The following is a 72,089-nucleotide window of genomic DNA, read 5'->3' as shown; positions in this document are numbered from 1 at the left end:
ATCTATCTATCTATCTATCTATCTATCTATCTATCTATGTATCTATCTATCTATCATCCATCCATCTCTATCTTTATCTATCTATCTATCTATCTATCTATCTATCTATCTATCTATCTATCTATCTATCTATCTATCTATCTATCTATCATCCATCCATCTCTATCTTTATCTATCTATCTATCTATCCATCCATCTATCTATCTATCTATCTATCATCCATCCATCTCTATCTTTATCTATCTATCTATCTATCTATCTATCTATCTATCTATCTATCTATCTATCTATCTATCTATCTATCTATCTATCTATCTATCTATCTATCCATCCATCCATCCATCCATCCATCCATCCATCTACCTATCCATCCATCCATCCATCCATCCATCCATCCATCTATCTATCTACCTTAGATTAACCGTCTGCCTCATCCAAGAAGGCAGCTGGGTTTTGAACCAACGTGATGTTAATTACTCTCTGGTCGCTGCAGTGGAGAATATGGGATCCCCTCACCTCTGCTGTCTCTGCCCATGATGCCTTTAAGGAAAGAGCCAGAGAGCCAATAAAATGAGACGGTGTGCAATCTACAGCAAGTGTGTGTGTGTGTGTGTGTGTGTGTTTGTGTGTGAGTACAGTATGTGCCTGCCTCTTTCATCAGACACCCGCCTGTTTTCTGAAGGTCCCGGGGGACTTTCAGTAGTCGAGGGCTGCCTCTAGCATCCATTGTTTGTGGCACTCTTTGTTTTTTAACCCGCCCTCTGTGCGCCCTGTCTTACATCCGGCGCAAAGCGCAGCACAGGTGTCTTTGCTAGTTTCAGAGCAACGCGGTCGCCATTTTCCCACCCAGTGCCCACGTTGTTTAAATAGCTAGTGTGCTCACGCCCTTCTGAGCACCAATGGGCGGGTTGGTCTTAAAATGAGGTGTAGTCGAACGCATTGTTGGAGCATTGCTATCTTGAGGCAGTGGAAAGCGATTGCGCCATTGACCGAGACAAAACCTGGTCTGAAGTCAGTGGCGCAGTATTTTACTGTTATTTAAAGGGCGCATTATTTTTAACCCAGCCACTGAGGATGCACAGGTCAGTGCATTCTTAGTGCCGATCCCAAGCCTGGATAAATGGGGAGGGGCGCGTCAGGAAGGGCACCTGGCATAAAACTTTTGCCAAATCAAATATGCGGATCATAAATCAGATTTTCATACCGGATCGGTTGAGGCTTGGGTTACCAATGACCGCCGCCGGTACTGTTGGCCAGCAGAGTGCTGGTGGAAACTATGCTACTGTTGGCCAGCAGAGTGCTGGTGGAAACTATGCTACTGTTGGCCAAAGAAGGAGAGGGGGAAGGCATGTCCAGAAGTAGCAGGAGAGGAGGAAGGGTAAGAGTGTGGAAGTGAGTCGGAACTTTGAATGTTGGCACTATGACTGGTAAAGGGAGAGAGCTGGCTGATATGATGGAGAGAAGGAAGGTAGAAATACTGTGTGTGCAAGAGACCAGGGGGAAGAGGAGTAAGGCCAGGAGCATTGGAGGAGGGTTCAAACTCCTCTACCATGGTGCGAATGGGAGGAGAAATGGGGTAGGGGTAATTCTAAAGGAAGAGTATGTCAAGAGCGTGCAGGAGGTGAAGAGCGTGTCGGACAGAGTGAAGAGTATGAAGCTGGAAATCGAAGATATACTGATGAACGTTATCAGAGCATATGCCCCACAAGTTGGGTGTGAGATGGAAGAGAAAGAAGAATTCTGGACTAATGAGTTGGATGAATTGGTGGAGAGGGTACCCAAGGAGGAGAGAGTGGTGATTGGAGCGGACTTCAATGGGCATGTTGGTGAAGGGAACAGAGGTGATGAGGAGGTGATGGGCAGGTATGGTGTCAAAGAGAAGAATGTGGAAGGACAGATGGTGGTGGATTTTGTGAAAAGGGTGGCGATGGCTGTGGTGAATACATATTTCAAGAAGAGGGAGGAACACAGGGTGACGTATAAGAGTGGAGGAAAGTGCACACAGGTGGACTATATCTTATGTAGGAGGCACAATCTGAAAGGGATTGGAGACTGCAGGGTGGTGACGGGGGAGAATGTAACTAGGCAGCATCTGATGGTGGTCTGCAGGATGACTTTGGAGACCAAGAAGAGGAAGAGAGCGAAGGCAGAGCCAAGGATCAAATGGTGGAAGTTGAAGAAGGAAGACTGTTGTGTGGAGTTCAGGCAGGAGTTAAGACAGGCGCTGGGTGGTAGTGAAGAGTTGCCGGATGGCTGGACAACCACTGCAGAAATAGTGAGGGAGACAGCTAGGAAGGTACTTGGTGTGTCATCTGGATAGAGAAAGGAAAACAAGGAGACTTGATAGTGGAATGAGGAAGTACAGGAAAGTATACAGAGAAAGAGGCTGGCAAAGAAGAAGAGGGCTAGTCAGATGAAGAAAGTAGACAGAAGTGCAAGGAGATGCAGTGTAAAGCAAAGAGAGAGGTGGCGAAGGCAAAGGAAAAAGCATATGGTGAGTTGTATGAGAGGTTAGACACTCGGAAAAGGACTTGTTGGCTAGACAGAGGGACCGAGCTGTGAAGGATGTGCAGCGGGTTAGGGTGATGAAGGATAGAGATGGAAATGTGCTGACAAGTGAGGAGAGTGTGCTGAGAAGGTGGAAGGAGTACTTTGAGGGGCTGACGAATGAAGAAAATGAGGGCGAGAAGGTGAGATGATGTGGGGATAGTGAATCAAGAAGTGTGGTGGATTAGCAAGGAGGAAGTGAGGGCAGCTATGACGAGGATGAAGAGTGGAAAGGCAGTTGGTCTAGATGACCTACCTGTGGAGGAATGGAGGTGTTTAGGAGAGGTGGCAGTGGAGTCTTTAATTAGATTGTTTGTTTAACGCAATCTCGGAAAGTGAGAGAATGCCTGATTTTCAAGAATAAGGGTGATGTGCAGAGCTGCAGCGACTACAACTATAGTAGTAAAGTAGTGAAGTAGTATAAAGCCATCTTCCCACACCGGAAGCGGTGTGGGAAGATGGCTGCACGAATTCGCGTTTGCAGCAGCCTCACCCAGTACCGTCCATGCAGTGCCTTTGTCCACGCCTAAGTTTTGTCTTCGTCTGATGGCTGGGAGAGCTGGCGCTGGATCAGATGGGAGAGCGGGGCAGGCTAAGCTAACTGCTAGCCAACGCAGACCGGCAGTTCCAATAACACAGAGGGCGTTCTGGCAGCGGTCTCGCCTGGCGTTGACTGTGGTGTTTTTGATGTCGTCGTGAGGAGTGCGGGGAGGTGTGTCGAGGGTGTCTGGCTGGGAGAGCTGGCGCTGGATCGGCTGGGAGGGTCTGCTTCGTCCGGTGGGCCCAGGGACCGCGGCCCCTGCCTGGAGCTGCACTCGAGGAGGAAACACCGACGGCGGTCGGTCTGACAGGACATGGAAGCGGGGCGGGCTAAGCTAACCGCTAACCCATGCAGACCGACGGTGCCCACAGTCATCCTGGCTGGCGTTCGTTCCCTTGGATTTTTTTTTTGTGTGTGTTTAGTTTGGATATATGTGTTAGTTTGGGTATGTGTGTCCTTGTAATTTGTCATTTCACTCATGCAAGTGCATGAGTGAAATGACAAATAAAGTGCTCCTGATTCCTGATAAGTGGTGTGGACGCGCCCTAAATGCACTCGCACCACGCACTTTAGACCACGCGCTACAGATCATTTAATTAAGGTCCCAGTGCGTTCGTGTCAGTGAGCTCCCCCTGTATGGCCGGTTCGAGACACGCACCCTCCCTATTAAACATTCATAGACTGCACTGCAGTGGCACCGATGGCACCAGAAAGGTCAGTCAAGAATGATCATTTCAGTCTCGTATAACTAATTCTGTGCCTCAACCAACAAAGAGCAGGCACGCCTCTGATAGATGAATATCTCCCCCGCGGGCCTGTGCCCGGCATCCCGGCTTTATTCCTGTATCCAAGGAGAGAAGATCCCACTGTTATCCCTCATAACCTGCATCTGTCCTTGAATAGGGACCACACTGTGTGTTCCCACTGTTTACCTGCATTGGCTGTTTTTGTGTGTGTGTGTGTCTCGTGTTGATAGATAGTCTACTTAAGACGACCGCGGCGGTGGACTAAAGACTATATGCTTCAGTGGATATTCGCTCTGGAAAGTGGCAGAGTGACATTAACTTTCACGGGTCTTTTTCTTGGGCAGTTCGCGGGTTGTTTAAAGCACACAGATGTGAGGGAGGCCACGGGGGAGTAATCACAGGGGGTCTGACTCAACGGACTGGGGGGGGGGGCGCCGCTGGAAGGGCCGGCAACACACAAATCACATTACACCTCAATCAACAACAGGGAGGCCTCTCGAGTCTGCTTTTCTTTCTCCACGCCGAAGTCCGCCTCGCTCATTGGGTGTGTGTGTTCTTGTACTTCTGTCTTCGTGAGGACCGCTTTAAGGTTTTAACCATCAGATTGGGGGCTTTTTTTTTTTTTTTTGCCAAGTGAGAACATTTTGGCCGGCCCTCACTTCTTTAAGGGTCTATTTTAGGATCTTGACTCGGGTTTTGGGTTAGGATTAGAATTAGGGTTAGGAGGGGTTAGGCATGTAGTTGTGACGGTTATGGTTTAGGGCGAGGGAATGAATGTAGTTAGCGAGGGTCCTCACAAAGATAGAATTACAAGAGTGTGTGTGTGTGTGTGTGTTCCCTGTTTGTTCTTGCTGTCTTTTCATGGGGATGGATGTGGGTAATTTGCATGGATTCGGTGTGAGAGAGAGAGAGAGCGAGAGAGAAAACCATCATACACCATCCACCCAACTACACACACACACACACACACACACACACACACACACACACACACACACACACACACACACACACACACACACACACACACCCCTACATCTGTGTGATCCATCGGAGCTGGTCCCTGCACTGCGCCACTTAGTCTCTCGGAGTGACCCCCGCTCGTCTCACTGGCTTAATTACGAGGCGGTGTCGGGGCACGTCGGACTCGAAGGGCAGCGAGCTGATCAGCGTGCACTGTGGGGCGCACGCTGCCCGCCGCGCGAGTCAGACCAGGACAGCCCCGGCGAGCCTCCGCCGCTCAGCTCGGCCCAATTACCCACCCGCTGCAGGACCGCAGCTCCGGGGCGCCACGCCGGGCTAACACCGCCGCCGTAATTGCCGTTGTTTGCCCACTTGAGAGCGTCATGGAAATGAGATCTCGGCGGAGTTTAAAAGCCACTTGAGTTAACCCACGTAGCCGCTCCGCTTTGTGACGGCCGCGGGAATTACTGAGGGAGAACCGGCTTCAGCTACTTGGCATTAAACAACTGTTAACAAAGAGGAGGGCTTAAGGGGGGGGGAGGGGGTTTGTGGCACATCAACTCAAGTGCCTACCTTTATTTATTTATTTGTTTATTTATTTGTTTATCTAGCTCCGTTATACCTAGTGGTTATGAGTTTGCTTCTGTGACCTTGCATCCATCCATCCATCCATCCATCCATCCATCCATCCATCCACATCCATTATCCGAGCCGCTTATCCCAACTGGGATCGCGGGATGCTGGAGCTTATCCCAGCAGTCACCGGGAGGCAGGCGGGGAGGCACCCCGGACAGGCCGCCAGGCCATCATACAAGGCCCACACACACACACACACACACACACACACACACACACACACACACACACACACACACACACACACACACACACAATTTAGTACGGCCGATCCACCTGACCTCCATGTCTTTGGACTGTGGGGGGGAAACCGGAGCCCCCGGAGGAAACCCACCCAGACACGGGGAGAACATGCAAACTCCACACAGAGGACGACCTCCCCCCCCCCCCCAAGATTGGACTACCCCGGGGGTTCGAACCCAGGACCTTCTCGCTGTGAGGCGACCGTGCTAACCACTGCGCCCCCGTGCCACCTGTCTGTGACCTAACGGCAAGAAAACGAAGGCAGAAGCTGCAGCGGTCCGTTGCTGGCGGACCCGTCCCTTAGTCTTGGAACAGGATGGCGTTACTGTTCCCTAACCCGTGGCCAGGCACCACAGAAGACAGACATACAGACGTCCTCACCTGGTGTGCTGCTGCTGCTGTCCCTCTCGCGATATTATGAACCCTACATAGGCCTCGCCAAAATCCCGTTTCTGGCTTTGTCACGTGTGCGCCACCGTAGCAACGCGAAAATATGTTGTTATGGGGTTAGCGCTCATCAAGGAAACGCTGTACACCCACAATTTAACCTGTCTAAGTTATCCACAATCAACATTAACGTTTTTAACTCAATCTTTGCTTGCTCCACGTTTGAGCATAGGATACTGATCAGCTTTCTTAAATGTGAGAAAGTCTATTTATTAGATATATGTTCATTTTCAGACAACTAACGTTACTTACCTCCGTTCTGTTGTTGACAGCCAGCAGTCCAAAATTACAAAAGCAGCCAGCTGTCCAAAATTGCGAAAAATACAAAATTACAAAATTGAAGGTAGCTAACGTTAGCTTTGCTTCGCACCGAGTTGATAGTTGATTGTTTCCTTAGCAACGCAGCGGAAATCCGGCGTCCGTTCGCGAGATTTGGGACAGGGTACGGGATTTTGGCGAGGGCTATGTAGGGTTCATAATATCGCGTCCCTCACCCTGGCTAAACAGCTGCAAGGAGAAAGAGAAGGAAAAAAAAAGGGGGGGAGGGGGGGGGGAAAGAAGCGTGCCCCCTTTTAATTTCACAGAAAATTCCGGAGGCTCCGCCGCTCGCTTCCTTCCTGCGCTGTTATTTCCCCGAGGACGACGCACGAAGGAACCGCCGAGAAGAGAAAAACGAATCAAGGTCGGGCAGAAATTATACACGCTGGGAGGCCGAGACCTGTATTCGATTATGACCGTCACATCGGCGCGTGACATTGCTATTATCGTGTGAGTCATTCACCGCTGGACTTCTCCGTGTGTGTGTGTGTGGTGTGTGTGTGTGTGTGTGTGTGTGTGTGTGTGTGTGTGTGTGTGTGTGTGTGTGTGTGTGTGTGTGTGTGTGTTAAAGAGCAAGAAATAATAATACGAGTCTTGGTCTCGCGGGGGACGCTGGCTGAAATTGGCTTGCACATTAGACATACGGCTGCTCAGCAAGTCAAGGAGATAGCTTTGTGTGCCCTGGCACAGCACGGGGGCATTATTATTATTATTGTTATTGTTGTTGTTATCATTGCTGATATAATTATCATTATTATGTCGTTACACTGTTGCGGCCAGAACAGATGCACGGGGCAGAACGCGTCCAACGGCTAAGGCGAGGCGCTCTCCGGCGTCCTCGCGACTCTGGTCGACCGTTTTGAGTTTTGCCCCCCCCCCCCGTGACGATAACGGCGAACGACAGCCACTTTCGCATCTCGCCCCAATTAGCGACCCCCCCCCCAACGTGCACCGCGGGAGGAGGGTTGACACATGCCCGTCACTCACCGCCCCCCTCTCCTGTCTCCGGGCTACCAGGCCCGTCGGCACCAGTATCACAGACGGCCCTCATTACTATATATGTCCATCCCCATTTTGTGCCCCCTCCCCCCTCCCCCGGCGGGGGAACTCTCTGCTGCCCGAGACACACAAAGGCGATCCATCAGAAGCCCCCACGGCGACGGTAGATGTGTGTGCAGAGGACAACGCACTGTGAGACGGCGTGACGCAGTGCGATACGCGCCAAAAGGCCCTGGTTTTAGCACCCCGGCTTTTAGCACCGGATCGGCAGCAGGATCCCGGTGGTAAGTACCTCTCCCGCCTCCCAGAGTCTGGAGAGGCCAAACTGAAAGTTTGGGCAACAGCTGGTCAGCGTGGTCGCTGGGGGGCGCCGGGGGGGGGGGGTCGCGTGCGGTCACCCTGCTTGTTCGTCTGATCTGCGAGTCATCCGATTCGGTCTCGGCTTACATGTCTTCAGGAAAAAACCCCGCAGCGAAGGACAGACGGGCGGCACGGTGGCCTCGCAGCAAGGGGGGTCCTGGGTTCGAACCCCGGGGTAGAGCAACCTCTGGGGTCGTCCTCTGTGTGGCGTTTGCACGCTGACCCCGTGTCTGCGTGGGTTTCCTCCGGGGCCTCCGGTTTCCTCCCGCGGTCCAAAGACATGTAGGTCAGCCCTGTGATGGTCTGGCGGCCTGGGATAGGCTTGCAGCATCCCCGCGAGCCCGAGAGCGGGATTGGATAATGGACGGATGGATGGAAGACTGACAAGCTCGGCCGACGATGCGTGAAAATGTAACTTACGAAACATGCAAACCAGAGGTCGGGGAACTACTGTTAAGTGCATCCATTTGTTCTATTGATTGCTCTCTCATAGGGCGCCAGCGGACCACTTCCCCTTTTCGCTCCGGGAGTTTCCTGTATCGATCCGCCCTTTTCATTGGAGTCCTGTGAGGCGAGAGGGCACCGAGAAGACGGGCGACGTCGGCCACGGGAGCGACGGCGAGCTCGGCGATGGGAGACCACAGCGGGGAGAGGGGGACGCGAGGCCCGGTACGGGCCTCGGGTCGGTCACTCGGCCGGGGGGCGCGCCACATGTGCCGGGATCATCTGAGGTTTATTAGCAAGCCCCCGCCGTTTAGGAAAAGCAGGCACCAAAAGAACGAGTGAAAATTAAGGGGGACCGGACGATTCGAGATACTGTGACTGTTGTTGGCTTGTCCATAGCGGTGGTGGAGGCGGTGGGGTTGGGGGGGGGGGGTTGGGGGGGGGATAACCAGACCGATGCTCACATAACAGCTGTGTGCAGCTGAGCAGGGCTTGAAATCGAACGGCGCCCTCAGCAGGACGGGACGCCTGCGTAAAAAGCCCCTTGGATGGCCGACGCCTGGTCCTTGTCCGTAGTGAAGCCGGGCTGAGAGGTTTGTGGATCGCGCCCCGAGTCTCGCGGCACCAAGAAACACACCAGAACCCTCGCGTCCCTGCAACCACCGGCAGCGAGGTAGGCCACGAAAGCTCGCGAAATCCGCAGGGCAACGGGACAAACTTCCCTCCACGTCGAAATCCGCTTGAACTTTTGCTGCATCCGATACGAGACCGCTACCGGGTCCGCATCGGTGACGCGCACCTGGACACCGCTTTAAACCGGTCTGTCTCTCTCTCCCTCTAACCACGTCTGTAGCTTATTATGGACTGTTTTTATCCCCACTTCGCCCAAAACTACATCAGCTGCTGTCTTAGCTGGCCTCATACCCCCCTTCCCTCCCTAATTGTATCCGGCCAATTACCCCACTTTTCCGAGCCGTCCCGGTCTCTGCTCCACCCCCCCTTCCGATCCGGGGGGGGCGGCAGACTACCACGTGCCTCCTCCCATACATGTGGAGTCGCCAGTCGCTTCTTTTCACCTGACAGTGAGTAGTTTCACCAGGGGGACGTAGCACGTGGGAGGATCATGCTACCCCCTCCCCCGAACAAGTGCTGCCCCGACCGACCAGGACACGTACCCACATCCGGCTTCCCGCCCGCAGACACGGCTAATTGTGTCTGTAGGGGCGCCCGACCAAACCGGAAGCAACATGGGGGATTCGAACCGGCGATCCCTGTGCTGGTAGGCAACGGAATAGACCGCCACGCCACCCGGACGCCCCTCAGATCCCTTTTTAAAAAAAAATATATATGTGAAAAAAGGATCGTCCAGGATTGGAGCATGTAGTTCTACTTGACCCCTGCCCCTCGCCATGTAGGGGCAAATCAAGGGCAGCAAGACAAATGCGGCACGTCTGCCACCGTTAAACGCTCTGACTGGAGGCTGTTTGCCGCACAGCGTCATCGTGTGCTGACGGCGGCGAGTGGGAGCCGAGTCTTTTGGAGGGCAGGGCATCAAACAAAACACCCCATCGGATGCAGCGCCCCGGTTTTTAAATGCAAAAATCTGGGGTGGGTGTGTGTGTGTGTGTGTGTGTGCATGCGAGTGTGTGATGGTGGTGGTGCTGGTGGGGGGGTTGGGGTGTGGGGGATGTTGTTTAATTTGTTTTAATCAGTACCAACAGCAACCCCACTGATATTACTAGTCATTTTATGCTCCAGGAAAGCCGAAAAACTAGGTTATGCATAGTGCACAATAGCATACTATAGTCGCACACGCACACACACACACACACACACACACACACACACACACACAGAGTCGTGTTTCACTATCCTTGTGCGGACCCCTCATTAACTGCATTCATTTCCTAGCCCTTAATCCTAACCTTACCCATGCAAACTACACACCTAACCCTAACCCTTACCCTAACCCTAACCCTAACCCTAACCTTACCCTAACCCTAACCCTTACCCTTACCCTAACGTTACCCTAACCCTTACCCTAACCTTACCCTAACCCTAACCCAACCCTTACCCTTACCCTAACGTTACCCTAACCCTTACCCTAACCTTACCCTAACCCAACCCTAACCCTAACCCTAATTCTAACCGTACCCCTAAAACCAACTCCTAACCCTAAAATAGACCCCTTTCCTTGTGAGGACCTCTGAAAAGTCCGCACAAGGTACGTGCTGTCAGGTTTTGCTATCCTTGTGTGGACCAAATGTCCACACAAGGATAGCAAAACATGTACACACACACACACACACACACACACACACACACACACACACACACACACTCAGAGTCGTGTTTCACTATCCTTGTGCAGACCCCTCATTGACTGCATTCATTTCCTAGCCCTTAATCCTAACCTTACCCATGCAAACTACACACCTAACCCTAACCCTACCCTAACCCTAACCTTACCCTAACCCTAACCCTTACCCTAACCCTAACCCTTACCCTAACCCTAATTCTAACCGTACCCCTAAAACCAACTCCTAACCCTAAAATAGACCCCTTTCCTTGTGAGGACCTCTGAAAAGTCTGCACAAGGTATGTGCTGTCAGGTTTTGCTATCCTTGTGTGGACATTTGGTCCACACAAGGATAGCTAAACATGTACACACACACACATACACACACACACTCAGAACCAGCTCCCTACACATAACCTGATCCTCAATATATATATATTAAAAAAAAATCCTCAATATATGAAAAGAAAATAAGCTGATCCTCAACACCTCCAAGACAAAGGAGCTGATTGGACCACAGGAGGAACAAAACGGACGGCCATCCTCTGTTCATCGGCGGGGACTGTGTGGAGAGTCTCGGACTTCCGGTTTGTGGGCGCACACATAGAGGAGGGCCTGAGCTGGAGCGTTAAAACCACAGAACTGGTTAGGAAGGCACAGCAGAGACTCCCCTTCCTGAGCGTCCTCAGGAAGTAGCACCTCACCACCTCACTGCTTGTGTCCTCCTACTGCCGCCGCTCCGTAGAGAGCATACCGACCTGCCGCATCTGAGTCTGGTCTGCCAGCTGCACAGTAGCAGAGAGGACAGCGGCCCCAGAGGGTCACCACCACCGCCCAGAAGACCGTCGGATGCCCGCTCCCCTCCCTGGAAGACCTATACAGCATCCTCAGGGACCCATCCCGCCCCCAACCCAGGACACCATCTGTTTGAACTGCCGACGTTTACAGGCCAATAAGAGACTAAAGAACAGCTTCTGTCCCCGAGCCATAACCGCACCAAATGCTGCACTCGTGACTTTTTGTGCAATATGTTGGTGTCCGGCAGAATGTAGAAATGAGTGTGTGTGTTTTATGTTTTTAATTCTTTTCATATTGGGCTTTGCGCCTGATAAGAACCGCACTGGCAAATGTCATTGACAAATAAAGACCTGTTCTGTTCTATTCTGCAAAGTTTGTTTCGTTCAACCACGTGTTTATTCATTCAGTCTCCTAACTAGCTATACAACCCCGGTTACGCCTCTGCTGAAACACCTGGAAAACATCTGTCTGCATCAGCCACCTGTCAGCGCCGATGTCTTTTCTGCAAGACAACATTTTTTCTGCCCGGTCTCCCCACCACGGCAAACCCCCATCCATCCTCCACAGACACAACCGCTCAGCGTGACAACGACTGCAGAGCAGCACGGTGCAGGCAGGGGGGGGGGGTGTCTCAGCCTCGGAGGTCCATACATCATCCACTGTAGAGAGGGGAGCCCCCCTCCCGGGGTGGGGGGGGGGGGAGCTGTCCACCAATCATAGCTGGTTTGCCGACCGGCGGCAACACGGGGGGAGATTTAGTGTAGAGCTCCAGTGGACCTGGTCAGTACCACCCCCGTAGATGGAGAACAGTAATTACAGCGGGGGCCGGCTCGCGGGGAGTGCGGAGCCGTGCAGAGATTGGATGTCATGAGGAAGGTGGAGTCGCCGACGCCTGGGAGAAATGGCCGATTTTAAAACAGCAGCAGCAGCAGCAGCAGCAGCGGGAGCAGATCCGGGTGAATTTGACTTGGGAGGAGGAGATCTACGAGTTGGCCTGTCTGCGTAGAGGTGTCCTTCCACCCGGCTGGGAATATTCAAACTCAGTGTTTGGGTGTGTTGTATCTTATCACAGACAGCACATTAGTACAGATTAAACTGAACAGCCTCACTGCATCTGCAGCTCACAGCGCAGGCCTGCACACACCTTACCTAGCGCCATAGCTGCTCGCCATGTGAGGATGGCGGAGGGGGGGGAAGTAAGGATGGATTGCTGAATGGACGGATGGCCTATGGGGAACACAGGCCCAGCGACCCAGTGGGTCAAGGCAGGGCCCCTGAACCAGAGCCTGTGGGGGGGGGGGGGGTCGATGCCATAACTTTTCCTTTCTCACCACCGAGTTGAAGGGCATGGTGTCAGTAAAAGGTTGCTGTTGCTGTTTTGTTGTTTTGCAGCTACGTGCTTGTGAACACTAGAGGTGGTTTTCACCGATTTCATATTTGTGGTGCATTTTGTTAATGTGCTGTTGGTTTTAACCGAGTATACCTGAGCTGGGGAAGGCTCCTAGGCTTTCCTGACCAAGGGTCCTTTGTCTCATAATCTGCCCATGACATCAAGAGCTGGTGGATGGACGGGAACACGCACTCTGAGAAGGAAGTAAGGGAGAGAAAATTTAAAGAAAAAAATCTACTTATTTATGATCCACGTGTTTGATTTGGCAAAGATTTTACACCGGATGCCTTTGCTGACGCAACCCTCCCTGTTTATCCGGGCTTGGGACCGGCACTAACAATGCACTGGCTTGTGCATCCTCAGTGGCTGGGTTTATATATATATATATATATATATTATTATGTGGAGTGCGGGGAGGCGTGTTGAAGGTGCCTGACTGGGAGAGCTGGCGTTGGATCGGCTGGGGGAGCCTGGTCTGCTGCGTCCGGTGGGCCCAGGGACCACGGCCCAGTCTGACAGGACGCGGAAGCGGGGCAGGCTAAGCTAACTGCTAGCCCACGCAGACCGGCAGTTCATCCCGTCATCCTGGTGTTCGCCCTCTTGGACAGCGATATTTGTTTGTGTGACATGTTGGCTATATGTGTTTTGTAGTTTTTGTCGTTTTTTTGTAGCTCGGATGTGTGCTTCTGTCGTCGTGTCGCGCTGCCGTGGAGCGAGTGCAGGGAATGAAACGACAGATAAATATTCCTGCTATATATCTTTATCCCCCCCCCCCCCCCGTGTTTGACTCTGTGCTGCGCATGCAGATGACAAAGCAGGGCTTAAACGGGTAACACAATGGTACCGCAATAGCCACGGGGCTCGAATGGACGTCAGCAGTGACCGAAAGCGGCGACGCAACGAACACAACCGGGCAGACAACACAGACCCACACCTACACATCCATACACCCATCAAGGCCAAACACAAACCGCAGAGACACGAAGCCGGTGTTTCATTATCCCCTGCATCCCACACAGTCTTCCACATTTACCCAACATCACTCTCCCCTCCCCCTCCCCCCTCCCCCCGTCTTTCTGCCTCCCCCCGCTACTTTAACCTTTCAAGCCACGATCTCAGCTTCTCCCACTCTCTCTATAAATATCTGTCTCTCTGTGCCCCCCCCCCCTCCTCCTCCTCCTCCTCCTCCTCCTCCTCTCTCTCTCCGTCTCTACTGAGGAGAAATGAGCGTTGGGGTGATCTTCCATCTCCTGCGGATATGAACACCCACCCACTCAAAGCGAGGCGCACCGCGGCCGGCCAAACAAGCCCTCCGCAGTCAAACAGGGCTAATCGACGACATTCTCGCCGTCCAACTCGTTTACGGTCGAGGTGCTGCAGCTCGCACTCGCCCTCCACCAGACTCTGGCAGTCTAACGAGTTCCGATCTGTTCCTCCTCCTCCTCCTCCTCCTCCTCCTCCTCCTCCTCTCCTCTCTACAAGCTGCAGAACACAAGAGGCCCGATGAAAGTTTTATACCCGCGCTACGTGAGCGCCGAGTGCGCTCCCCTGCTTCTGTCTCCGGCACGGAGGAGGGGAAAAAATAGCGCTGGGAGCATTTTGTTTGCCCGGCTTCTATCGTTGTCTTTGATCTGCCAGTGGTCCGAATGGATTTTTATTGGAAGTTTCATTCGGGCCGACGCACTTCAAGCCGTCTCATAAACACAGAGCCGGCGTCCCAACACAAACTGCACCGCCGACATTAACCATACGCTCCATGTGTGATAAGTAAACACAAGACACCAAAATAGACTCAAGATTAAACGCTCTTCTTCTCCTCCCCCCCCTCCCCTCCCCTCCCCCCCATGCATTGTGCTGTGGTTATTAGGACGGGGTCAGCGAGGCCTGATGAAGAAACTATGTGATTAGACGGCTCCCCGAGGGGCAGTTTAAATATAGCTCCGCGTCACAACTGGCCCTCTAACGGCGGAGTATTACAGAGAGTTCATCCGGAAAACGCTTCGGGGAGCGGACCGGACCGGACCGGTCCACATCTACGTTGCTGCGAGCACGCGGCGTGCGCAGCCGCGGCTCGTGTTTCTACTTAAGAGCACGTTCGACGGGAATTCGACTGAAATTAGATTCTCCGTAATGCAAGATGGGAGTGGGAGTATGCATGTGTGTGTGTGTGTGTGTGTGTGTGTGTGTGTGTGTGTGCCTGCATGTGTGGATATGCACATACAAACCCCCTTTTTTCCAGTGGGATGAAGCAGTGGCACTCAATCACATCCCATGGGGGGCAATTGCATGCGGCTTTTCTTTCCAACCCAACACGACACCGGCCGATCTCATTGGTTAACACCCAGGCAGGGCAGGACTAACCGGAGAAATAGTGTTAGCATTAGTAGTTAGTGGTGACGTTGGGGTTGGGTTGGAGAGCAACCCGGCATGCATATGGCTCCCCGTGGCACGTGACGCATGCAGCACGGCTGTTTTTAAACAACGCAGCCTCTCCCACCGCATTGCAAAGGTGCAGTTCTCCGCCCTGCCACTAGGTGGAGGGACAAGTCTTTCATAAACCCTGCCATTCTGACCTCTAATATAGAATTCGAAGCGTGCTCCTTGCTGCGTTGTGGATGGGAGACGTGATTTTGACGAGGGGGAGAGAATAATTCATGTGTCGAGCTGGACACACAAGTCTGACATCACAGCACGGTTTAACAGCAGCAGGCGCCTCTGACCAGGACCTCCACGCGCCAGGTCATGGAGGGGCGCCGTCCTTACATAACACAGAGACAAGCAGCATGAACAGACGACTCCTGCCAGGGCCTTCTGGCCAGCTTGCTGCTCAGCACATCTCTGCCATTCATCCACGGTTCAAGGTTTTGGAATATCTTCCACTGAGGGTTCAAATCAATTTTTCAATCACATCCTGAAAAACGGACACCGCATCCAGTAACCTCAAAGACATCCTACGGTGCTTGGCAGGAAAAAAAGGTCAGCGTCAAAGCAGCCAGTTGGAACACAAAAGTCCCAATCTTTGAGGAAATGTACAACTTCTCTCAGCTCAAATGGATCCACGGCATGCCAACAAGACAACCTTGTAGGAGGCGAAGCTCTGTCTTCAAACATACTGGGAAAACAGGACAACTGAGCATTGTTAGTTAGAGCTGAAATTTTGGACCCCCCCCCCCATAATTAATAGATAGTTATTTTATCCATCTGGACCTTGGAGTCAGGTCACATAACACTGACATCCTCCATATGCTGCTGCTGGCATGTTTGACCGTGTTTGACGTCCCTGCCCAAACTGGAAAAACAAATTAAACATGATGACGATGTGGCGATGCCGCTGTCGGACAGCTGATCTACCACTTCTACAACCAATACCACAGCACAACCGGGTCCCCGTAGAGTCTGATGTGGTTCGTGATTGTCTGCGTTACCTTTGGTCCGAAGGATGCGGTTTTTACAAGGGCGCTGATCCGACGGCAACCGAACCACAATGTCTGTTATCCCTTGTGGAAACACTTTCTATGAAGCTTGCATCTATAATGCCCTATAAGCATCTATAACGCCCTATAAGCATCTATAATGCCCTATAAGTGTAGCTATAAGTCATTGCAAGATTCATTATAACCATGTATACGCCCTCACAACACCTCATAACCACCTTTGTGATACACTGTCAATTTAAAACAGATTTCTGCATTATAAATATGTCATCATTAGCTTGTTTATCTGTCAAATGTCATAATGCATCATAGCCAACTTGTTTTGCTGAAGTTTTGTAGAGCTGCATAATGAGACTTCAGTGCTATTTCAGTCTTCAGCCATAGCCGTTAGTCATTGTAATACACATTATAGGAAAGTATGGGCGTTATAGATGCTTATAGGGCATTATAGATGCTTATAGGGTGTTATAGAGCATTATAGATGCTTATAGGGCGTTATAGACGCAAGCTTCATAGAAAGAGTCCAGCTGCCGGAGGGAAAATCACAGGTTGATGCCTTATCAACAACCTCTGCAACGGTATAGATAAATCTGAATGAAAGTTCAAGATTTGATATTTCAATCTCCAAAATATTGCTCGAGTCTGAAAGCAACTTAAACAGAAGAGTAGAGGAAACACTGGAGAAGCCAAACGAACAGCCCGGTGCTTATTGACAAAGCTAACAAAGGCTGACAGATTTAGGTTACATCTTATCCCACTGATGGAAAACAACCTGTAGTGGAGGACCGGCAACTGTGACAGCTCCACTTGAGACGGTAAGCTATATCACTAATGCAGGAGAACTATGGTTACCTTCAATTCACCAGGCCCTTGAGTTTCCATCGTAGCCCCGAGGCCGCGATGGATGGAGTCGCATCTACAGTCACCACGTGTGTTTCTGTTAGCACTGGAGCTCAAATCAGGACTAGGGAGTCCTGCAGGAAAACTACATAAAACAAATAACGTTATGCATGCAACGGCATCCACCGATGCAACGCACACGACCACGACTCGGACTCGACATTCTTGTCTTGTTTTCTGATGGGAAAAAGACAAACACCTGCCGACTGGGATCTCAGCGTGCCCTGTAGGATCAGTGCAGGACGTAATGATGACGTCACAGGATAGCAACGCCATACCAGGTGTGGCGTCGTTGGACGTGACATTACTGTAAAACCAATCAGTGAATGCCGAGGTCATTAAGCCCACCCAGCAGCATAACCAGCGTTGACCACGGTTATCAAGCGGTGCCAAGAATCCAGAAATGAGCCCTGTTCTGGAGCCATTCCATGCTAAACCATGCACTAACGGCACAGTGGTGCACAGTTGGCGGCACACCGGTGCAGTGGTTCGCGCTGTCGCCTCACAATAAGAAGGTCCGGGGTAGTCCAACCTTGGGGGTCATCCCAGGTCATCCTCTGTGTGGAGTTTGCATGTTCTCCCCGTGTCTGCGGTGGGTTTTCTCCGGGTGCTCCGGTTTCCCCCACTATCAAAAAAAACATGCATGTTCGGGGTAATACTCCCGTCTGTGCCCCTGACTGGAGTTGGTCACCATAAGACCTTGGTATGCCACCTTCCATACAGTCACTCCAAGGGGAAACGTTTGGACGCAGGATTCAAGACGTTTTGGGGTTTTCTGCAATCCGGCATGTGTGTCAGCCCGGCCCCCACCCGCCTCCACCACCATCATCACCATGTGACCCACCCACCGTCTCCAGCTAGGGGGTTCGGGTTGGTGCGCACCAACCCTCGTAGTGCGACCTGAAGGCAGCTCTGAAGGGATGGCAGATGATGCGTATCACTCCACACACACAGGGTGAGTGTTTTTGTCCAAAATAGTAGACGCTGCATGTAAACAGGGGGAGATCCTGCCAGCTCTGCGATGTAAATGAAGGCTGGAAAACTCAAGACACACGTCAAACGAACAGCACACTTCCTTACTGAGGGGGTGATGGAGGGGGAGGGGGAGGACCCACACAAGCGAGCGTATGTGGTGGAAAGGGGGAAATGACATATCCGACATGGCAGCTGTTTGTAAAAGATGGTATCTGGTCACAGTGGTGTCTGGCTGCTATATGGAGATTAATGATGTCAGAATAAGTGATTGTGCAAGTCTTTTTTTTCTTCGTTTCACAATGTCAAGGTAAACAGGCTTTCAAAAGGTGCACATCGAGCATTTCTGAATCAACGTCCTCCCCTCCTCCACCACCACCAACCCTTCTTTCTGCAGCAACACCACCCAACATCACCTCGAGAGTTTAGTTGATGTAATTTTATGCAAACACACACACAAAAAAGAAAAGCCCACAAATGGGGCATGATGCTCAGACACGTATTTGCCTTCCAAACTCAAGAAGTCTCCTCTCAGATGTACACTTGATAAGACGGCGACTTCCCACCATCTGCTGGTGCATGCCCACCAACACAAAACCCCAACGAAACAGCACCAGGGAGGCTGTCAGCATGCAAAATAAAGTACCTTTCCACTGGTGTCTGGTTGCACAAGCACGACGCGTGTTACAAAACCAACCTTTTTGGAGCAAAAGTTCTTTGTGTCTGCCTTGAGGGGAAAATCTCAACAACGGAGACTGACGCAGAATTGTCAACAGTCTATGTATATATATATATATATATATATATATATATATATATATATATATATATATATATATATATATAACAGACTGTTGACAATTATATATACAAGCATAATGAAGTGTGGTTTAGGAGATATTTTGACTTGCGAGATGCCAATAGCAGTGTAGCCAATTTGCCACACTTCCTCAAACGAGTAACCGGAGGGAACAACTGCATAGTTTTATGATGGTGAGTCACTTCTTCTACGCCTAATGTGATGCAGCCCCTCCTCAGCACACAGTCTTGCGTGTAGTAGAAATACACGTTTTTCCAGAAAATGAAATGAGAAGGTGCTAAAATGTGCAGTTTGTGGGGTGTGTCGTGTAACAGGAGAGAGAGAGAGAGAGAGAGAGAGAGAGAGAGAGAGAGAGAGAGAGAGAGAGAGAGAGAGAGAGAGAGAGAGAGAGAGAGAGAGAGAGAGAAACAGATCAGCTGTGATGAGTGTGGCCAGGGAGGGAGACGCGCTGGTGAAGAAGACGGTGGTCAAGTGTGAAGGTTTGCACAAGGCATCGTCACGTGGACGTGGAAGCGATGCTCCAACATAAGCAGGTTATGCAATGTTGATCTTGCATAATCGGTTCTTGCATATTTGAAATGGTTGTAATCAGAACCGATACATTTACTTACTTACGCATGCTCAGTAATGCAGGTAAGAAACGAACTTTTCCTAAATGAAACATTCTATTGGATATTTAGCTTCTTCTTTAAATCTGGTGCATATTCAGGAGGGGGGGAAACTATTCCACTTAAAAAACCAAATTGTCGGTAATGTGGTGAAGCTGACGACCCCTGCAGATAGAAGCACCTGTCAGTCACAGCAGAGTCACGTGGCTTGGTTTGACGCCCCATCACCCCACGCGGTCCAAAGGTTATCGGGATTTGAAACCCCGCAGCGCGAGCGTGGCTTCTTCGCTTGCGGAAGTGTATCGCCCCCCCCCCCCCCCCCCCGCGGACACGCTCGGGGGAAAAGCTCGCGGTGTGATGCGCGGCTGAGCTCGGGCGTTCCTCGCGGCGGGACGAGGAGGAAGTCACCTGGCTTCCTGCCTGGCGCGCGCGCGGAGCGGACCTCGGAGACGGGCGACGCCGACCTGCGGGGGGAGGAATGGCGAACCCCGCCGTCCGTGTGCCCGGCGGGAAAGCGGAGTCGGACGTGAGACAGAATGGGCGAAGCGGCGGGGTCCATACGAAGAACGGATGCCCCCCGAGAGAGGTACGTCATACGCGCCCCCCCTGCCGCTCCTTGACACGGGGCCGCGTTTGGTTGTTAAAACGGAGCAAAACAAAGAGAGAGGGAACGGAAGGAACCCAGTTCCCGCCGTTGCTGTACTTCGTGTTCGGTTCCTTGTTCGGCGAGCCTGACCCGTAACGGGCCGGCCGCGCAGCCGCAGTGAGTCTCACCCGTAACGGGTCGGGGACCCGCGGCTGGCGCACCCGCGTACCCGCGCTGAAGGCCGACTCTTCCGCGTCCGCAAGGGTCCGCGTGACGCAAAGGTCACCCGCCTTTGTCCACGAGGGTCCGCGCGGACCCTAAAGACGCGGACGACCACGCGGATTGCGCGCATAGCAAACGCGCAGACTGCGCATGCTCCAGGTTTAAAAAAAACAAAACAACCCTGTACGCTTAATTGGAAGAGAGGTTGTGGGCGATCAGCCGTCAGCCACATAATTCATCCGTCGTTTCTTTCTTTTTGCCTTTTTCTTGTTGTTCAGCTAAAAACAACAAACACAGGAGCGCGTCTTGCTGTCGTGAGGCCGCCATTTTCTTTCCTGACTCACCTGTGCCGAGAAACTGCCCCGGCACTGCCCTGCCTTTTCTTTTCTTTTACCCTCCTCCAGTCAAAGCACTGTAAAGGTTATCATTCAACAGTTACATTAGCACTTAAAATATAGAACAAATGACACAAAAGCCACTGAGTTGAGTCAGTTGTGCCAAAGAGCACGGTGCATTGGCATTTTTGAGCACCCTGACGCTGCAACACACAGTTTGCATTGCTGCGCCCTGAAATGATGGAAACATGTTTGACGCATTCTCACGTTGAGTGATCTGCACTTCCAGCTCTGCTTCTGGCATCTGCAGAATTTGGGTACTTTAATCATGAAATTCACTCTAAAATTATTATTCCCGAGCAAGGAATTATGGTTAATATAGCTTTTATAAAAATGATCATTATTTGGGGGTATTTCCAGGCAGTGAAGGGGTGTTTGATTTTTCTGACAAAAGGTGCTGAATGGACACCAGAAACGTTATAATTGCTAAATTTCACAGCTGTAAATTGTAATTGCGGTCTCATCGACAAGGTAAGATTTTGTGACCTTTTTTGCTTTACAGAAAAAGGACTCGGGGGATGGATCTACCCGCAGGCTGCATAGCCAGGAGTCCTTTGAACAGGCACCCATGTATGTGGCTGTGTTGACATATCTTGGCTTTGGTATTGTCACGCTGTTTGGCTACTTCAGAGACTTCCTCAGAGCCGTGGGCCTCGAAAAGTGCCACCTTGCCCGGGAAAGGGAAGAACAGAAGGTTGGTACAACACACACAAACAGCCACACAAATTTAGAATACAGCCTTGCATGCATGACTAAAATACAGTGTGGTGTTGTCCGCCTCGCTTTACTGCTTGATGCCCGTTTGCGCTCGAATGTTGCCTTGTGTGAAACAAGGACTCCATGGAGAGTATCTGTTGAAGGCCTAATTAATCCTCTGCGGATTTAAGTTGGTCCTATGTTACGCCATGCTTTCTGGTCCTTGATGAGGTTGTAGCGTTGGTAATGAAGGGATAGATTTTCCTTCTTAGAATTTAAGAACTGCAGATGTGAAGCGATACTGGGTAATTTTTCGATTTATTTAGTGACAAATATATTACAGAACATGATGCTCGCTATGAGTCTTCATGAAAAGCAGTTGGCTGGCTCAGTAGGTAAGGACGCCAACTAACCAGCCAGGGATCGTGGGTTCAAACCCCAGTTGGGACCAGTCTCCAGTAAGAGTCCAGTGCTATGCAAGCCAGCTATCTCTCAGATATAGTGTATGTTGTTAAGTGCCAGGCGGATTGCTGTGACTTGTACATCGGGGAAACTAAACGGATGCTGGCCAAGAGGATGGCACAACATAGAAGAGCTAACACGTCAGACCAGCTCTCCAGGATATGTACATCCTTGATAGGTAGGGACGCTGGTTTGAACAGGATGACCATCCCTTAACCAGGGGGGGGCTAAGAGTACATCTGTCACCATCTTACAATGCTGTGATTGCAAACATTCCCAAATCCTCTTTGAATAGTACACATGGCCATTGTAACTCTAGTTAATAGTCACACCCATCTTTTCATATGAAATTGGTCATTGGTTTTGGTCATTATACCACTGTTATACCACGACACAGAACGGACACTGGGGCATCCGAGTAGCATAGCAGTCTATTCCGTTGCCTACCAACACGGGATTGCCGGTTCCAATCCTCGTGTTACCTCCGGCTTGGTCGGGCATTATTATTATTATATTAGTTTTTAGCACTGACCCATATGTATTTTGCTGCAACCTCAACCACCAACAACGCTGAAGAAAAAAAAACCATCTAAAATCCTGCATTCATTTTTATCATGCCTTGTAGCTAGCGTCACTCCCTGGGTGTGAACAAAGGATCACTTCTCATTCGCTGGTATTGAGACAATATGAGGCGATAGCAGTGGAATTAAGTGGTGTATTGACGTTCCGGGGGTCTCAATTTGTTGTGTGCACACTCCAGATCTTAAGAAATGTATGGAAAAATTACACAATGTCACTTTAAATATTTATCATGCAATGCTTTAGTTAGCATGAATTTTTTTCTTCTTCTTATAAATGCTGTCAAAGCTTCTTGCAGAAGGTATAAACAGGCAATCTGTCCTGTGTTCGTCTATGAGTCCACAACCACAATCTGTATGTTTTCATCGTTCATTGGAAACGAAACACAAAATTTTTACTCACGTCAGATTTGTTATTCAAGAATGTCAGAAAACACTGGCACAAATAAAAAGAAACGTGGACAGTTTGAATATGATATAATTTTTTGGCATACCGTTGTCAATCATTTCCTCAAAATGTCAGGACACCTTTTTTCCAGTTTCCCCAGTCGGTCTAGTAAGAGTTGGGCTCGTGCCGCACACAGATGGGACTGATGTCATCCTCTGTGTTATTGCTGCTATTGCATGTGCCTTAGTTTTGAAAAAAAAAAAGTTTTTGCAAAAGTTTTTGCAATTGCTCGTAAATATGTCAGCAGAGCTCGGCGAAGCAGTTAGAGGTCATATTGTTCTGAGTGATGAAGGACTTTGCCGGCGGCAAATATCAGCCAAACTGAAAGTTTCTAAAATGGGCTGCACAACACGCACTAATGAGATTTTCAGCAACCAAGCCTCTTTCGTTCACAGCAAGATCAGGAAGACCGAAAGCAACCACACCATCTGAAGACCAACACGTCAACACGTTTACGAGACAGCAAAGCAGCCGCATCCAAGATTCAAAGCCAGTTGAACATATAACGCCCAACCCCAGTTAATAAAACTACAGTGAAAATGCAACCGACAAAATACAGCCGTAACGGAAGAGTAATAGTTTCCAAACCATTTCTTAGGACCTCAAAACAATAATTTGAAACGGGCAGCATGTGCCAAAAGATGCTGAAACGTCACTGTCAATGACTGAAAGAAAGTCTTGTTTCAAAATTAGAGGACTCATGCAAGGAAATGGCAGCAATAACAGTTAATGTATCAGTGCATGAAACCTCAGTCAAACGTGGTGATGGCAACATTTGGCTTGGGGATGTTTTGCTTATTCCCCCCCCCCCTTTTTTTTCTCCCCAATTGTACTTGGCCAACTACGCCACTCTTCCGAGCCGTCCCGGTTGCTGCCCCCCCCCCACCGATCCGGGGGGGGGGCTGCAGACTACCACATGCCTCCTCCGATACATGTCGAGTCACCAACCGCTTCTTTTCACCTGACAGTGAGGAGTTTCGCCAAAGGGATGTAGCGCGTGGGAGGATCACGCTACCCCCCCCCCCCCCAGTTCCCCCTACCCCCCAAACAGGCGCCCCGACCGACCAGAGGAGGCGCTAGTGCAGCGACCAGCACACATACCTACATCCGGCTTCCCGCCCACAGACACGGGCAACTGTGTCTGTAGGGACACCCGACCAAGCCGGAGGTAACAGGTAGGCAACGGAATAGACCGCCACGCCACCCGGATGCCCCTTTTTTGTTTATTCTAAAAGTCGGTGACTTGCACAGCATCAAATACACACTGACCAAAGAGAAGTAGCAGTCTGTTCTACAGAGGCACGCCTTCTCTTCTGGTTTAAAGTTGTGTGGAACGGTGTTCATTTTCCTGCAGGACACCGATCGGAAATGCACATCAAAAGGACTATTTGATGTCCAAGGAGGAGAAAGGAGTGTTGACTTGTATGGTTTCTCCCTCCACAGTCACCAGATCTTACCCCCAGTGAACGTCTATGGGAACATTTGAAAAAGAAAGAGGCGAAACGTACTGTTACCTCACAGGAAAACCTCTGGAGCGCAGGAACCTAGAGTCTCATAAGTTCTGCACAAACTTGTTACAGAGTGAGAGGCAGAGAGAATACGAGCCGCAAGTGGGGGAAATGGTGGATAGACCAAACAATGATAAATGTAATTTTTTTTTTTTAATATCAGCAAAAAATTTTCACTTTTGTTAGTGAACATGGTGTAATCTTGACTCGGATATGTCAACTGAGTAAAAATCTTGTGTTAGTTCTTGATGAATGATGACAACAAACAGAAAATATTTCTCATTATTTTCAAGGGTATTTTCTGTCTGTTTGCATGTACAGATTGTATTCAATGTGCAAAATGGGCTGTGTTAAGTTTGAGTAAAATTCAACAGTTTAATCGATGCCTTCGTTCAAGGTGAAGACACAGATGCAGTAGGCGAACATTTCTTTGTATTGGGAAGGTTGCACTGTTGTATAGTCCAAAAGTCCTTTCTGCTACCTTGTCACAATTAATTCCCAGGATTTGTCAGCCATCCAACCTCAATACACAAAACAACCTTGTGCATCGCTCAGATTCATATTGCTTTTGCCCCATGCTTCTGGCTCTCTTAAGAATAGTTTGAGATGTTTCCCTCTGCCCGCAGGATTTTGTACCACTTTACCAGGATTTTGAGAACTTTTACACTCGGAACTTGTACATGAGGGTACGAGACAACTGGAACCGGCCTGTATGCAGCCTGCCGGGACCCGCGTTTGATTTGATGGAGAGGGTGTCTGACGACTACAACTGGACATTCAGGTATTGAAATCGAGTCATGAAGCAATAAGGACTGAGGGTAGGAATCACACATGCGACTTAATTCCCACATTTGCAATTGCTGCAGTTACAGGCAAGGACAGTCTTTCTAGTGCTGGTAAACCAAAACAGCTCCGTTTTTAGTGCAGGAATTCTGAGAATTTAATGTAGAATTATATCTAGTCATGCAGCTCATCACTCATTATTTGACTGGGAATGATTGTAATTGAATGCATATGGGACGCCATGTATGGATGGATGTGATAATACGAGCATGCATGCAGCAGCAAGGACACGCCAAACAGTGGGTTGCAGACGCAGGTTAATCTTGAGAATCCCTTGGCACAACAGAGGTAATGGAATCTGTTTTTAATAGGACTGTGAACAACGCTCATCAGAGGGGCAGTAAACATGACTTACGTGCTTGACAGCATGTTTATGTGATTGGAAAATGTGTGCTGTGGAAGAGTCAGGCCATCACCGCTGGGGAATGGGAGGACAAAGTCATGCAGATGGACTTGTAGAGGTGTAAAGACTTTTGTGAGCTCTAAGATGCTGGTGAGTTTATGAAACTCCTTTAGCGCAATAAAATCCATGAAACGTGTTTTGTAGAGCTGCAGACATGCACCATGATAAAACCCCGAGATACTGGGCAACACTGGCCAAAAAAAAACAAAACAACTTTACCACAATTTTTGGCAGTGATGAAAAAAATAACTTGTGTGCCATCCTCTTTTTACTTGAAATGTTCTCCCTTTGCATGCGCTGCTGACCCCACCCGGTTTAGGGGTGAAGTGCCAAAGATTTCGAGGTAGTCTGATGTCAGAGGGCAGAATCTAGAAATACATGACTGACTTTCAGATTTTCAAAAGAATATCCTGAGAATATCCTGACTGGAGACAAGCTAAAAACAGTGTATTAGATTACCTTCTATAAACTTCAGAGAGATGTGCAGCGTAGTAAATATGGGCAACTATGGGCAATAAATAAAATGGACCTAAGCAGCAAACAGCTTCAATATGCAAGTGGGTTTCAGATCCAAGAACAACCTGGATATGGAGCCAGTCACTCTCTTCATCTCTCCCCAGTTCATTTGTTTAAGGCTGGTACACGGATGAAAAATAAGGACTTTGGTGGGCAGCGCAGTCTCTTTTTTGTCCAGCTTGAGAGAGCTTTAAATGCATCCCTTATGTGGAAAATATTCGGTAAACTTTGTTATGAATCTACTATCGGTCCACAGATGAACTGACAGGTGTATAAATGCCAGTTCTATTCTAATATTCAGCTCCTTTTAATGCCATGTAACTGATCAAATTACAAATAAACAGAGCAATTACCAACACTTATGTGAGAACGTCACTTAGAAGAGTGATGGTAGATACTGTTTCCTGTCTCAGGACCATTTCTTGCTGCTGGTCCCTAAAGCCAAAACTGAGATTTTTACTGGGAAAAGGGTTTTTATTTGCTTTGCTCTCGCTGTGCGAAACCCACTGCAGAATGAATGGAAACTGCAGGAGCTGGTCTCTAGGCAAACTATCTGCACTGGTGGTATCTGAGGACCTGACTGAGAACCACTGGTGCACACCATCCTCATCACGAAAAGTTTTACCTCCGTTTCTAACCTTGTTGCAAACGTTCCAAGTGTTTTTTCTCCCTCGTGTTTTTCCTGTGCTGCTGCTTTCTTGGCCGGGCCTCGCTTGAAAATAAAATTTTAAATCTCCGTGAGACCGTCTGGTTTAAACGAAGGTTAAGTGAAATGAGAAAAAACGAGGCCTCGGCGGGTGATGGGAACATAAAGTTTTAGCAACGGGATATGAATTGACGGTTGCCGTTGACACCTTGTCCCGGCAGGTTTACTGGGAAGACCATCAAAAATGTCATCAACATGGGTTCCTACAACTACCTCGGTTTTGCTGAGAACAACGCTGACTTCCTGAAAACTGTGGTCGACACAACGCAGCAGTATGGGCTTGGGGTCTGCAGCACGAGACAGGAAATGGGTGAGTTTGTGGTCAAGTTTCAGATCCAGAACTGAAAATCTGTTTCTCATGACGTTAAATAGTTTTTGTGTGAACCTCTTTCTTTGCTCTTGTCAACAAGAGCATTTGTTTTGAATCTCAAAAACCAGTTCACAACATATTTACTTCGCAATTCAGGTGAAAAATCCCCTTCTACCTAATTTAACTTTAGACAAAATCAGTCTATCTTTATCAATCATCATAACACTGCGGCAGACCCTGGTGACCCTAAAAAGGAAATTCTGTCTCTATTATCGCATAAGCCATCTTTTATTATCGCTCTCATGAATTATACTACCCAAATCTTTAATTATCTTCCAGTGGCTGCAACGTCACATGAATTATTCAGCCTCTGTTAAATTATGAACCGATTGGGCATAAACTGAAATCATTACATACTGGTCCAGTCAGAACAGCAGGGAAACGGTATCAGGGTGTAATGTAACATGAAACACCCCAGACATAAAACAGTCAGAGAATATGATATGAGCCAGGGAAGTGAGAGAGAGAGGGAGAGCGAGAGAGAGAGCAAGCGAGAGAGGGAGGGAGGAGATCTGAAGCTTCAAATGTATTTTGAATGCTTCTATTCTTTGAACTTGAATCAGACTTCTGATGGTGTCTAAATGAAGCCATGCTGCTGGATGTTCAACCCTCTCGATCAGGTCCCAGTAATCCCCGTGTCGAGGTCTGCGTGTTTGCAGGCCAGACCTCGCCTGTGGCTAAACAGGTGGGTAAGAGTTAACCCTAACCCTATCTTAAATAAGCGAGACCACGTTTTGCGGAAGACTACCGGAGAGAGGATTTCCCTTTTGTCTCTGTCACTCACGTTTACTCCTCTGGCACCTTCGATGTCACGCTATGCATCTCCGGAGGACAGACGGGCCGGCCGGGCCTCGAGAAGACGTAGAGGATCCAGCAGAGTGTGTTGAGGGGCACCACAGAGGGCTGCAGCCAATCAGAGGGCTTGACAGACCCCCGAGACAGGAACACAGGCAACCAGAGGAATGAAAAAAAAAAAACAACACCACATGGGATCATTAGTAACATGTTTGTTTGTCAGTGTGCAAGTACAACCCCCCTCAATACACACACCATCCATTATTCATGTAATTTATTTATATATTTATGTTTTTAATATAGGCCTTTTTTTGGGGGGGGGAGGGATTTCTCCCCTTTTTGAGCCGTCCCAGTCGCTGCTCCACCCCCCTCTGCCGATCCGGGGAGGGCTGCAGACTACCACACGCCTCCTCCGATACATGTGGAGTCACCAGCTGCTTCTTTTCACCTGACAGTGAGGAGTTTCACCAGGGTGACGTAGCGGGTGGGAGGATCACGCTATTCCCCCAGTTCCCCCTCCCCTCAGACAGGCACCCCAACCAACCAGCGCAGCGACCAGGACACATACCCACATCTGGCTTCCCACCCGCAGACACGGCCAATTGTGTCTGTAGGGACACCCAACCAAGCCGGAGGTAACGCGGGGATTTGAACCGGCGATCCCCGTGTTGGTAGGCAACAGAATAGACCGCTATGCTACCTGCACGCCCTATAGGCCTGGTTTTTAGTGTATGTTTGTGATGTGTTTTGTTTGGCTTGCTGAGAGAGTTAACCAATAAACCCCCCCCCCTCCGTTCTCTTATTAAGCAGTAATTATTAAATGCTCAAGTGTCTCTATCTGAGCAGTGACGCCACCATCGCCCATGTTTCAACTCAAACATAGTTTCCCCCGGCATTGAGCAGTCTTCACCCTCGTTCCTCTCCCGCTGCCACTTTCAGCCATTGCTTTGTGCTGCAAGAAAAGGGTGATTATGGCTTCATTATCGTATTATCTAATATTATAGCTCCTTTTATTCTCCAAAATTGAAGGCTTGCACATATTCTAATGACTTCAGCCAAGAACGCCGAAGTCCGGATCCTGAGGTTCCATAGGAATAAACTATTGTCCTCCTTCTGTGGGGAAATACAATGGGTGCACTTCAGTGAGATTTGCAGTACAGTTAATTACTGAGTGTCACGGTGAAATGGCACAGAGACAGAGAGTGCACTGAAAGTATTCAGTTATTACAGCTTATGTAACCCTGAAGTGACACCGCTGTTCCCCTCCGAGATCTGAGAGGGCCATATTTAAGATTCCTCAACAAACAGGACATGTTAGAAATGTCCGTTTGTCAGCCAAAGTAACAGGAAAAATACTCGACCAAACACAATTTTTGTCTGGCAGACTGTTAAGTGCAAATGATTAAAGGGAGAGCAATAAATACTGTTTTGCGGGTTTGTGTTGTGTTTGGATTGGTGATGTGTCGAAACTGAAGACAAGCTCTTCATCCTGTGTCGTCTGATGAAGGGTCTGACAGCCACGCATGTGGGAATTAGACATGTGGAGAGGAAGTTATCCCATTTACTGTGTGTGTTTATCTGTGTGTCCATCTGCCCCTCTATACAATGGTGTATGTGTGTGTGTGTGTGTGGGCAGGGGCTTAAAAAAACGGATGCCAAACATTCACTTGGCCTCATGGGTAACCTAGCAATTTTTTACAACTCACATCATCATTGACGGATTGATACTATACTTTTAAAAGTAAGACCGATCACCTATGATTACCGAGTGAGGGGTAGAGACTGTATATACGATACAGTGACAGGAGCAGTAATAGTACCGCAGCATCGCAAGTACAATTCCCAATAGCGATCAAACACACCACTAGATGTTATAAGACTCAGACTTGGACTTTATTTGTATAATCTTCCTACAACAAAGGCGTGTAGTCGAGGTAAAGGGAATAAATGACTAACTCTGCCGGGTTGGGCCGGGTTGTAAAATCTCTTCACAATGATAATATCAACACTTGGCTTCCGGATGTGACAGTGTGGATTTTACTGTTTCCCTGCAGTAGAGAGACTCTGGGTCCAGCCTGGACAACAGTAATTTGCCATTCACAGTCAGCAGGCCTTGCTAAATAGGTCGGGGGGGGGGGGTCCAGGTAGCGTGGTGGTGTATTCTGTTGCCTACCACACAGGGATTGGCGGTTCGAATCCCCATGTTACCTCCGACTTGGTCGGGTGCCCCTACAGACACAATTAGCCCTGTCTGCAGGTGGAAAGCTGGATGTGGGTGTGTGTCCTGGTTGCTGCACTAGCGCCTCCTCTGGTCGGTCGGGGCGCCTGTTCGGGGGGGGGACTGAGGGAATAGAGTGATCCTCCCACGCTCTACGTCTCCCTGATGAAACTCTTCCTTGTCAGGGGAAAAGAAGCGACCTGCGACTCCACATGTATCGCAGGAGGCATGTGGTAGTCTGCAGCCCTCCCCGGATCGCCAGGGGGTGGAGCAGCGACCAGGACAGCTCGGAAGAGAGGGATAATTGGCCGGATACAACTGGGGGAAAATTCCAAAAATAAAAAAATTGGTTAGTGGGATGATGTCTTGTGTAATTTCAACGGACAATTGACAAAGATGAGCTAAGCCCCAAGACCAGAGCGAGTGGCGGTTAGCTAGTTAGAACCACAGCACATAAAGTTGGAGGTTAGCATACCAATCAGGAAGCAGGCCTCTGGAGCTGATGCTGACTAAAAGCCTCCGTTAAGAGACCGAGCGCCAAATCAGCCACATAAAAACACTGGACGTGCCAGCCGGGGTGCAGAGACTGAGTGGTTGAGGAAATGTACGAGTCGATTTGACTTGGCGCCAAGCCTGATGCAAAGTAATCAAACAGGAAACGCCATAATGTTTGAGCTACCTCATTGCCTTATGCATCTATTTACACAACACTCAACACCCGGTGCCTAATGCTGCCTGGAGTTTTTGGTTTATAGCAGACGTGTACTTCTCTTCCACTCTCTTTTCTTACCAATCCTGTTTTCTACACGCATTTTTCTGTCATATTCTCACTGACGTGAATTACAACAACTCAGTGTTCGCTTGTTGGCAGGTGGCGATATCGCACGTTCACCGTACGCACAAACAAACGGAGGACACCCTCCGTGTTACTTCACATTAACGATGGTGATCGAATGGATTTACGTAAATGTCATTTAGTGGGAGGCGAGTGAGAGCCGGGCAGCCCGCCCGGGGAGAATCTGCCTCGCACGCCTTTTGCAGATGTTCGGATAAGTCAGGCCGACAAGCATTCTGTGGTTTAGCGATGACGGTGACGTTGGGTTTCACCATATTAGTTTATCATCGCTGCTAAACGACTGTGCAGTGGAGAGGATGGATAACTATTGTACTCCGTCTTGATAAAAGTCATTAAGAGAATCCAACAGCAATATTGGGGGAATTAGCGCTACTCTGCAAGTAGCCAGATGGGCCACACTGTGAGATCAGTTTTGGGTGGCTTTTGCCTCAGTAGGCCAATATGTTGTGAGACATCAGTAAAGTACTATTGCCCAGAGAGACATAAAAGTTATATATGAGCCCTTCACTGCCTCTCGTCTCTCCCTGTGGCACACAATTATATCAGTAATTCTTTTTATTATCAGCCGACTGGGAGGGAAGGGCTGAAAGCACCCAGAAAATGTCAGAAAAGCCACGTTTTATCGCCCGGAATAGAAAAACACCGTGTCAGACGGCAGATTACAAACTGATTAATTTTCTACATGTACCTTGTCAGTGTGGGTTAGAACCTGCCTTTGGTCCCAAATTGGGCTGTAGGGCCTTTTTTTTTCTTTCTTTTTTTTAGACCTTTCAGGTCTTATTGCCTTGATGTTACCTGAGCCGGAAAAAAAGGATCGTGCAGCCAAAATATAAATTTAGCATTACTGAGATCTCGGTAAATCTTTCCAGATCTCCACAGAGTGCGAGGCAGTGACAAATAACTAGCTCAAATCTCCAGGCTTTTTTTTTTCCTGTCAGACTGCCAGATAAATCAACCGCTAAATCGATTTAAGCTTTGTCAGAGAGAGAGAGAGAGAGACAGAGCTTTCTGTGATTTCTGCCCTGCAGGTAACCTGAGTCTCCATGAAGAGTTGGAGCGACTTGTTGCCACCTTCCTTGGCGTCGAGGCCTCCATGACCTTTGGGATGGGCTTTGCCACCAACTCCATGAACATCCCAGCACTTGTTGGCAAGGTGTGTTTGTTTTAAACATGTCACACAAAGGAAATCCTGCTGTGCGGGCCCTAAAGCGTGCCATAGATTAATCTAATTAGCCTAGCTTTTGTTCCCCTCTCGCATATGGCCTAAATTAATGAATAACAGTCAACTCAAGTCGGCTGCTAACAACTCCCCACCCAGCCCCCATTAATTAAAATCATAATTAAACATTACAATAGCCAGGAGGAGGGTGGCTGTGGGCGCACATAGTCACTTCAGACGTGTAGACAGGAAAGGGCAGGCACTGTTAAGGGCACCACTCAAGGGTATGATTACCCATACCCGGGCCCATCGGTAGGGCCAGCCTAGTTAACCCAGACGGCCACAGGCTGCCAGAGGCTCCGCACAGCACGAGTGTCTCTGATGGAACTGGAAGGGAGGAGGAGGCGGCTGCCTTAGGCTCGGGGCTTAAGTGACAATAATGGGGGTTGTTTATGCAGCTCAAATGGTGTAGCATCCCCCCGGGACCATTGGAGGACACCAGCAGTAGCCCTGTAGTGACCGGTTGACTGGAAGCCTCTATTACACAGACTGCCAGTTTCTCGAGTGACAGCTGCTGGTAGGATTGGAGGTGACCAGCTGGACCCCGGTCAAACAGAGGAGACCGGGCAATGAGACTGTCAGCGTACACAGTGGAATATGTCAGTCGCACTCACGCAGGCAAACGCTCGCAGCTTCAGCATGGAATATATGAATAAACTGAGTTGACTTTCGAGACACGGCATTCGAAATTGGACCCATAATGCAATCACTGATCGTTTTAATGGCATTTAAAGTGACATTGTGTAATTTCTATGCTGATTTAGCAAACGAGACGTGAACGTTTCCCCGGGCACAGGAAATGACACTCGCTACGAGGCATGATAAAAAAGTGAACGTGGGATTTTAGGTGTTTTGTTTTTTTTTTTTCTTCAGCAGTGGACCGCAGGTATTTTGCTGCAACCTCTACCACAACAAGCCACTGCTGAAGACAAAAACATCTATCAGGAATCAGGAATATTTTGTGATTTTATTTCCTGTACACAAGTACAGGAAATAAAATGAAATATAGTTTCCCCCAGCCCACAGCAGTGCAACACCAAGCCAAAAACACATCCAAAAACTAAATGAACTACAAGAACACATATATCCAAACTAAACAAAAAATCACTGTCCAAGGGAACGAACGCCAGCCAGGATGACGGTCGGAACGGCCGGTCTGCATGGGCTAGCAGTTAGCTTAGCCTGCCCCGCTTCCGCGTCCTGTCAGACCGCCCTCGGTGTTTCCTTTTCGGGCACAGCTCCGGGCAGGGGCCGTGGTCCCTGGGCCCACAGGACGCAGCAGACCGGGCTCTTCCAGCCAATCCAGCGCCAGCTCTCCCAGCCATCAAATGAAGACAACTTAAGATACAGATGTGGACAAAGACACTGCATGGATGTTACGGGGTGAGGCCGCCGCCAATGTGAATTTGCACCGCCATCTTCCCACACAGGAAGTGGAAGCTAAAATCCCGCGTTAATTTCTATCATTCTTTGTAGCACGCATCACTTCCTGTGCACGAATAAAGGATCACGTCTCGTTCGCTGGTATTGAGACAATACCAGCACCAGACTATCTGAGGCGATAGTGGAATGAAATGGTGTATTGAAGTGCCAGAGGTCTGGATTTATTGTGCAGGGTACACACACCAGATCTTAATAAGTTAATGAAAAAAAATCACACAATGTTGCTCATTAGATTTCAGGTGCGAGTCGAGTTGTTTTGTTCAGCGAGTAAAGACTTCTTTATAAAAACAAACACGAGACTCATTGTCTCACTTATGATGGAGGCTGATTTTCATTTTAGTCAAGTTTAAGAGTGTTTTCTTCACTTTTTCCTGTTTATTACTTGAATTTTAGTTCCATATAAAATACATATATTTTATTTTTTTCATTCGGTTTTGCATTAGAATGCAGGACCCTTACGAGGAAATTTTTGAACTGAGTTGTTTTTTGTTTTTGTTTTTTTTTCTGTTGGTGTTTTTCAGGGCTGCTTAATATTGAGTGATGAGTTAAATCACACATCTCTTATCTTGGGAGCCAGATTGTCAGGAGCGACCATACGCGTCTTCAAGCACAACAGTAAGTACAGCCAGTCTCTCCTCTGAAGTTCTGTTTTCGTGGCTGCTTCTGTTGGCTCGACAGACCCTTCCTCAAGACAACGCACAGCAATAATAATAACTCAATCTCTTCAGTCCCGTTGTCCATTTCCATTTTTTTTAAAAAGCAGGGGGGGGGGGAAGAATGAAGCATGAATAATTTAGCACTCAATATCCCGGGCATGAGAAACATCCCTGCTTCTTGCAAGAAGACAGGACAAATGAGACTAACCTCTGGCAGCAAATAGGTGCTGACAGGTACAAGCAGTCAGTTAGGGTGCCTCCCAGCACAGCCCAGAGGCCAAGCGTGTGATAGAACCTGCCCCAGGCAACTCAGCACTTCTGCCCTCCCAGTACCCGCCCCCTCTCTCTTTGGGATGGGGCAGGAGGCTCGCACACTCTTTTTATCAAAATGCAAGGCCTCTGTTTACCAAGAGGGTTATACCGCTGCACTCGGCCACAACAGCCGAAGACGGACCAAGACTGAACAAACAGCAGCTGGGAAGGACTTTTTTTTTTCAGTGTGCACCGCGAGGTCCAAAATCCCTGGTGAGCATTGTGGGGATGCCTGGTTTAGAATACTCTATGAGGATGCCTATGATGGCATGACATACCAGCGAGTAGGAAAACCGGTTCATCCGCTCTGAAATTGTTAGAAGGGGCCTCTCTGTGTTGTGGAAAAGGCTTGGAAGTAAATAAAGACAAAAGGTTTCTTTGACGGGACAGCAGTCCTGTTCTCTTGGGACAATGAGGAAACTTGAGGAGATGGTCGGGGCTAAGCCGGGAACACACGAGGTGTGCAGAGGCGGTGGACTCGCACGCTGAACTGTCTCAGAGCAGAGCTTGTTGTGTTTCAGTGCTGAATTTGCTCTGCACTGCTTAGTGTCGAGACTGAACAGCCAACAGGTTCGCCCAAATAAAACAAACCTGTTTTGATCGCGGCGTGGTGATATGGTATGCGAGCCGCAAGCAGTCTTCTGGTATGAAAGTGGATCACGAACCACAATATCATTCTTTGGAGACGTCCTGAGGCCCTCTGCTGAAAAGTGGTTGTGATTTGTACTGCTGATGACACTTAAACTGTTCTATACTGCCATCTACTGTTTTAACATGTCATACCTGCAGCTGAGAAATACTGTAATCATCAATAGTTTCACCTCATCCATTAATAAAATTACAAACTGCAAAATGCCACTGGGTTTTTTTCTCCCCCCAAAAAAAAAAACTTTATTATGAGTGCATTATTCCACTATCATTGCAAGCTATCACCTACACCCTACTGCTGGGACCTTTGGCCAGACCCACTTTACAGTTTCTGGCACAGTCGGTAATCCTGTCTGATATAGAAATGGCAGGTGTTCATTAGCCTCATACAGCTGAGGTTCCTGTTTGTAGTTTGCGGAAGGTGTTGCTGGCTGATAAAGCAGTGCCTTGTGTACTCCGTGAACTGCCCTGCCCAGTGGGAGCCATTATTGTACCCTGTTGTTTGTGTTCTGCTGGTGTTAAGACTTTGCATGTCTGCATGTGTTTTGCACATTGCATGTTGTTGTTTTATCTGTGGTGGTTATTATATCTAGGTTTTGCTTTGTATGTTTTTTTTTTTGTGATGGCACACTTTATAATACTGTTTTTAAGGCTACCATCTATCCTTTTAGCAACGGCACTGACTTGCAGTGTTTAAAAGGTTATGCCCAGAGTTGTTTCCCTTATACATAATCTGCATACACTGATTCTTCTGTTCATTCGCTGTGTTTGTGCGTGGGTGTGTGCACGCACGCATGTTTGTACCTGTGTGCCTTTGTGTTGTCAGACATGAAGAGTCTCGAGAAACTACTGAGAGAGGCCGTGTGCTCTGGGCAACCCCGCACCCACAGACCCTGGAAGAAGATCCTCATCATGGTGGAAGGCATCTACAGGTCAGCTGGAAACCTCCTGAAGACACATACGCACTCCGGAAAGAGCTGCAGGCACACATACCACACATGGCACACACTCACCCAAAAACACACACAACTACATACCTCTAGTCCTTTTATCTGTTTAAATCTGTTGAAAGAGTCTATGCAAGCTCTCGGGGGCTCTTTAGTGCAGTTTAGCACATGCAGGATCAGACGCTGCACAGGTAGAGAAGTCTTGATTTGTAACCTGAGGACAGCACTCAGCCTCTGCGCTTAGCGGCGCCTAGGATGATGGCGTCTATTTCAATTGCTTCCCTTTCTGTCCTTTAATAACAGTGTGTATACGTGTGTGTGCATGTGTTTGTGTGTGTGTGTGTATTTGCATGCATATGTGTATCTACTTTAATTGCTTCCACTCTATCCTTGAATAACAGTGGGTATTGGCTTATGTGTGTATGTTTGTGTGTGTGTGCATGTGTGTGTGGGCACCAAATGTGTGGATGTGTGTGTATCTATTTCAGTTGCTTCCATTTCAATCCTCGAATAAGAGTGTGTGTGTGTGTGTGTGTGTGTGTGTGGATGGAGGGTACCGTTTGATTACTTGTGGGGTGTGTGTGTGTGTGTGTGTGTGTGTGTGTGTGTGTGTGTGTGTGTCTCTCCTGGCAGTGAGCAATCCAGAGCCTCCGTGACCCTCTCCATCTGCTCATTAGCTCCAAATCAGAGCCAAATGGAGCTGTGGAGATTGACTCTGCTACACCTCTAGCCGCAGCTGTTTATCACGTCCACTCTATTTTCTCCTTTCTTTCACCCCACGATTCCTCCTCAGTTTCCTCCCTCTCCCCAGTTTTAGTCCTTCTGAAAAAAAAATCATTTTATTCTCCTTTTACTCATCATGTATTGTATTATCCCCCCCCCCACACACACACACACATGTTCTTTACAGCCTTAATCTGCTGGGGAGTTTACGATACTACAATCGCCCAGCGGCTGCTAATGAAATTAATATGAAAGCAAACCTTGAGCATGGCCACCAAAAGGCTCCAAAGAAGCGATAACGTTAACAGCACCGCTGCAAACACACTGCCCTGTTAATCCCCACGGCTTTACTGCACATCGTCAAACTCGTCTTATCGGACGATAACTATGACATTACAAGGAGGTGGTGGTGGGTGGCAATGGTGTTTGGGGGCTGTAGGCTTGGCCTTGGCAGAGCTAATGCTCCGTCGAACCCTTCCGAAGAGGCTCGGGTAATGAGTGGAGTGTCTTTAAGCGATTTTCCTGGGCCCTCCTTTGATGTGTCCACATTAGTCCCCGAGAAAAACCCGCCTGTCTGCCGTCATTCCGGAGTCTCCGCGACCCGGCGGGGGACAGCAGGTCTGGGATCGCTCCGTTCCCCCGGTGATGCACACTTCCATCTTTCCACTTGTGACCTTAAAAGGCCGAGGTGAGGCCCAGACCTGAGACGGCGGAGGAAAAATAAAAAGGAGAAGGCGGCAGATGGACTCCTGGAAGATTGGGGTGTGTGGGATTGTGTCGCCTGCAGGCAGAGATTGTCTGCAGTGTATGAGGTCTCACCTCCCTTCCAGTCAATCCATGAAATTGATTTTTTTTTTCTGTTTTTTTTTTTTCTCGCCATAAAACGGCCTTCTACTCAGCTGACCTGCGAACGGCCCTCAGACAGTTTGTGTTGAAATGAGTGAACTGAAAATGTACTGAAGCCTTTTTTTAAGTTTTATTTTCTTTCCCTTGGTTATCTGATTGTTTTTTTTCCTTTCTTGACTTGTGTACTTCTGAGCATTTGCAGCAACCGTGACAGAAACAGTGTCCCTCCGGATTAATGAAGTTTTCTGAATCTGAATGTACGTCAGACACTACTAATCCCGACGTCGGGTCTATGGCGTCCACGAGTGTGTGTCCATGCGGGTTACGGACTCTAAATGTAGTGCGGAGGACTCACCAAAACATTTCTCCCTTTTAGCATGGAGGGCTCGGTGGTGCGGCTGTCTGAGATCGTGGCTCTGAAGAAGAAGTACAAGGCCTACCTGTACCTGGATGAAGCCCACAGCATTGGCGCGGTGGGACCGACGGGGAGGGGCGTGACGGAGGTGCTCGATGTGAACGCGGCCGACGTGGATGTGATGATGGGCACCTTCACGAAGAGTTTTGGGGCTGCAGGAGGCTACATCGCCGGGAAGAAGGTTCCTATCCCTCTTTTGATTCTCCTCTTCACACATTTGCACTTCCTCAGGATTCTTGTCAAAGACAAAGTTTTTCGCCACACAGAAACATGACGGTGAATCCACGTGCATGACTAATGCCATTTTACTCATCATTTTACGATATAATATGTAAATGATGACTAGCTGTAGTTTTACATTTATGTATTGTAATTTTACATTTATGTAAAGTATTCTAAGTCTTGTAGGAGCTTATAAAGCTAGCTTGTACTACCCGCCAATTATAAACAGTGGATTCAAAGTTTTAGCAGCAAATCTGAAAGCGCTGCACATTTGACAACTAACATGAAACGAAATATCGTTTCCCCCAGCCCGCAGCGGTGCAACACAAAGACAAAAACATATATCCAAACTACAAAAAAACTACAAAACTATAAAAACACATATCCAACATATCCACAAAAACAAATGTTTCACTGTCCAAGACAGCTTACGCCAGGATGACTGTTGGAACTGCCGGTCTGCATGGGCTAGCAGTTAGCTTAGCCTGCCCCGCCTCCACATCCTGTCAGACCGCCCTCGGTGTTTCCTCCTCGGGCGCAGCTCCGGCAGGGCCGTGGTCCCTGGGCCCACCGGACGCAGCAGACCAGCCCCCCCCAGCCGATCCAACGCCAGCTCTCCCGGCCAGACACCTTCGACACACCTCCCCGCACTCGACACGACAACACCAAAACATAGTCAACGCCAGGCGCGGCCGCCGCCAGACTGCCCTCGGTGTAATGGAATTTTTCGTTTTTGAAATGTTTTGTTATCTGTGCTGCATAAACACGGAGAAGGCGTAAAGTATAAGCACTTAAGCAGGCTAAAATGGTCTTAAATAATCTCAAAGTAGTTGCAAAACTATTCTACACACACACGCACACACATGCAGAACACCATATATCATCTGCCTTTATCTCATCCCACTCATATAATTGTCATGTGTCCAACAAATGTTCCCCGGGCCGTGTCTCTTTGCCTTTGTAATTCCTTGTGACTCCATTAATAAGTGCACTTTAGTACATAACCACACCAGTTTTGCGGCAGTTGATTAGAAAGCAACAGAGGAAACGGCCATGTTGTTTGAATTAGGCATCCATCGGGGGGACTCTTCTCTTCCGGCCCATGCCTCATGCCGGCTCAGCCTTTCTCTGCCATAATAAGAAGGTAAAGCTGGCCAGGAGCCAGCCCCTTCTTGTGGCGGGCGTCGGAACTACGCTCCAGATTTGACAGAATGGCCTTTAACAAGCATGATAATGTTTGAAGTACCAACACGCTGCCTCCTTTGACAGCTGGCTGTAGTAAATGGCTCGGAAAGCGCGAGAAGTAAAAGAGAGAGAGAGCAAGAGAGAGAGCGCGCGTTGAGATTTAACTTATTTGTTGTTGTGGTGAAATCCCCAAAGTCCTATATTAAGTGGATTCAGGTTGACTGAGTAAAGACTCCGCAGATGTGTTCTGGAAAACAGTCATGTTATAGCTATTTTATGAGCGTACCAAAAATAAGTGCCGTAATGAATAGACTCCCAACTCCATATAATTCACCTCAACCTCACATGGTAGAGCCTTTACTCATTAAAACCCTCTGCCCATGCACCAAGATGGCATTCGCCATTTGTGTACAAGCGTGTGTCAGTGTGTTTGTGTGTTCGATGTCTATGGGCTCCGCAGTTGTGGCCACATATTGTGACATTGGCATTAAGGCCGCAGAGCAGAGGAAACACTAAGCCCTGTGCTCCGTGTCCCACTCCCCAGATGTGGGATGAATTTCGGACATGTTCTCTTAACCGGTTTATCTTGGTCACACCAAAATCCTGCCAGGCCCCTAGAGCGGTGAAAATCCCCAGACCTGAATGGAAACAGATGTCGAGTTGTTCAGGGGTTCCTCTGCTTGGTCTGAGTATTTCCCCTAAAATCACTTCCCTTCTCATGTGCGTGAGGGGGGCTGCCGTCACCGCCCCAGTGGAGACAGATGGCAGTGGGGGGAAATGGTGGCCAGACGGTATCTCCGGCTCCTGTGTCATCACCCCCCCACCCCCACCGGCCACCACGTGGCCACCAAGAGGCAGCCCATCACAGCTCTAGGTCTGCTCCAACCTCAGACCACTTAGGCACACATGCTCCACGGGGACCACAACCGAATCGGTCTGGCGTTCCTGAAATCCGGCTCTCCTCTCGACAAGCGCTTGACGAATTCGTCGACCGCGGACACCATCCTCTCTCTGGCTCACGTCAGCATCACTCCTCCTCAAATTAGTGCTCCCACAGCAGAGGATGGGAAAACGCCCAACGTCTGTCTCCACAGGCAACAGGCATGAGGCTGAGATAAGCGATGGGAGTTGACAAAGAAATTACATCTTAATTGGTCCTCAGGTGTCAACAATACATGAGCTCTCTCTAGTGGCCCTAAAGGACTAGTGCAAGGCCACGGTTCTGTAACGGTGGTTTCTGTTTTGCTGATGTATTTGTGACATTGTTGATATGCACACATCTTTTCTGCCATGCAAAAGACTTGACTGATGTATGTTTATAGCTATAAGCTGACTCTAGAAAAAAAAAGGATCTTGAAGCAAATACGATATGACTGAAAAGTAAATGCTTACACGTTTTATGTGTTAGGGCTCACTTGAAATCTTTTCACCATGTGGGAGACCTACTTAATAATACAGGGTTCTTCTTTTGGGGGGGGAAAAGTGAAATATACCTCTACCTTCTCTCCCATTTGTACATTTACAAAAAAAAGGCTCGTTTACAGCTTGTTCACATTTGTTCATTCATTTCAACATTTGATGACTTAAATGAAAAGTTCTGAACACAAGGTCAATTTAAAAAAATGTTTAAGATATCTCGTCATCATGCTTGGTCATGGACACGACACTGAATCCTTGTCCTCCATTGCAGGAGCTGGTGGCCTACCTGCGTAGCCACTCCCACAGCGCCGTGTATGCCTCCGCCATGTCTCCACCTGTGACCGAACAGATCATGCGTGCCATGAAGTGCATCATGGGACTGGATGGGAGCACCATGGGTGAGCAGCCTTCTATCTCCTACATGCGGCTTCTTCCCCCTCAATCCCAGCCTCAGTCTTACCGGTCCTCATGCTGGATGCTGCAATCCAGCCGTGATTTGCTCTCTTATGTGAATGTATGAGGAAAAGGTACGTGCGTATGGCAAAAAAAAAAAATTCAGAAGGCAACACCTATGTTAGCATTATTGTAAAAGAGGCCCGTCCTGGGAGAAAGGCTAAACAGCTGCTTGATCAGAAAACGTGCTAGCAATTACAGGGGGTCTTGCAGTGGGAGAGAGGGAGTGAGGATGTCCAGCCCCTGTGCACACGTGACCCTGGTACGCAGGAAATCAGTTTCACATGTGCGCCCTGAACCAGACCCGCACCTCTGAAAAGTCTCTGCTGTAATGGCTTCAGACACAAGGCCAGCAAAGTAGTCATTACCGGAGCGGTTGCGCCGTCACTACAGAATTCCTCTTTTCCTTTTGTGGCAGCGATAAGACCTGGTGGTACTTGTAGGGGACAACGTCAGAGTCGTGTTCGCCATCATTCACGTAGTCGGGAAATGAAGCTGCAGTAGTTATTGAGTCAATAACCCTCCAGTGGCGAGAGAGTCCTTTTGATGCTTTTGCGAAACGCCACTCAAAGACAGGGGAGAACGCATCAGTAATGGAGAAAAACAAAGTAAAGGGATAGTGTTTAAGTCAGCGACTAGCTGCTCGAAGGTGACGGGTCAACATAAGGGAAAACAGTCATAGTAAGGGCAGGGCCTTGGTAAAGCTGCCATGATGGCCTTGATGATAGGTCCCGTTTCTAGAGCCCTCAGGAGTGTCAGCCATATGGCTAAGACTTTGCACATTGCCAGAAGACACCCTCCATGTGAGCTACATTACATCTATTATATACACATAGTGCAGAATGTCTCATATACAGTGTAGAATTTCTGCGAGTCTACTGGAATAGCTACAAAGAGCACTGACGAAGACTTTGCCGACATGTGTCTCCTATCGCTGTAACGGGTTCGTCACTGAAAAGGAACGGGACTAATGTCTTATGACTGAGGTAAGTTCTGTTTCGAGATGAGTAACTCTCTCATCTGGCCGGGAGAGGAACAGGAAAATGGCTGTTCATCGCGGAGAAATCGGTCTTGACCCGTCTTACGGGGAGGAGGGGAACAACCAGCTACGTTGTCCAGCACAAGATGACTGAAACACACAGTGGCGTGAGAAGTCACATGATCTCAGCAAATATGCCTGTTTTTTTTGTACGCGTCTCTGCATCCATTTGGCTATCTTCTTTCTGTCACTCGCTCTCTCTTCCTCTTGCGTTTTTTTCTTGCATATTGTAAAACGAATTTTAATGAAACTCGCACACGAGAGGAGCTCTGAAAACAGGTACAATTTTCATCCGGTCCATAGTCAAAGTCTCGCCTACTCAGCGTCTGATTCAGGTGTCTGGCAGCAAACATTTGACCTCTGTGCCCTCCATCTTTGCAGGAAGGGACAGTTTACAAAATGGGTCTTTTTTTTGGCAAATGCCCAAGTGTTTTTGTTTTGTTTTTGTTTTTTTACTTTCTGCTGAGATAAGGGGATTTAAAATGCCCTCCTGCGCCCCTTTGAAAAATCTGCCAATCCATTTCCCAGGTAATCAGAGGGAAACAGAGCTCGGTTCCAAGGCTCGGCCGGGCCAAACCCTGCTGCTGCAATCGGGCGGCCATGCTCTCCGGCGATCCACATCATTAGTTTCCCCGTGGAGACAGATGAGCATAATATATTTTTCTTTAATACATGGGATACTTAAGCGTAATTTGTATTCGGTTTCACTCATTCATGGCCACGCTCCAATGGCATCCCAGAGTTGGCCTTTTTGTGCAAAAAAAAAAAAAAATCCATCGCTTCTTATTTGTGAGTCCTTGTCTTGGCAGCGCGCGAGCATGTGCAGCATGCTGTCAGGCGGACAAAACTGAACCATCTGCTGCAGCTGAGCTGTAATCACAAGCGAGTCCGCCGCCGAGGCTGGAACGGCCCAGATGGAGGCGCAGGAATCAAGATGAACTGGTGCTCCGCGAGGGGTCACGTCCCGCTAGCTACTGCTGACAGGGAATGTCCTCTCCTGGCACAGCAATATGCCTCCTTACCTTCCAATAGGCGTGAGCGCGTTAGAGATCCGTAAGAGAAGCGGTGAATGGAGTTGTGTATTTGACCCATGTTGTGATTGTTGTAGGCATCCGCAGGATCCAGCAACTGGCAGAGAACACCCGCTACTTCAGGGCCAGATTGAAGGAGATGGGCTTTATCATTTATGGTAATGACGATTCGCCTGTGGTCCCCATCCTGCTCTACATGCCGGGAAAAGTGGTGTAAGTACGATTGTGACCACAATAGCATCATGGGCATTTTTTTTAAAAATTCTTTTACATTTTCATGGCTTTTATCTTAACAGAGCATTGCCAAATGCATTTGCTTCTCAGTGTGTGGCGTTCAGTCATACAAAATGTGTTCAGCATGTGATTTAGTGGCAGTGGGAGGTACTACTCCGCATTGACTAATTTGAAGTAATTAGTATTAGTTTCAAAAACATTGCAGCTCTTATTCCAGATGAGGTCAGCCTTCACCTCTCTGCATGACTTTGGGTGGGTTACGGGAGGTGCTCCAGATGTTCCACGAGTCAGCGGTGTAGAAAGTGTGCCATGCGAGGCTCATCCTCACCTTCAAACCCTGCCAAAGATAACGGGCTTGTGGAAAACACAAACACAAAGCCTGGCATCTGCAAGACCAGTTTAACAAGAGCTTATGGCTGAGCTTCACTGTGCTGCTGGCTACCGACCCAGGAACAAATATCTCCAAGTGTCCTCAAACTCGTCACTTTTCCTCCTTCCTTTCTTCTCTCTCTCCATCATGTCCTGTTTTATTCTCTCTCTGTGTATTTGAATATATATATATGACATAAGTACAACACGTCCCCTTAGCTTCATACAATTTCTAAGTGAGAGTGCCTTTTAAAGGGACATTCCACCAAAACAGGCATTAGCGGGATTAATCTCAGAAATCTCATGAGGTTATTTTCTGCTGTTTTGATCTTCCAGTTTGTACAGCCAAAGAAAATACTATTTTTGTACAATATAGAAGAGCATCTCCATGGAATGCTGAAAGAAAAAAATTATGGAATAATGTATGAGAATTATGTCTACATCTATCCAGATCTTTCTATCTAGTTCTGTCTGTCTTGTCTATCCTCAGCCATGCCATTTCCCTTACTATATACTCATTCGATATAGTCCATGTGTTGTTATCATGATTATTATAATTGTCCTTGTACTGCTGATGTTGTTTGAGTGACACAGAGGCTTTTTTTCATATAACTAAAGTTTTTTTGCGTGTAACTAAAAACAAATCTTAATTTTCAAAGTGCTGATAAATGCCTGGCACATGTGCTTGAAAATGGTTACGAAATCAGGAATGAGGAAATCTTTATCGTGTCACCACAAATTGATAAAATCATACAAATGCACAAACAAAAGTCAAAGTTTAAAATGCTTAGAATAACTGTTGATTCTGTTACGACCAGTATTTCCTCCCTGACGGTTGTGTGTTTTATTTTTGCTTTCCAGGGCCTTCTCACGAGCCATGCTAGAGAGGCGGATTGGTGTGGTGGTTGTCGGCTTCCCAGCCACACCAATTACTGAGGCACGGGCACGCTTCTGTTTGTCTGCAGCACACACCAGAGCCATGCTAGACCAGGTAGAAATCTGCACACACACACACACACACACACACACACACACACACACACACACAAACACACACACTTGTACTTCTAACTTTGTGAGGTCCCCTCATTGACTACATTCATTCCCTAGCCCTTAACCTTAACCATCAGAACTACATGCCTAACCTTAACTCATTACCTAACTTTGAAATTCTAACTTTACCCCTAAATCCAAGTCCTAACCCTAAAATACACCCTGAGAGAATTGGTTGGCCAAAATAACCTGTCTGCTTAAAATCTCAAATTTGTCCTCACAATGGTAGAAGTACAAGAACACACACACACACAGTCTTTCTCTCTCACTCACACACACACTCTCACTGACTCACTCACTCACTCACTCACTCACACTCTTTCACTCACTCACTCTCTCTGGCACTCGGTCACTCATTCACACACTCACTCACTCACTCTCTCACACACACCAAGTCTCACTCACTCTCACACACACACACACACACACACACACACACAGGCATGCACATGTATGTTATTATGGCTTGTGCTTGGTAGTATGACAGTATATCTTGCCAGCATATGAATCCCATGCCATACCCATCAGTAATAATGCTGTACATGAAGTACACAGAGAGAACCACGAAACCAGAGTCACATTCCATGCAAACCTACACGGCCAGTAAACATGATTTGATTCTGTATTTTGGGCACTGCTATTTTTCTTACACCTGCATGACAGTCATAAGTACGTAACAGAGCCGCGGTCTGTCCTCAGGTGCTGCACCACCTGAACGAGGTAGGAGACGCCCTGTGTCTGAAGTTTTCCCGGCGAAAATACCCCCCCCCGACCTGACGTCTGTGCCGAGACGGACTCGGAGATAGACAGCTAATGTAAACCCAGACGCCCTGACAGGGTCTTGTAAGTTTCTGTGCCAGAGCAGAAACTGACGGTGTCCTTACGGGTATTACCCCTGACAGTTACAGGCCAAACAGGTGGCAGCTGCTGTGTATATGTTTTTAAGATTTGTAGGTAAATATTTTATAAACAAAGGCAATGACTTTACTGTCTATTTTTGAATGCAATGTATTGAAACAGGGATGAGATACACTCAGGCACTTTTTTTATATATAGACAAAAAATATATATAGATTCACACAGTAAATGCCTATCTGCTGTTTTAAAAAAAAACATTATTGATTTTCATGTTATTACTTTAAGTTGCAAGGAAGTTTTATTTTTAACTCCTATTGCTAATCAAACCTCTTAAGGCATGCCAAGACGTTTTTATGCAGGCATTTCTGCAGGATTTCTGCACAACACACTTGCGTAATAAAACAGTTTGTCTAAGCATTGAACACGAGTCGTTCTCCTTCTGCAAGATGGAAATAGCAGTGAGGATGAGTGAATCCAGTAATGCCTGTGGGCCATTCTGCAAGAAAGAAAAAAAAAACTGTTCCACATTGGTGCACATGAACACCGCTAACGAATGCTAACGGCTGTGTGACGACGGCTTATAAAAGTAAATGACCGGCATTAAGCCTCCTACTGTAAATATGCTCAGCACACTTACAGTGATTAATACAGACGGATACCTAAACCGTCCCTTTGGTATTATGTCAATTTCCCATTGAGTCATGATGACTTCCAGTACGGATGACTGAGCCAAACGGTTCCTGAAGGGTCGTCTGAGCTGCTGTGATCCATCCATAACCGAAACTGTTTTGATAAACAAAGTCCCTCACGACACCTCGCTTAACATCTCGTGAAAAAACTCAAAACTCAAAACATCGTAATGTTTTCACAAATCGCATAACATGCACCAATTACCTCTATGACACGCAATTAAACCTCACTGCTTTCACAGAGGCCCGAAATGTGTTGTGGCTTGTTTTGCAGCGATACACGTCTCCCCATCGCCAAGTCTCAACAGCTTAATTGTTGCCATTTTAAAGACATGCCGTTCTCTGTGGAGCGCGAGCCGTCTCGGCCCTGTGAAGGTAAGCATGCGGGGTATGTATCACCTGAGCCAACAGCAACCTCACCTAGCAATTAGCGCTGAACCCGAAAATTCTCCCGCTATGGAGTAATCATTTGACTAACACATAGAGCTATTTGTATGGGCGATATACGTATGTGTTTCAGAAACGTGTCGGGCTGGGCCTAGTTGACACTTGTTCGCCCTGGGGTTCCTGACATGTTTGTGTAATTTCCATCACGTAAACAACACAGCGGTGGCCCCCTTTACGAGGCGGCGCGAGAGGACGATGCTGCGGCCCCGGTGAAGTCAGGCGACTGATGGGCCTAAGGTGCCAGTAGCAGTATGGATGACGCCGTTTTTGTTTGCTTAAAGGGGGTACGAATGAGTAATCATCCAAGAACTGTGTTATCCCTGTTCTCTTCATACAAAGACGGCCATGGGTTTTTCTCGTCTGAAGCAAAGATACTTTTTTGCCCTACAAAAGAATATTTGTTTTCACCTTTTGCACAGAGCCTCACATACAGTAAATACACGTGCGCATACCATACATACCACAACATGTATAGAGAACAGGGAGACAACAAAACATCTGATCAACGCTGTACTCTCATGCTAAACTTAACTGTTAACGTCGAGACAAAATAAAATCCATTTACTGTGAGTGGAGGAGATACATGGTGTACATTGGATCACATCATTTCATTGCTGTCTAATGGGAGCTGACTCTGGTTGATAATAGTTTGGGCTAATGTAAGACACACAAGACACCAAAACCAAAGAACAACTATAACGAGTAATGTTTTGGCGTCATGACTGTTATTGTGTTGTTGTTATTGTGTTAGATCTCCTGTATAATAAAGAGCCATGAAAGGCGTTTTGGCTGCATACGTCATGCTTATTTACCATGAAAAGGCATGTGGTGTTTGTTTTCTGTATTCATAGTTCAGACTATGCAAATGTGAAAAAAATTGCAGGTGGCAAGAATAAAAAGCCTAGCAGGAGTCTGTTCAATCTCTAAAACAAACAGCATGAGAGGGGGGAAAGATGCTTTTTTGTGTAAAGCTACAACCCTGAAGATCCTTGTTTTTTTTTGTTTTTTTTGTTTTTTTTTACTTAAAGACCCCATGAAATCAAGTTTTTTTTTACACCACATATGTCTTGCACTGATCATCACTCATGGTAAATGGCCCAAACAAGGACAAAAAAAGTCATTTTGTAGGTATTGTTGATGGTATTTTAGGGTTCGTCATTTCCTGGAAAACGATAATAAAACGTTGATGACTCATCCTGCACTCGGGGGGCGTATACTAATTTTGCGTCCAATGAAATGCTTTCTCCAATTTCTATGTCCCGCCCCCGTGACTATTTCTGCCGGTGATCGACGGGCGCGCAGGACATGTAGCCACAGTAACCTAGCTAACAGCAACCTAGTTAGCAGCAACCTAGCTAACAGCAACCTAGTTAGCAGCAACCTAGCTAACAGCAACCTAGCCAGCAGCAACCTAGCTAACAGCAACCTAGCTAACCGCAACTTACTGTAAATTACTAATAAGACCCCCTGGCCGAACGACTAGAGGGTCTGACCCTTTAGCCGAGCGGTTAGTGATGTCGCCTTGTGGTGCAGTACACCCCGTATCGAATCCCGCACCGGGCAAGAAAAAATAACCGGTTACATTGCGACATCACTAACCGCTCGACTAAAGGGTCAGACCCCCTAGTCGCCAAGCCAGCGGGCCTTATTAGTAGTTTATAGTCGGCCCCCTCTCCCGGAAGCGCGTCCCGCGCTCCGAAGAGACTTCTGAGGATCTGCACACTTCCGGGTCCCGCCGCCACCAATGTAACCGGATATTTTCTTGCCCGGTGCGGGATTCGATAGGGGGTGTACTACACCACAAGGCGACATCACTAACCGCTCGACTAAAGGATCAGACCCATTAGTCGATCGGCCAGTGGGTCTTATTAGTAGCTCACATTAGCTAGCAGCAACATTGGTAAAAGGCAACCTATAGGTAACAGGGAACCGCGTCGTAGGCAGAAATCACAGTGTGTGTGGTGTGGTGTGGTGTGGGGTGGGGTGGGGGGGGGCACAGAGAAACTCAGGTGGGCCTACTTCTGAAACGCACATGTTACCCAGAATAGGCCATTACAACTATATTTGCCTGACTGCGTCACAGTTGAATCATACAAGGCTTGTCCATCATCAGAGGTAATGTTACAGGCACCAAGACGAACATTAACTGCTAGCGTCACATCGCCTGGCACGGCGGCCACGCACACACACACACACACCACCACCACCACCACACACACCACCAGCATAAAATCCAACTGCACACCCAACAAAAGCTATGGTGTACATTAGCTTACTTTTGATGATGCCTGCCGAAGACGACGGAGCTTGGAGTTGAACTGGAATTTACCGCCTGGCACTTGCAGAGGAGAAACTGGCGCAGGGGCGGGTGTCTGGGTTGAGAATGATGGCTGAACTTCAGCTGAATTCTCTTCCTCCTGCTGCTTTGTTTCGCCATGATTTCCATCTTAACCTACAGGACAGGCAGCTAGCTGGCGGAAATTAGGCCCCCCGCTCCTCTGCGCGGGCGGTACTCTGGGTGAAGGGGGAGGGGCTGCTCGCAATCTGGCGTTTGCAAAATCTGCCACTCAAAAAATCTGGCCTATCATCATCATCATCATCATCATGCGGTAAACATGAAGCAAGAAACAAGAATATTTTTATTTTTATTTGTTGTGTCGAGTTTTTTTCCCCTTAATTTCAACAGTGTAAGAAATAACATTGACACTTTTTTTGTAATTTGCAGCTAACTCATACATTTTTTGTGATTATGCTGGGTGGGCCAGTTGGAGCTTTAGATGGCACAGGCACATCCGGGGCTACGTGGCTGGCTAGCAGTTACAAGTCGTCACTTGGTCCCGCCCCCCTTAGTTACTGTTGCTATGCCCGTCAAGCATTTCAGAACTATCCAGAAAGTAGCCGGAGAACACCAAAACATGAAGGAAGAAATCAGCGTATTGTGTGGGTAAAAGTAACAGTAATAATACGTTAGCTGTATTAGCTATCAATAATAGCTAGTAGCAAGCTTAGCTTGGAGCAGACAGGTATTTTTGTTGATTTTGGATGGATTAAGCTAGTGTAACCTATTTTTCTGGACTTAGCCTGTTAGTGATTTTAAGTTCCTGTTATAAGCTGTTGCCACAGTATATGCCTTGAGCTCTTATTTTGAAGGCTGAAGAGAGAGCAGAAGTGCTGTATGCAGTGTTGTTGTTGTGGAGTTCTGTTGGGGGAAGAATCCAAATAAAGTGGTCCTCTTATTTTCTTGCCCGGTGCGGGATTCGATACGGGGTGTATTGCACCACAAGGCGACATCACTAACCGCTCGGCTAAAGGGTCAGACCCGTTAGCTAGGGGCTAACGTGTCTTATTAGTTTACAGTCGTCACCCTCTCCCGGAAGCGCGCCCTCGCGCTTTGTCATTCCGCGCTCCGAAGAGACTTCTGAGGATCTGCACACTTCCGGATCCCACCGCTGCCACCAACGTAACCGAGGGTTGTAGATGTCGCCTATACTGTATGAAACTATAAAATAACAAATACGGAGGTTCCACTTTCACACGAGGACCACTTTATTTGGATTCTTCCCCCAACAGAACTCCGCAGCAACAACACTGCGTACAGCACTTCCGCTCTCCAGCCTTCAAAATAAGAGCTCAAGGCATATACTGCGGCAACAGCTTATAACAGGAACTAAAATCACTAACAGGCTAAGTCCAGAAAAATAGGTTACACTAGCCATGGGGTCTGCTATACTGCCAAATCTATTGCCGACATTGCGCTTCTTGCGTTCTGGGTTTCGGGAAGGGAAAGAAAATCACACCCCCCTCCAAACTTTTCACATATCTAGTATCCGATCTGCAGATCCCATAGGCACACCGTTTCAGCAGTTTGCTGTGTGTTTGAAAGCTTGACGGACCGTTGCTAAGGTAGGATTGGACAAGCACCGTTCTGGGGCGGTACTTTGCGACAGGTCAATTGGCCGATCCGTGCCGGAAACCCGATTTCTTCAACGCATGCGCGCGAAAATGCGTCTACTTCCTGTCCCCGCGATGGTTTTACAGCGTTGTTGAAACGCGTCTTCTCCGCCTTGAAATCGTGGACCCTTTTTCCTTTTACTATTATCCCTGCCCGATCCGTACCGGAAACCTGATTTGTTCTACGCACACTTCCTGTCAACGCTATGTTTTATGACAGGTGTCATTGAAAAAGCGTCTTTGCCGGTCCGCCTTCCGTCGGCATGGCGTTGGACACCGCCTCGCGGCCCCTCCCCCCTCTCTGCGGCGCATAGACCCCTTATCGCGTGACGTAAAAGCTGCGTTGTAAACAAGATGCGCGCGCAGAACGTGTGGCAAAACATGGCCGAGAAACAACATGCGAAAACTCACAGATGAAAGCGTGTGAAACTTAAAGTTAAACGGAGAAAAGTTGGACATGTTGGAAAACAGAAAGCAAGGAAGACAGAGAACATTACGAGTGGAAACTTAGGCTAAGCACTGGAGAAAAACTTCCCGGTCCGCTTCTGCTTGCTGAAGCTCAGTGGACAGGTGATACCACGAAGTCGCCCAACATGGGCTGCAGGGATGTGACTGAACGCCTCGCAGACACACCTAGTATATTGTAACGTGCATGGATAAGTAGACACGCTGGCCGCTGGCTCGCGGGTCTGACCCTTTAGTCGAGCGGTTAGCGATGCCTCCTGCGGTGCGGGCGATACAGGTTCGCTTCCCGGCCGCGGCAGTTTCTGTGGATGCGCTGTTCCCCCCGAGTTCGCTACAATATTTACCAAAGAATCAATGACGGCATACAGGTCTTTAGAAGCATACGATGACTTTGTTGGTGGCCATGACTGCTTTGACCATCCGTTATTGAAGGAAAACAAGTTTTGCTTCATCAAATCAAAGGTAAGCCCTCGTAGTTTGTACGGTTGAACTGTTCGTATTCAGCAAAAGTTGAATTGTTGTACGGTTATGGAATCGAGGCTGGAGTCAAATTATGACCTCAAACATCACAACACAAGACAGCTGATGGAAGCATCAAACTCGAGGAAGGCTAGGTAGGCATTAACAACTCGAACTTTGGTTTGGCAGTTGCTCGACTAGGCCAGCATCACGTTTACAGCTGTTGCGCATGTTCAGTCACAATACTTGTTCGTTGTGTAAGAAGCGGACACACACCAGGTACGAAATGTTCTCCGCAAATCTTCGCGTTTGATGTTTGCTCTTCTGACCCCGTCTCCCAGTCCTCCCGACTGTCCGCATGAATCCACGCCTGTCTTCGTTTTTCGATTGCGGCATGTGATAAAAGTGCTGATGCTTGTTTTTGCCATCTGTAGGAAACAGGAGCACTTCATTTGTTATTTCAGTCATGCACCTGCGTACATGAAATGAAACGAACTGCTGTTTCCCCCCAGTCCACAGCAGTACAACACAAAGACAAAAACACGTCCAAAAACTACAAGAACACACAAATCCAAACTAACACATGTGTAACCGGTTATTTTCTTGCCCGGTGCGGGATTCGATACGGGGTGTACTGCACCACAAGGCGACGTCACTAACCGCTCGGCTAAAGGGTCAGACCCATTAACTAGGGACTAACGTGTCTTATTAGTAGTTTACAGTCGTCACCCTCCCCGGAAGCGCGCCCTCGCGCTTTATTATTCCCGCGCTCCGAAGAGACTTCTGAGGATCTGCACACTTCCGGATCCCGCCGCTGCCACCAATGTAACCGGTTATTTTCTTGCCCGGTGCGGGATTCGATACGGGGTGTCCTGCACCACAAGGCGACGTCACTAACCGCTCGGCTAAAGGGTCAGACCCGTTAGCTAGGGGCTAACGTGTCTTATTAGTAGTTTACACCTGTATCCAAACTAAACAACAAAAAAATCACTGCCCAAGGAAACGAACGCCAACCAGGGTGACTGTCGGAACCGCCGGTCTGCATGGGCTAGCAGTTAGCTTAGCCCGCCCCGCTTCCGCGTCCTGTCAGACCGCCCTCGGCGTTTCCTCCTCGGGCGCAGCTCCAGGCAGGGGCCGTGGTCCCTGTGTCCACCGGACGAAGCAGACCAAGCTCTCCCAGCTGATCCAGCGCCAGCTCTCCCAGCCATCAAACGAAGCCAAAACTTGGACGCAGACACTGCATGGACGATACTGGGTGAGGCCGCTGCAAACACGAATTCACGCAGCCATCTTTACGATTTGTACAACCGACAGCATAGGACTGCCCCCGTTACACGTGCAACAACTATGAGGCATTTCCATATCCATCCATTACCCAAACCGCTTATCCTGCTCTCAGGGTCGCGGGAATGCTGGAGCCTATGCCAGCAGTCATTGGGCGGCAGGCGGAGAGACACGACTCTTCGAAATGAACGTAGTTAACGTTTACAAACACAAGACTCGTGGCCCCTTTTTGCCTCACAATCTTTGCACGCACATTTGGCGCATGCAAACAAGGGAACATGTCTATCGGCTACTGTAAACTTCAATCAATATCCACGACAAGTCCCTCTCTAGCTTCCTGTTTTTACAGGAAACACGTGATTATGCGGAATCAAATAGCACATTTTGTTTAAATCAAATCAATCAATCAAATAGCACTCTGCTAGCTGTTTCATGGGGTCTTTAAAGACATCCACGGTGACTGGAAACTGGTTCAGAGTCCAGGACTTTCCCCTGTGCCTTCACCACCCCCACAGCACCTTCTCCAATGATTGAACCTTCAGTCAGTCAGGGACATTCGTGTTTGTAGGGCTGGCCGCACTGGTCGGTACAGCCAAAATAAGGGAGTTCAAACATTTAAAGATAGTTACGCTGTGTGTTTGTAATGAATAATCTGCAACACCACAACGTTGTTTAAGCACCTTTAAAGCTCCAATCCTGAATATTCACGTGCATACAAATGTCCCTTTTGGTACTTTCTATAGCTGGAGTCATGTTTGGAGTGACTAACTGACTGACAGGGTGATCCGTTTGACACGATTGGGCCACTGGATCAAGTGACTAATGACGTCACTGAAGTCACGCGATTGCTCGGCCGACCAACGACATCGCTGGTAAACATGGCAGTGGGCGGTTCCCTGTGGTCGATGCTGGAGCGGATTGGCTGTAGGGACGCTCTTTGTTGTGGTTGTTTTTTTCGCCGTCAGGCAACTGGTGACGCACGGGCATCCGGTTAAGGTGAGTGGTTACGGTGAGGGTGAGGGTTAGCCAATCAGAGGCAGGGTTAGGGTTAGGGTTAGGGTTAGGGTGATCCGCTCTAGCGACCAGCCTTTCTCTAACGAGCGTAATGTATCGCTGCTTGTGGATCCTACAGAAACGCCTCGTTGCAAAAAAAACGTCCAATTCACAAACACCAGCAAAAATAGCCACACGCAGTTAGTGTGAAAATTATTAGCGTCTTCAGAGAGTTGGTGGTAACTGAAGCACATTTAATGGGTTTTTAAACACATTTAAAGGTTTTTTTTAAGGGGTGCCACGACCAGACTTTCCAGTTATCATGGCAGCAGTGACTGTAGCCAGGTAATATAAAAATAAATTGGCGCTATTTAACTGCATAAATAATTAGGGTTTGAAAACCACTGTCCAGAACAGCCGCTGTTCACGGAACCGATGTCAAAACAGCGGCTTTCTAAATGTAGTCGTGGTCTAGCCATATTCTAGGCCTTGGCTAAACGTCTTAGGAAATGCCGCCATTGGAACGTTTGACATTGTAATGATTTCTCTTTAAAGATGAATGATTATTTTCAAGTCTACAGTAAAGTTTGAGCTTGAAAAAAAAATCTGCAGTGGGGTTTATTGTGTAAAAAGGCAATGCCAAGGGGAAAAATACCCTACGCCTGCGCCACACCTGTACTACTAAGGGGCTGATTTATAGAGTACTGGCACCTTTCTTCCCAATTCAAGCACTGTCTCTATGAACTGCACCCATTGGAATGGGCAACTGTGTACACAGCTGGTGCAATTTTGTGGAGAGACGAGAATGAAAGAGAGAGAGAGAGAGAGAGAGAGAGAGAGAGAGAGAGAGAGAGAGAGAGAGAGAGAGAGAGAGAGAGAACAGTCAGAGAAAAAGGGAGAAAGTTGGATGAAGGCAAATTTAAGTGTTTGATTTGCCCCACATTACAGTGTGTAAAATATACAGTTCAGTCAGCAGCCTCTTTTTGCGCCGCCAAAGTAAAGGAAACTGCTGCGTCGTGGTCGTCTGTAGGGTTTGACACTAAGCCCACATGGGGCTTTTGGTCAAGCGCCCTCACCAGCCAGCTCCATCCGCGTCAGAGGAAGCGCCATCAGTTGGTTTCGTCGGTCCTTTCAGAGGAGAGAGCGGTTTGGGAAAGCACACGTGACGAAGCAGAATTTGATGTTTTTCCCTCCTACGGCTGACTGGGGAAGTTTCCTTCCTACGGCCGACTGGAGGACGTTTCCCTCCTAAGGCCGACTGGAGGACGTTTCCCTCCTAAGGCCGACTGGAGGACATTTCCCTCTTATGGCCAACTGGAGGAAGTTTCCCTCCTATGGCCGACTGGAGGAAGTTTCCCTCCTACGGCCGACTGGAGGAAGTTTCCCTCCTACGGCCGACTGGAGGAAGTTTCCCTCCTACGGCCGACTGGAGGAAGTTTCCCTCCTACGACCGACTGGAGGACGTTTCCCTCCTACGGCCGACTGGAGGACGTTTCCCTCCTACGGCCGACTGGAGGACGTTTCCCTCCTACGGCCGACTGGAGGACGTTTCCCTCCTACGGCCGACTGGAGGAAGTTTCCCTCCTACGGCCGACTGGAGGACATTCGGGAACGTCCCTGAGGGGTTGCCTTCATTTGCCACGAGCACTGGAAAAGCCCCTCAGAGAGGGTTGTTGTGGCTGAATAGTAGAACCAAAGCAAATTGATGCTGTGTGCTAATTTACGTAGGCTGCAGCACACGTCCTGCCAAACACCCCTCCACCACCACCACCTCCACCACCGCTCCCTTCTGAAAGCCTTCAGTTTTTATCAGAAATGGCAAATGATCCACGCTGGCATTCGAAACATCTGTCCGGCCGGGCTATTGGTGGCGAGGCCCCAGAGACCTGCCCGCACCAGCCTCTTTTGAACTTCACATTCAAATACGCTGCACTTATTGGAATGGCATGTGGCTGCTATTCTGAAGGGGGATAGCCTGCGAGGGCTTTGATGTCCACCACTGTGTCCAAGGCAGGCAACCCACTCTCACTGCGCTCTGTTTTCCATTTCGGAGACATCTTTTGAGGTGAAGAAGCAGACTGGAGACAGAGCTGCACGTTTCAGACAGCTGGGCGAGGCCCGAATAAAATATCCCAAGTTGAAGATTGCTGCAAATTAGTCCACTTATCAGGAGGGATAACAGTCAAGTAGGCTATGGGGAGGACGCAGGCGTTAGCGTAGGGTTTTGGTGGACGAGAGCAGGGCCTTGACTGCATCAGCGCTCCATATCACTTCGTATTTGTTGCATAAAACACGTAGGTTACACGGCCACGTGTAAGACTGGCTGTACGACGTGCATCTGCGGGAAACTACAACTTGGGCGCCCTCCCCGAGGTGTCTGAAGAAACGGCCTCGTTTCGGGTGAGTAATCTGTCACCGTGAGCTGCCGTCTAAAAGCCGCCAGTAAAACAGCCGTACGACAGGTGAGGCCGTCCCAGAGCCGTCTGTCTCCCCTGGGCGCTGGGCCGCGACACCTCTCTCGCTGCCCCCGCGCTGAGCGGGAGTTAGAAGCGTGCAGAAGGGACCGTGTCTTGTTGTCTTTCCTGCCGTGGGGCCTCGGCCGACACTCCCGTGTTATTCCAGCGGGGCAACTCTCCCACACGCCCGCGTTTCGGGGAGCCCTCTGGGACTCGGTTTGCAAGACAAAACACGCTCCATAAGGCTCTCAATGAGTCACCTTTGGGTTTCTGCACTCGATGCTCATTGTGTGCGTGCGCGCGTGCGCTCTGATTTAGCAAACTTTCTGGGACACGTTTCAGATTAAAGACCAGTTAATTGGGGGGGGGGCTAATTTTTGGGTGAGTGGTTAAGGTTAAGATAAGGGGTGTAGTCCTGACGGTTAAGGGAAGGGATGAACGCAAGTCTTTGTAATGTCCCCAAAAGTGACCTAAGTGCGCGCGCGCGCGCGTGTGATTTGATGACGTGAAGGCCCAGCGATGACTACACACACACACACACACACACACATCCCACCGGCTGGCTGGCTGGCTGTGTTGTCTCTGTAAAGAGGGATGAAAGAGTTAACTAAGGGGGAGGGCGTCTCGACAAGAGGGGCATATATAAAATCACCCCGAGGACGCACGACAAGGAGCAGCGTGCGTGTGTCGAGCGGCCCGTGTTTTGCAGCGTGTTTCAGCCCCGCGGACCTCCTCTGCCGGTGCGCGAAAGAAAAACAAAACAAAACAAAACAACAACAACAACAACAACCACCACCAGCACCACTCTGCTTTGCGCCATGGATGAACGTGGAGCGGACCAAACTCACTGAGCGAGACTTCGGCGCGGCTCAACTTCGTCGAGCGATCACGTCTGTTTTTGTTTGTTTGTTTATTTGTTTGTTTGTTTGTTTGTTTGTTTTTCCTTCGTTTCGTTTCTTTTTCGGGGGACAGCGCTCCCCTCAGTTCGCGCCGCGCACGGCAAGGGGCAGGATGTGGACGCGCAGGGGAAACGTGCGCACGCTGCCGGCTGAGGTGGAGGTGAGGAAGAGTCCGCTCGTGGCGGGACACCGCGCGGAGTGACCGCTGTCGCGGGCCGCGGTAACCGGCGCGCGCGCTCGGGGGGTTTAGCGGACGCGTGAGAGCCGTCTCCGCCGGCATGACGAGGCGTGCGTGAAGCCTCGTGCCTCCGTGCCCGTCGGTGCCCGCAGCGCCCCAACGCCTCCCGCACGCTGGACGAGGCGCGTGCGCCGCCCACTCCTGAAGAAACTTTTTGGGGTTTTTTTTTTGAGAAAGTGGTTTAAGCGTCGGTAGACGCGCTGGATCCCGAAATTTAAGCAACAGCGCTCCCACCCACCCCCACCCACCTCCCCCTTCTTCATTTACTCGTACGCATTTATTTACTGGTTTATTCGTCTGATCTTTGCTTTTTTCCGTCCGTGAAGCGCCGAACCGGCATCGTCTCCCCGTCCACTTTTGTTTCATTCTGATTCCCGAAGTGGCTCCGCAGTGGTGTTGCGGCTCCTCGTCCGCGGCGGATCCGGAGCTCGGAGTCTGCGCAGCGGCGGCTGGAGGAGGAGGAGGAGGAGGAGGGGGAGGAGGAGGGGGTGGGGGCGGTGCCGCCGGAGCTCCCGCCGCGCCGCCGCCGCCGCCGTCCCCGAAGAGCGGCCGCGTCAGGAGGATGGTGCGGCTGGCGGCGGAAGTCCTGCTGCTCCTCGGACTCCTCCTCCTCACCTTACACATCACGGTGCTGCGGAGCAGCCCGCTGGCCCCGGGGAACGACACCTGGAGCTCGGAGCAGAAGGAGCCTGCGCTGGAGGAGGTGGCGGTGAGTGGAGCGGCCGGGTAATTGAGTGCCTTGCCGGAAGGCACTGCCGGTCGTTGTTTACAGTTTGTGTTGTCCCATGTTGTCCCGTGCGCGTGGGCCCCGCAGAGCCTGACAGGAAGTCAGAGGCGTGGCGTATTAAACAGCTTGTCATCGCTAAAAGGAAGGGAGAAAAAGGTCACAGATGGGGAGGATAAAAATCCCCATATTATCTAAGCCGGGGCCCAGGTAATATAAAGCCTCCATTCCCCGAGGGGGGACCCTCTTGAGTATTTAGGTTTCGTTGACATACACGGATGTGGGTCTCTCTCTCTCTCTCTCTCTCTCTCTCTCTCTCTCTCTCTCTCTCTCTCTCTCTCTCTCTCTCTCTCTGTCTGTCTCTGGGGAATGGTGGTCAGCAGCCAGCGGAGAAATGGAAGAAGAGGTAGGGTCAGAGATCGAGAACCCCCCCCCCTCCACCACTACCACCACACACACCCACACACACAAATCTTACCTAGCCATTGTTGGGGGTCAAATGCTAGCTGAAGGCATTTAGCTGTCATCGTGGAACCATCACTGTCATCCAGGCATTCAGTTGATGGGTCAAAGGGTCAGAGCAGAGCCCCCGGAGGTGCTCCTCACATCCTGAAGCCGGTGCTCGGGTACAGTCCGTGCACGGCTCCGGCTCCGGCTGGCCAGGCCTCGGGTCTTTTCAACACTCCGCGCTGCTCTTACACGCCACAGAAGGGTGGTGGGGCGGTTAGATTCTGGCTGCACCGTAAGATGTGAAAACAGGTCTTCCAGGAGGTCTGCAGCTCCTTTTGCACTTCTGTTTGAGCGGCGTGGCTCAGGAGGTAGAGCGGGTCGTCTAGTAATCGGAAGGTCGCCGGTTCGATTCCCCGGCTCCTGTGGGGAGTGTGTTGAAGTGTCCTTGAGCAAGACACTGACCCCTTAACTGCTCCTGATGAGCAGGTTGGCACTTTGCACATGGCAGCCTCCGCCATCAGTGTATGAATGGGTGCAGTCCATTTAGGTTGACACCAGAGCAGGTCCTGGATCAGCAGGTCCTGGATCAAAAGGCTTCTTTAGAGTGTTAAGCTACCTAAGGCTGCTTTTTTGATGTATTTTTAGCATGCTACGGTACTAAAATACATCGGTCAGTCGTTACCCACCTCGTGACCTAAGGACAAATGGTTCATGTGAGCCATGAGGACTGGAATATGGCGTCTCTGGTGTGCTACAATGTGGGAATAGTTACAGCATGCACCTCACCGCAGGAGGAGGACAACTCTAACTTCTCTTATCTCTGCATGTCACCGGGACCACTCTAGATTGGCACATCTAATCAATCAATCGATCAATAAATCAAACTGTATTTATAGCACAAGTCAAACATCAAATGCAACTCCAAGTGCTGAACATAAAACGGCTCCAGCTGTTTCTCATTTGACACTGGTGCACAGAATGCTGACAGACAGAGTCCGAGATCCAACTGAACGTTTTCCACACCACCGAAAGTGTTGGACTGAGCCAGCAGGACCAGGGTCAGGACCAGAATCGGGGGTCCTCCGGGAAGGAACCCCAGAAAACAAACCACAAGCACCCTTCTTGGCAGTCTTGGAAAAAGGCGTGGATCCCATTGACACCACTCCACTTGCACAATTGATATTGAGATTTGGGATCAAAGCTTGTCGAGTTTCTCAGAGAAGGTGCCCCGCCACTCCCCCCCTCACATTATCCGACGGCGGGGCCCAGGCTGAATGGTGCTGTGGCCGTGAATGGACTGCTCCCGACCGTGTGCAGATATGCCTCACTGGTCCGCCACTGAATACCATGATGTCACCTCTTTGCCAGGGCTTGTCACGGCCCAGGGGGCGTATTGTCCTCCCAAGGTGTCATATTTAAAATGGCATTCACGAAAACACAAACGACAGGATCCGGCTGCATGCACCTGCAGAGGGGGGTTCTCAGCGGCAGACACAATGGGGAAGCACGGCCCCCCCCCCCCTGCCGCCGCCGACTCTTCACGGCACATTTATTCCACACTTAGCTGTGAGCCTTAGTTTGGCCCTGCCTAAAGGTCAATGTCACTATTCCCTTTTTTTCTCCCTTTTTTGTAGGATCCCCCCCCCCCTTTTCTCCCCAATTGTATCCAGCCAATTACCCCACTCTTCCGAGCCGTCCCGGTCGCTGCTCCACCCCCTCTGCCGATCCGGGGAGGGCTGCAGACTACCACATGCCTCCTCCCATACATGTGGAGTCGCCAGCCGCTTCTTTTCACCTGACAGTGAGGAGTTTCACCAGCGGGGCGTAGTGCGTGGGAGGATCACGCTGTTCCCCCCCCAGTTCCCCCTCCCCCCCGGAGGCGCTAGTGCAGCGACCAGGACACATACCCAAATCCGGCTTCCCACCCGCAGACACGGCCAATTGTGTCTGTAGGGACGCCCGACCAAGCCGGAGGTTGCACGGGGATTCGAACCGGCGATCTGTAGGGGGCGTCCAGGTGGCATGGCGGTCTATTCTGTTGTCTACCAACACAGGGATCGCCGGTTCGAATCCCCGTGTTGCCTCCGGCTGGGTCGGGCGTCTCTACAGACACAGCTGGCCGTGTCTGCGGGGAGGGGGAAGCCGGATGTGGGTATGTGTCCTGGTCGCTGCATTAGCGCCTCCTCTGGTCGGTCGGGGTGTCTGTTCGGGGGGGGGGGTGTCTGTTCGGGGGGGGGGGCTGGAGGGAATAGCGTGACCCTCCCCCTGGTGAAACTCCTCACTGTCAGGTGAAAAGAAGCGGCTGGCGACTCCACATGTATGGGAGGAGGCGTGTGGTAGTCTGCAGCCCTCCCCGGATCGGCAGAGGGGGTGGAGCAGCAACCGGGACGGCTCGGAAGAGCGGGGTAATCGACCAAGTACAATTGGGGAGAAAGGGGGGGGGGGCGAAAAAAAGTGTCTGTAGGGGCCGGGTCGATGTCACTATTAAGATACAGCCGATCGACAGCTATTCGGTAACAGGAGCAGCCATTTATTCAAACGTCCCAGCAAAAGTAAACAAATCAATATACAATTCCCGTGACACCCTTTTGTATGATGCATTTGTTCCAGCAGTTTGCTTGCAGCGCCCTCCCTCGGCCATGGCGGGATGCGTGCACGTGGTCCGTTTGGTCTGTTGCGTTTGTTTGACTAGGTAAGCCAACACACATCCAGGCACGTCCGCCAGCGGGAGGCACGTGACAGGGGGGAGGACAAGCGCGCCGCGTTGAAAAGCATCTGGCACAATGTGCACTGCCTTCATTTCCTGCCGGCCCTCCCCCGGGGGAAGCCACCCCCCCCCCCCGAGTTGCTCCCAATTGAAAATGGAGTCATGCTCCTTTAAGCAGCGCTCACAAAGTGAAAAAGGGGGAAGCGGGAAAAAGCAGAGGAGATGCCATGAGGAGGAAAGAAGGGGTGGTGAGGGGGGTTGTGTGTGTGTGTGTGGGGGGGGGGGGTTACAAGGTTCATTCATGGCTTTTCATGGTGGGGGTGACATCCTGGGAGGCCCTAAATGAACTGAGGAATGGTGTGTCACTTTTGATCCTCACATTAAAGCACTTCCCTCCTCATGGAAGATCTCAAGATGAGCAACATGTGCCCCGCACTGACGCACATGCCTCCTAGACGGCGTGGCAGTGTGAGTCCTTTGGCTTCCAGACACCCGGGGGTCAACGTGCACTGCTGCGTCCCTGAACCGTGAGATTAGCTTGTCCTGACCACTGGTCTGTGGTTAAAAACATAAAGCCCCATAGAGAATGACTTGGGAAAGACAGTGCTCATGGTGACATGAGGGGGGGGGGAAGAGACAAGGATGACCATTCTCTGCTTTATACTTTGTTCCCGTTATTTTATATGCTTTTTTTGTATTTTCCCAAACACAGTCACAAAATATTGAGGAGACTCCGGAGTTATCCGAAACGAATTCCTAGATGTAGTGGTTTTGCTGATTGACACGACGTAGCCCCAGAGCATAACAGTGTGGGTTTACAAGAGGAAAGCCCATTTTTATGGGTATCCAGGGGTAATATATTCAGGGTAATTTTGCTTTGCCATAAACCGTGAGGAGACACAAAAGATGGCGGAAGGGGCTCCTTGTTACCACAAAGGATGGCTTCCAAAGGGAAGCTGTAAGGCCTCCAAGGAGAAGTGATCCGGTTCTTGGCTTCCTGTTGGACCTCTTGTGTTTCAGTCCATGTGATGCGAGAGGCTTGCAGTCCACCCAATGTCCCATTCAGCTCCACTATGAAATCCGGATTCTAATCCGTTGATTTCTGTTTCAGACTTCCACGTTTTCCTTCTTGTCTAAAGATTCTGACGTCCTACGAAGATCGGTTAAGACTTGGTTAGAGTCTGATAATCACACTCCATCCATCCATCCATCCATCCATTATCCAAGCCACTTATCCCAATCGGGGTCGCTGGATGCTGGAGCCTATCCCAGCAGTCATTGGGCGGCAGGTGGAGAGACACCCTGGACAGGCCGCCAGTCCATCACATTCACACCTAGGGACAATTTAGTACGGCCGATTCACCTGACCTACATGTCTTTGGACTGTGGGAGGAAACCGGAGCACCCGGAGGAACCCATGCAGACAGGGGGAGAACATGCAAACGCCACACAGAGGGCGACCCCCCCCCAAGGTTGGACAACCCCGGGGTTCGAACCCAGGACCTTCTTGCTGTGAGGCGACCGCGCTAACCACTGCGCCACCGTGCCACGTAATCATACTCTGAACACGTGAGCAATCTTAAAGAAAGCCACAATCCTAAAGATTTACATGCAAACAAACAAGATGCGTCCATTGCTGGCGTATTTGAGACTGTAGCTAATCCATACATGTCTAAATCACCCACGCTTCTGCACGTGCTGATTTTAGTGGTCACTGTCAGGTAAAAATGACTCGCGGTGCAGTGTTTTTTTCTTTTTTACTTTTGAGATACTTTATTAATCCCCCATGGGGAAATTACACTCTGCATTTAAGCCATCCTAGCTGTGTAGCTAGGTGCCGTGGGCAGCCGCCGTGCAGCGCCCGGGGACCAACTCCAGTCCGTCTTGCCATGCCTCGGTCAGGGGCACAGACAGGAGTACTGGCCCTAACATGCATGTCTTTTGGATGGCGGGGGAAACCGGAGCACCCGGAGGAAACCCGCCGCAGACACGGGGAGAACATGCAAACTCCACACAGAGGACGACCCGGGACGACCCCTAAAGTTGGACTACCCCGGGGCTCGAACCCAGAACCTTCTTGCTGTGCGGCGACCGCGCTAACCACTGCGCCGCCGTGCCGCCCAATCCATCTTTTTTCAATCTGTACTGTAACAGCCAAATGTGCAGGAATAAAGCGGCAAGTTTCAAGAAGCAATTTTTCAAAAAAAAAAAAAAAAAAACCTTCATGGTGATCTCTTAGAATCTCTCCAAGGTGCTGAAATGACCCTGGCCCTTTGCTTTTATGGTGCAGCCTCCCCAGTAAAACCAGTATGATCTCAAAATGCCACATCAGAGCAGATACCTTCCCATTAGGGTTTAATCACCTGGCTCTGAATGCATAAACCAATTCAAATAATTGAAGTGGAAAAAGCTGACTTTTTGTGGCGAGCATAAAGTGGAGACGACTGCTTTGCAGGGATTTACAGTTCCCAGTGAAGTAAAAGAAGAGAAAAAAAAAACTCCCCCAAAAAACAATTTGGTTGCTTTAACCACGCTTCTTTTTGAAGCATGCACTTCTCGTTAGGCTGCAGGGAGAGATCAGTATTGCTTTCTAATTTAGCTTTATGGCTCCTGACCATAATAATGACCATTAGATTTTTTTTTCCAACCTGCAGTTCACGTGCAGAACAATTCCTCTCATCGTCTCATTACCCTTAATGTATTTTACAGAGTGTGAAAGTTAACACTGTAGCGGAGGTACCGGTACATGTAGTATCATACAGTTATTATCGCATAATTACACAACTCCCTTTCTCAGGACCTTTCATTTCGAGCCTTTCATTTAGATTTGCACGTCTGCAGACTGGATCACAAATTGCTGAGTACACGTTTATCATCAATAGGGGATCTTAACTACGCACTCATCTCGGAGCCCAGATGCGAGCCGCTTTGGGTTACTGCAAGCAGCAGATGAGGTTTCTGCAGATATCGCATATCTCCTGAGAGTCCAAATAACAATCGGTGTTGATGTAGTGTAATTGCCCCAGTGGACCATATTTTCATGCGGTCTTGCATCGTAATTGCTCTCCTCAGAAGATACTGGACCGGGTCAACAGTTTAGTCTTGGATCTGCTGTTTTTGGTGCGTCATCGTCCGACAGGATAGATGATTCATGTGGACGTAGCCTGGATGTCTGAGGATTAGACGATCTGCACACACCACCACAGGTTTCTTCATAGTACAATTACTGTGCGCTGGTATGTCTTGGCGTTGGTGGTGGCTACCCTGACAGTGCGCCATGAGGGGAAGTTTTGATTTCAGGTTCAGGTTACTTTATTTGCCCCCGTGTGCAGATTTGGTCTGCAGTAAGACAAGGAATCCATCTCGACACACATTTCACCAACAACACAGACAGCAGACTGCAATGTTGCGGGTGTCCCGAGTGGTGTAGCGGTCTATTCCGTCGCCTACCAACGCAGGGATCGCCGGTTCGAATCCCCCGTGTTACCTCCAGCTTGGTCGGGTGTCCCTACAGACACAATTGGCCGTGTCTGCGGGTGGGATATGGGTATGTGTCCTGGTCGTTGCACTAGCACCTCCTCTGGTCAGTCAGGACGCCTGTTAGCGGAGGAGGGGGAATAGCGTGATCCTCCCACGCGCTACGTCCCCCTGGTGAAACTCCTCACTGTCAGGTGAAAAGAAGCGGCTGGCGACTCCACATGTGTCGGAGGAGGAGGCATGTGGTAGTCTGCAGCCCTCCTCGGATCAGCAGAGGTGGTGGAGCAGCGACCAGGACGGCTCGGAAAAGTGGGGTATAATTGGCTGGATACAACTGGGGAGAAAAAGGGGGGGGGGGGTTAAAATGTTGCTACAACTTCTTAAATTCTGCCATTTCATTGTGTCATTACATGCAACCTATTGCAGTTGTCTGTCCACGTTAGTCCAGTTGCCTCCGTGTCTCAGAGTGTTACTGAAAACCAGAAACCTCTTGTCTTAACAGGTGCTGTGACATGATCATCTCTCCATGTAACACCACCCACAATTCAAATCCATACCCTCTCACGAGGAATCGACATGAGTTTCAAGAACTCGTAGTTTTATAGTCTCAGAAAAGTTTTTTTGGGGGGGATTTCCCCCCCCCCTTTTTCTCCCCAACTGTATATTGTATCTGGCCGATTACCCCACTCTTCCGAGCCGTCCCGGTCGCTGCTCCACCTCCTCTGCCGATCCGGGGAGGGCTGCAGACTACCACACGCCTCCTCCGATACATGTGGAGTCGCCAGCCACTTCTTTTCACCTGACAGTGAGGAGTTTCGCCAGGAGGTGGTAGCGTGTGGGAGGGTCACGCTATTCCCCCCCGACCAGAGGACCAGGACCCATACCCACATCCGGCTTCCCACCCACAGACACAGCCAATTGTGTCCACAGGGACGCCCGACCAAGCCGGAGGCAACGCAGGGATTCGAACCGACGATCCCCATGTTGGCAGGCAACGGAATAGGCTGCCACGCCACCCAGCCGCCCACAGAAAAGGTTTTTACTCGGCTGCACAAAGTTCAGTATCCGTTCGTGGCTGGAAGCTGCAGGAGAAAGTGTCTCCTGACAGCAGGTAACCCAACACTTCATCCCAGTGTGTCGAATCATAACCGCGTTTGAAAAGAGACCAGAGATGAGTCCTCATCAGAGGACAGCCAGCTAAACCATCAGCTATTTAAATATCTATTCCTTTGTTGATTTCAGCTCGTATAGCGCTATGTATGATGTAGGAACGAGTGCCGGTACGGTGGAGGGTTTGTCCTCTGGGTGGACCCGCTGAGGCGGGTTGGGTTCCAGTCCATGAGTGACTTCTGAGGACTGGGACATGAAAGGCAGGGTTATCACATGGGCATCTCAGAACCAAAGAGGCTCCTATCAGGTTCACATGAAGGGTGCACAAACAACGTCGGTGTATTGAAACGGCCCCTGCGGAGCGCCGTATCCTGTTTATCCGTGAGTCATAATTGGCTCGTGGTGGTGGGTGCAGAAAATACTTTGTGGCATTAATTGGAATCCACGTCGTCAGAAGGATTGAATCATCTCTCCTCCTCAGAGCTGACTGTGTTTAGGACTGGCAGGTTTTGCATCAAGAACTTCTCCTTTTTTTTGGTGGAGTCGTGTGACATATGTTGAGCTTTCCCTTCATTTTCTCCCAATTATCGGCAATTATATCACGGCTTTAATGACGGCAGGGGTATGGATGTGGCCGTGTGTTTGGTGCAGCCCCCCTGCTCAGCCTGTGGCCTCCTCGAGGGTTGCGTGCACATTTATAATCCTTGCACCCGCACCGCGCAGGTCCGTTTCCAGGGCCCGTATTGTCCCGGGGGTGCACCTTGTCTGGACACAAACGGCTCCGCCGGGGGCTCTTATGCTCGCCGCGGTGAGGCCGAGCTGACACGGTGTCTGTGGCCGGCCGCCGCAAAACGTACGGAGCGGCTGGCGCATTCTCGGGCCTCGGCCCGGCCACAAAAACACAGGGGGAGGAAGAAACGGCAGATGAAAAAAGGCAAACGAGCAACAAGATTGATGGCTTTCTTTGATCTTATTTTCTGCCACCCCAGAACGGATGATTGCCGGCTACTTATGGCTGTCTGTCCAATTGAGGAGTAATTACTCTCTCCGCTGCGCATACGTGACAGGGGACATATGCCCCGGCCGTCCTTTTCGGGATGGATTTACAGCCTCCTGACAGATGATTGAGTGTTTTTCTCTCCACCGGGAGACAGAAGCAATTATTTTTGCAGTGTTTGCATAGGCTTCTTTGAATAGCCCCGGCGAGACGTAAACGAAACCATCAGTCTGACATTTTTATTTTTGTTTGGCTGCAGACGCAGAATATTCTATATGTGTCCGCAGCGTAATGCCACGGTGGAACGGAGCGGCACTTTCTGTCAGTTAAAAATGGGCAAAAAAAATAAATGAATCGCACCGTGACACGGGATCCCAGTATAGACGGTCGCTGCCGTAGTTTATGGTCTGGAGGAGGCCGACGGCGGTGCGGCCCGTCGCTCACATGCACGGAAAGCGTCGGTCGCAGAGGCTCCCCGTGGCCCTGGGCAGGACATGTATAGAGGGAAAGAGGTTATGGACACACACACACACACACACACACACACACAAAAGCCTCGTCAGCATGAAATATCATATCAGTCTAGCTGCAGTGGGGGGTCCGAGTGGACATTCTGGTATTAAAACTGTTGTAACTGGGAAATGACATAAAAACAAGCCGCCAGTTTACAAGTAAAGACGCCAGACACGCCCGTTATGAATATTCATACCTGTTGGAGTTGCCGATGAGGCGGTCCTGCTGTTATTTACTCTATTCTTCTTTCTGTACTCAGATTACAACATTTATTTATTTATTTACCCCCCCCCCTTTTTTTTTCTCCCCAATTTTACTTGCCCAATTGCCCCACTCTTCCGAGCCGGTCGCTGCTCCACCCCCCGTCTGCCGATCTGGGGAGGGCTGCAGACTACCACATGCCTCCTCTGATGCATGTGGAGTCGCCGGCCGCTTCTTTTCGCCTGACAGTGAGGGGTTTCGCCAGTGGGACGTAGCGCGTGGGAGGATCACGCTATTCCCCCCAGTTCCCCCTCCAAACAGGCGCCCCGGCCGACCAGAAGAGGCGCTAGTGCAGCAACCAGGACACATACCCACATCCGGCTTCTCGCCCGCAGACACGGCCGATTGTGTCTGTAGGGACGCCCGACCAAGCCGGAGGTAACGCGGGGATTCGAACCGGCGATCCCCTGTGTTGGTAGACAACGGAATAGACCGCCACGCCACCCGGACGCCCCATGCAGATTATAAAATAACACCGTGTAAAAAAAAATAAAATAAGATCTCTGTGATTTTGTGGACGTCTGATGATGATTTGTATCGTTTCACACGTTTCCTCTCAACAGAACACGTTAAATGCGAGAAGCAGCTCGGCTGACCAGCTGGCCCCTAAGGACCGGAGGTCTGGTACAGAGCATCGGTCGGCCCGCCAGCCCGCCACCCTCCCCTGGGCACGCGGTGTGGGAGGAGGCCTACAGAGGGACGGCCCTGGAGCGTTCCTCCTAGACCTGCACAACTTCCCAGACCTCTCCAAAGCTGACATCAACGGGCAGAATCCCAACATACAGGTGACGGCGGGGTTTGTGTGTGGGCGTCTGCGTGCACGTCGACCTCCGCGCTCTCGCTTGTGTGCGACAGGCGGCGCAAACGGGAAGAGGCAGCATAGCTTGGTGCACATCGCTAACCCCCTTTTTCTCCTCCTCCCTTCCCCTCCGTCCATCCTCTCTCTTGCTCCCTGCTCCCTCACACTTTCTGGCCCAGAGGAACGCGTACAATAGACATCCAAGGTCAAATCTCGCGTCCGTCATAATGACGTCTGAAAGGCAGGCGCTAACCAGTGATGCCTCACGACTAACCCATGTGCAGGGAGACAGACTGCAGCTTATGTAAATGTGTGGCAAGCCCTCGCCCACAAGTCCCTCAGCATGCAGATGGCCGAATAACCACCGCCATGTTTAAAATCTTTCTCCTGTCTAATCCGTTGAGGGGGGTCCTCCACATTTCTCTGAGCGTTGCTGCTAAATCCCAGCATGAACAAAGTGTATTAACATCTCAAGATGTGGGGAAGAGAGCGGGGCAAGCAATTGAGCAAGTGAGCGAGGGTGTGGAAGACCAGGGGAGGGGGCGTCTTTGATCCTGGGATTCATCTGGCTTTCATGGTCTGGAGGAGGCTGAGCAGCCCTTTGAACTTTGTGTTTAGGTGGAGAGAGAGAGAGCCAGGGCTGTGGGGTGGGGTGAGGGGGTGGTGGCTTTTGGAGCCAGGGTGGAGGCCCCCCCCTTCATCTGTTAGGCACATGTTTTAGGACAGAAGGTTGTCGGGAGGAGGAGGGGCGGGGGTGACGGCGGTTGTGAGGAGTTGTGAGGGGAGTGCAGGGTGTCACCTCACCACGGTCCAGCTGCCCCGTCCAGGCAGGCATGACCGACAGCCAGTGGACGTAGTCTGTCAAAAAGCAATACCAGCATCCCGTGTCCTTGCAATTTTCAAGCTAGACCACATTAGTAGTACTGACACCATCCGACGCCTTCTCTCCTCTGCACCAGGTGACCATCGAAGTGGTGGACGGCTTCGAGGACCCCGAGCCAGAGAAGGGCCTCCACAAGGAGAGCAAACCCAAAACCAGCTGGAGAAACTGGTGGTCTCACTCGTCGTCCACCTCCTCCTCCTCAACCCCCCGTCAAACAGAGGAGCAGGAGCGCAGCTACGGGAGCAACGCTGAGGATAGCAACTTCCTGCGGCCATTGGGGGAATGGGACAGGAGAGGAGGCGCAGGAGGAGGCAGCAAAGCTCAGAATGAATATGGTGAGTGTAACAGGAGGGGTGTTGCGAGCATGTGCACGGCTTTGTGTGCATTCAAAGGAAATGAATATATTTTAGCTGTATGCTGGTGGACTAAACTCAAACATGTACGGGATAATCCACGACGAGGTGTGCGTTTAAGGACTTTAATGCACGACGCGGAGGCAAGGAGTCAGCTGACACAAGGCGGAGTGTGGTTGCCTCTGCGGAGTGAGTTGAAATCCTTTAACGAACACCTTGTCGTGGATCGTCCCACTTGTTCCCTTACCAAAGAATTAAAATAAAGTGGGCGTCCGGGTAGCGTAGCGGTCGATTCTGTTGCCTACCAACACGGGGATCGCCGGTTCGAATCCCCGTGTTACCCTCCGGCTTGGCCGGGCGTCCCTACAGACACAATTGGTCGTGTCTGCGGGTGGGAAGCCAGATGTAGGTATGTGTCCTGGTCGCTGCACTAGCGCCTCCTCTGGTCGGCGGGGGCGCCTGTTCGGGAGGGAGCGGGGACTGGGGGGAATAGTGTGATCCTCCCACGTGCTACGTCCTCCTGGTGAAACTCCTCACTGTCAGGTGAAAAGAAGTGGCTGGCGACTCCACATGTATGGGAGGAGGCATGTGGTAGTCTGCAGCCCTCCCCGGATCGGCAGAGGGGGTGGAGCAGCAACCGGGATGGATCAGAAGAGTGGGGTAATGGGCTGGGTACAATTGGGGAGAAAAAGGGGTTAAAAAAAATAAATAATTTTATTTATTTTAATTATTAATTAATTAAAATAAAGACAGTCACTTGTTTTGTTTCGTTTATGAACGTTTTGGACTCGGAATTAAAAGGTCGTGACGCAAAATTTAGCCACTAAGCTAGCTTTCAATGTTTACCGGGCTTGCTCCTGAGTCCGCGTGTTGCTATGGTTACACAGTAACTCCGAACTTGAATCTAGAACAGATAAAAGCTTGAGCCGGTCTACGTGTGCATTATATGGTTTTAAGGCACACCCTCCAGCCAATCAGAGACCAGGACTCTCTGTTACCATGGCACAAGGTAGAAAATTACCCCGGTCGTGAGCTTCAGAGGCTCTTACGGGAACATCGGCAGCATCTCCACAGATGGCCACAAGTCTCTATGTGAGATCTGTAATTTGCAGATTTGCTGATTTTAAACTGTCTCCGTAATTAAGTACAGTCATTCAAGGTCAGCCTGCGCGAGCCCCTGATTGAAGCCTTTAACGCTCTTTTATGAGACGAGCTCCTCGGTGCTGTGGCGCTGGCTACATGACGCAGTTTTAAACGCCTTCATAACATCAAAGTTTGACTCGCAGGCACGGGGCCAGACGTACTTTCAGGCTGCCACGCCATTATCACAACACTCCTCGGCAGCAACCCCCCTAAGATAAATCTGCCGGGGAAGAATTTACACTCGCTCTCATACAATATCCATCCTCATCGTGTCGTAGCTTGCCCAAAACCAACATGGTCGAACAAGAATGTGTGCGCCGAGGAAAATGTCATTTTATACGCATGCACCACAGCGGTTAAGAGAAAGCTTTTATAAACTGTTTTTGTTTTGTTTTTTTGCGAAACCATAAAGGATGTTTCATGCATTTTGGTTTATCACTGTGGTCACTTATCGCCGTGGTCAATTCCAAGTCATCCTTCCTCCATACCACACTCGTAGACCGGAGTGCATTTCATCCTCATTACTGTCATGTTTTGAAATCTCATAATAATCATAATTTTGGATTTGGCAGTGTGTACTGTCATTCACGACAGCACACACGCTGTACAACTGACCATAATACGCATTTATTTGGTCAACTGTGTTGGCTAA

At 49.5% G+C, this 72,089-nt stretch overlaps 2 protein-coding genes across 2 annotated transcripts in view; both read left to right on the top strand.

Annotated features, from left to right (window-relative positions):
• Positions 1–19,832: 19,832 nt before the first annotated feature.
• Positions 19,833–46,549, top strand: sptlc3 (serine palmitoyltransferase, long chain base subunit 3). The gene is given in 13 exon segments (XM_056291994.1): positions 19,833–20,051; positions 21,171–21,362; positions 24,987–25,141; positions 26,990–27,138; positions 32,096–32,220; positions 34,251–34,344; positions 36,172–36,277; positions 38,238–38,457; positions 41,374–41,500; positions 43,703–43,838; positions 45,090–45,219; positions 45,981–46,055; positions 46,057–46,549. Coding segments are annotated over 13 exon segments (1,656 nt in total). The 5' UTR covers positions 19,833–19,943; the 3' UTR covers positions 46,096–46,549.
• Positions 46,550–58,567: 12,018 nt separating this feature from the next.
• ism1 (isthmin 1) overlaps positions 58,568–72,089 on the top strand; it is a 15,510-nt gene continuing 1,988 nt past the window's right edge. Inside the window, exons 1-3 of the mRNA XM_056292317.1 lie at positions 58,568–58,723; positions 68,823–69,044; positions 70,018–70,276. Of these exons, the coding sequence (XP_056148292.1) occupies positions 58,583–58,723; positions 68,823–69,044; positions 70,018–70,276 (622 nt within the window). The 5' untranslated portion in view covers positions 58,568–58,582. The remainder of the gene's footprint in view (positions 58,724–68,822; positions 69,045–70,017; positions 70,277–72,089) is intronic.

This window comes from Lampris incognitus, chromosome 13 (assembly GCF_029633865.1).
Source record: "Lampris incognitus isolate fLamInc1 chromosome 13, fLamInc1.hap2, whole genome shotgun sequence".
Lineage (NCBI taxonomy): Eukaryota > Metazoa > Chordata > Actinopteri > Lampriformes > Lampridae > Lampris > Lampris incognitus.
The sequence above is the reverse complement of the archived record's forward strand: the minus strand, read 5'-3'. Positions and strand labels throughout refer to the sequence as shown.